The sequence below is a fragment of the Emys orbicularis genome, chromosome 1 (assembly GCF_028017835.1).
Source record: "Emys orbicularis isolate rEmyOrb1 chromosome 1, rEmyOrb1.hap1, whole genome shotgun sequence".
Taxonomy (NCBI): Eukaryota; Metazoa; Chordata; order Testudines; family Emydidae; genus Emys; species Emys orbicularis.
The window spans coordinates 202,723,713-202,795,801 of record NC_088683.1 but is presented as its reverse complement, the minus strand read 5'-3'; the positions used below and the strand labels follow the sequence as shown (position 1 = coordinate 202,795,801).

At 45.3% G+C, this 72,089-nt stretch overlaps 3 protein-coding genes across 5 annotated transcripts; 1 reads left to right on the top strand and 2 right to left on the bottom strand.

Annotated features, from left to right (window-relative positions):
* Positions 1–13,016: 13,016 nt before the first annotated feature.
* On the top strand, positions 13,017–13,778 carry C1H21orf140 (chromosome 1 C21orf140 homolog). The gene has a single exon (XM_065400338.1). The coding sequence runs from the start codon at positions 13,017–13,019 to the stop codon at positions 13,776–13,778; it is 762 nt and encodes a 253-aa protein (XP_065256410.1).
* A 9,588-nt stretch (positions 13,779–23,366) lies between these two features.
* SMIM11 (small integral membrane protein 11) lies at positions 23,367–40,311 on the bottom strand. 3 transcript variants are annotated; one of them, XM_065417479.1, is made up of 5 exons: positions 40,263–40,311; positions 39,100–39,162; positions 33,200–33,311; positions 29,855–30,059; positions 23,367–23,548 (listed from the first exon to the last, which is right to left on the bottom strand). In XM_065417479.1, the coding sequence occupies exons 3-4, from the start codon at positions 33,218–33,220 to the stop codon at positions 29,892–29,894; spliced, it is 189 nt and encodes a 62-aa protein (XP_065273551.1). In that variant the 5' UTR covers positions 33,221–33,311; positions 39,100–39,162; positions 40,263–40,311; the 3' UTR covers positions 23,367–23,548; positions 29,855–29,891. The 3 variants fall into 3 exon arrangements, with proteins under 3 accessions (XP_065273551.1, XP_065273550.1, XP_065273552.1); XM_065417478.1 differs by having other exon boundaries at positions 29,876–30,059; XM_065417480.1 differs by having other exon boundaries at positions 29,888–30,059.
* A 5,925-nt stretch (positions 40,312–46,236) lies between these two features.
* Positions 46,237–46,611, bottom strand: KCNE2 (potassium voltage-gated channel subfamily E regulatory subunit 2). The gene has a single exon (XM_065397550.1). The coding sequence runs from the start codon at positions 46,609–46,611 to the stop codon at positions 46,237–46,239; it is 375 nt and encodes a 124-aa protein (XP_065253622.1).
* Positions 46,612–72,089: the final 25,478 nt, after the last annotated feature.

Here is a 72,089-nt window from a genome sequence, read left to right as displayed (position 1 = left end):
TCCCTTTCCTGGGTAGCCTTGAGAGACCTTCACCAATTCCCTGGTGAATACAGATCCAAACTCCTTGGATCTTAAATAAGGAGAAATTGACCCTTCCCCCCTCCTTCCTTTCACCAACTCCTGGTGAATACAGATCCAAACCCCTTTTAGATCTTAAAACAAGGAGAAATTGACCCTTCCCCCCTCTTTCCTTTCACCAACTCCTGGTGAATACAGATCCAAACCCCCTTTGGATCTTAAAACAAGGAGAAATCAATCAGGTTCTTAAAAATCATCTCTGTAAAATCAGTATGGAAAATAACTTTACAGGGTAATCAAACTTAAAGAGCTCAGAGGACCCCCCTCTTCTGTCTTAGGTTCAAAGTACAGCAAACAAAAATAAACACTCTGGTAAAAAGTACATTTACAAGTTGAGAAAACAAAGTAAATCTAAGACGCCTTGCCTGGCTTTTACTTACAATTTTGAAATAAGAGAGACTTGTTTAGAAAGATGGGGAGAACCTGGATTGATGTCTGGTCCCTCTCAGTCCCAAGAGCGAACAACCCCTTTGTGACGTTATTGACATTAATTGGGACCATATAGATCATTGTTGCAACCAAGGTCCTGTAGTGGCACCCAACTCTTGTATAAAGGGGGTCAAATGGGGTGTCTTAGACAAGGTCAGGGTTTACTGGTTATGATTATGCTGTCTATATGTGTGTATCAGTTTTGTAGTTGAAGTTATGAATCTTGGCACTATACTGTCTGTATGGCAAACTTATGCTATGCTTCTGGGTGACATCCCAGACAAGCTGGGATTAGCTCTGCCTAGCCTCCTTGATGGCCCATTAAGGACCATCAGCTATACAATGGACCCATGGAGAGAAGGCAGATACGCCTTGTAACTCAGCAAAGTATGCAGGAACTGGCCCATATGACTCCAGACTCCATGTTGCTGTAATTTTCCACAGTAAGAACAAAGAGGTGTTCTTACACCTGGAAAAGACTATAAAAGGCTGATGCCTCATCTCCATTTTGTCTTCAATCCTGCTTCATACCTCTGGAGGAACTTTACTACAAGCTGAAGCTTTGAACAAAGGACTGAGGACCCATCCCAGTGGGGGTGTATTCCAGAGACTTGATTTGAACCTGCAGTTTATTCCATCGCTGCTGCAAGCCTGAACCAAGAACTTTGCCATTACTGTATGTAATTGATTCCATTTAACCAATTCTAGCTCTCATCTCTATCTTTTTCCCTTTTATGAATAAACCTTTAGATTTTAGATTCTAAAGGATTGGTAACAGCGTGATTTGTGGGAAAGATCTGATTTGTATATTGACCTGGATCTGGGGCTTGGTCCTTTGGGATCGAGAGAACCCTTTTTGTGTATATTGGGATATTGGTTTTCATAACCATTTATCCCCCATAACGAGCGGCACTGGTGGTGATACTGGGAAACTGGAGTGTCTAAGGAAATTGCTTGTGAGGTTGCGGTTAGCCAGTGGGGTGAGACCGAAGTCCTCTTAGTCTGGCTGGTTTGGTTGCCTTAGAGGTAGAGAAACCCCAGCCTTGGGCTGTAACTGCCCTGTTTTAGCAATTTGTCCTGGGTTGGCACTCTCAGTTGGGTCCCGCCAGAACCGCATTGTCACACCCTTAAACAAAGGACACACACAAAAGCCTTTCCCCCCCAAGATTTGAAAGTATCTTGTCCCCTTATTGGTCCTCTGGGTCAGGTGTCAGCCAGGTTACCCGAGCTTCTTAACCCTTTACAGGTAAAAGGATTTGGAGTCTCTGGCTAGGAGGGATTCCATAGCACTGTACACAGGAGAGCTGTCACCCTTCCCTTTATAGTTATGACACGCCCCCCAAATCACAGATAGTGTTGGACGTCTGGTTTCACACTGGCTGTGATTTCTTCCTGGAGCTCTAGGAGAAAACAGAGTTAATAAAACACATGTACCTTTAGACATACTACTGATTATATAAAAACTAACAATATGTTTTATTTGAAGAACAATTGTTAACCAGTTAACTCTGGGAAACTTTCCCGGGAGAGTGCATCAGCCACTTTGTTAGAAGCTTCCGAAATGTGTTGTATTTTAAAATGAAAATCTTGGAGAGCTAAACTTCACCGAAGAAGTTTTTTGTTATTTCCCTTGGCGGTATGAAGCCACTGTAGCGCAGCATGGTTTGTTTGTAGTTGGAACCGCCGTCCCCAAACGTATGGGCGTAGTTTTTTCAGCGCGTACACAATGGCGTAGCATTCCTTTTCGCTCCTCTCCAGCCACTACCCATAATTGAGGTCCCATTTCAGCGAGTAGCTGTCGATATTCTGGGTCCTTTCCCAAAGAAGACACCCAGAGGAAAGCAGTACGTACTGACTTTCATGGATTTTGCTACCCGATGGCCGGAAGCTGTACCCTTAGGCAACACCAAGGCTAAAAGTGTGTGCCAGGCATTAGCAGACATTTTTGCCAGGGTAGGTTGGCCCTCCGACATCCTTACAGATTCGGGAACTAATTTCCTGGCAGGGAACATGAAAAACCTGTGGGAAGCTCATGGGGTGAATCACTTGGTTGCCACCCCTCATCACCATCAAACCAATGGTCTGGTGGAGAGGTTTAATGGAACTTTGGGGGCCATGATACGTAAATTCGTAAATGAACACTCCAATGATTGGGACCTAGTGTTGCAGCAGTTGCTTTTTGCCTACAGGGCTGTACCACATCCCAGTTTAGGGTTTTCACCATTTGAACTTGTGTATGGCCGCGAGGTTAAGGGGCCATTACAGTTGGTGAAACAGCAATGGGAGGGGTTTACGCCTTCTCCAGGAACTAACATTCTAGACTTTGTAAGCAACCTACAAAACACCCTCCGACACTCTTTAGCCCTTGCTAAAGAAAACCTAAAGGATGCTCAGGAAGAGCAAAAGGCCTGGTATGATAAACATTCCAGAGAACGGTCCTTCAAAGTAGGAGACCAAGTCATGGTCTTAAAGGCGCTCCAGGCCCATAAAATGGAAGCGTCGTGGGAAGGACCATTCACGGTCCAGGAGCACCTAGGAGCTGTTAACTATCTCATAGCCTCCCCCACCTCCAACATAAAGCCTAAGGTATACCATGTTAATTCTCTTAAGCCCTTTTATTCTAGAGAATTAAACGTTTGCCAGTTTACAGCCCAGGAAACAGATGACGCGGAGTGGCCTGCAGGTGTCTACTATGAAGGAAAAAGGAATGGTGGCGTGGAAGAGGTGAACCTCTCCACGACCCTGGGACGTCTGCAGCGACAGCAGATCAAGGAGCTGTGCACAAGCTTTGCACCGATTTTCTCAGCCACTCCAGGACGGACCGAACGGGCATACCACTCCATTGACACAGGTAATGCTCACCCAATTAGAACCCCACCCTACCGGGAGTCACCTCATATCCTTAACTGCTATCATTTCCAAGGCTGGACTCTGTCTTAAAGAGATACCACACAAATCCAAAGAGTCTGAGGGTGAGAGTGTGCTTGCTCTCCCCTGCATCCTCAAGCATTCGGCCATAAGACTGTTCTGCTTTGAAACACCAATAACCAAATCTGTCCTCAGACCCTGAGGCACAGACTGCTCACTTAACGACTTAGCATGGAGACAGTCAAGAATAAAAGGGCTTAAGAGAATTAACATGGTATACCTTAGGCTTTATGTTGGAGGTGGGGGAGGCTATGAGATAGTTAACAGCTCCTAGGCGCTCCTGGACCGTGAATGGTCCTTCCCACGACGCTTCCATTTTATGGGCCTGGAGCGCCTTTAAGACCATGACTTGGTCTCCTACTTTGAAGGACCGTTCTCTGGAATGTTTATCATACCAGGCCTTTTGCTCTTCCTGAGCATCCTTTAGGTTTTCTTTAGCAAGGGCTAAAGAGTGTCGGAGGGTGTTTTGTAGGTTGCTTACAAAGTCTAGAATGTTAGTTTCTGGAGAAGGCGTAAACCCCTCCCATTGCTGCTTCACCAACTGTAATGGCCCCTTAACCTCGCGGCCATACACAAGTTCAAATGGTGAAAACCCTAAACTGGGATGTGGTACAGCCCTGTAGGCAAAAAGCAACTGCTGCAACACTAGGTCCCAATCATTGGAGTGTTCATTTACGAATTTACGTATCATGGCCCCCAAAGTTTCATTAAACCTCTCCACCAGACCATTGGTTTGATGGTGATGAGGGGTGGCAACCAAGTGATTCACCCCATGAGCTTCCCACAGGTTTTTCATGTTCCCTGCCAGGAAATTAGTTCCCGAATCTGTAAGGATGTCGGAGGGCCAACCTACCCTGGCAAAAATGTCTGCTAATGCCTGGCACACACTTTTAGCCTTGGTGTTGCTTAAGGGTACAGCTTCCGGCCATCGGGTAGCAAAATCCATGAAAGTCAGTACGTACTGCTTTCCTCTGGGTGTCTTCTTTGGGAAAGGACCCAGAATATCGACAGCTACTCGCTGAAATGGGACCTCAATTATGGGTAGTGGCTGGAGAGGGGCTTTAACCTGGTCTTGGGGCTTTCCCACTCGTTGGCACACCTCACAAGACCGGACATAATTAGCAACGTCCTTGCCCATTCCCTCCCAGTGGAAGGACTTCCCCAACCGGTCTTTGGTTCTGTTCACCCCAGAATGGCCACTGGGATGATCATGGGCTAAGCTCAAGAGTTTTACCCGATACTTAGTGGGAACTACCAGCTGTCTTTGAGAATGCCAGTCTTCCTGGTGCCCACCAGAAAGAGTCTCCTTGTATAAAAGTCCTTTTTCTACAACAAACCGGGATCGGTTAGAAGAGCTGAGAGGCGGTGGGGTGCTCCGTGCCGCCGCCCAAGCTTTTTGAAGGCTGTCATCTGCTTCCTGCTCAGCCTGGAACTGTTCCCTTGATGCTGGAGACATCAGTTCCTCCTTGGACTGTGGACTGGGGCTTGGTCCCTCTGGAAGCGATGCAGGTGCTGGGGCTTTTTCCATTGACTGTGAACCGCTGTCCGCTGGTGCACTATGTGGTATTTCAGGCTCTGGCTGAGCCTCTTGGGTAGGGTTATCTGCTGCTTCCGCCAGTTTAGGCTCGCTGGTGCCCTCTGGCATTGGAGTTGTAGACGGGGTTGCAAGCGCTGGACTCAGTGCTGGCAATGGTTCTGGTGCTGGTTGCATTGCCAGTTCCGGTTCTGGGACTGGCTTTGGCTGGGTCTCTGGGATTGGATCCACTACGGCTGTTGCAGTCATTGGCAGGGGATCCGGTTCCACCACCTGTGTTTGGGTCTCCGGTAACACAGACGGGGCCCTGGTGGACGGCTCAGGAACAGGGATGGGGGTGAAAGCTTGCTTAGCCTGGCTGCGGGTGACTATTCCCACCCTCTTGGCTAGCTTTACATGGTTGGCCAAGTCTTCCCCCAGCAGCATGGGAATGGGATAATTGTCATAGACTGCAAAAGTCCACATTCCTGACCAGCCCTTGTATTGGACATGCAACTTGGCTGTAGGCAAGGTTACAGACTGTGACACGAAGGGTTGAATTGTCACTGTAGCCTCCGGGTTGATGAGTTTGGGGTCCACTAGGGATTGGTGAATAGTTGACACTTGTGCCCCAGTGTCTCTCCAAGCGATAACCTTCTTTCCGCCCACTCTCAAGGTTTCCCTTCGCTCCGAGGGTATGAGAGAGGCATCTGGGTCTGGGGTTCCTTGGTGTGATTGGGGTGTAATGAACTGTAATCGGTTGGGGTTCTTGGGGCAGTGAGCCTTTATATGCCCCAGTTCATTACATTTAAAACATCACCCTGCTAAGGTATCACCGGGGCGATGTTGGTTGATGGAGACTGGTGTGGTGGGGTGAGAAGGCGTCTGGGGTTTCCCTTGGGATGTGGGTGGGGCCTTGGGTTGTCCCCGGTGATAAGGTTTTGTTTCGGCTTGCCCCTTCTGATATTCACTCCAACTGCTACTAGCTTTTTTCTTTTCTGTCACCTCCACCCATTTGGCTCCAATCTCCCCCGCCTCGGTTACAGTTTTGGGCTTCCCATCTAGGATGTACCTTTCTATTTCCTCAGGAACACCCTCTAAAAACTGCTCCATTTGCAATAGGAAAGGCAACTCTTCCGTAGATTTAACATTTGCTCCTGATATCCAGGCATCCCAATTTTTCCCAATGTGGTAGGCATGTCGGGTAAATGACACATCAGGTTTCCACCTTAGGGCTCTGAACCGCCGACGGGCATGCTCAGGTGTTAGCCCCATTCTGATTCTGGCCTTGTTTTTAAAAAGTTCATAACTGTTCATGTGTTCCTTAGGCATTTCAGCCGCCACCTCTGCTAAGGGTCCACTGAGCTGCGGCCTCAGCTCTACCATGTACTGGGTTGGAGGGATGTTGTATCCAAGGCAGGCCCTTTCAAAATTTTCTAAGAAGGCCTTAGTATCATCGCCTGCCTTGTAGGTGGGGAATTTCCTGGGATGGGAAGTGGTACCTGGAGAGGAGTTGTTAGGATGGTCTGATGCACCCTGCCTAGTCCTTGCTGCTTCCAGTTCCATCTCTTTTTCTTTCAGCTTCATCTCTCTTTCATGGGCCTCCTGTTTGGCTTTTTCTTCTCTTTCATGGGCCTCCTGTTTGGCTTTTTCTTCTCTGTCTCTTAGCTCCATCTCTCTCTTGTGGGCCCCCTCTTTGGCTTTCTCCAGCTCCATCTCTCTCTTGTGGGCCCCCTCTTTGGCTTTCTTTTCTCTGTCTCTCAGCTCTATCTCTTTTTCTTTTAGCTTCATAGCTCTCTTGTGGGCCTCCTCTTTAGCTTTTTCTTCTTTGGTAGTCATTTTCCTGGTTTTCTTGTGCTGGGTCTCACCCTCTGCAGTTGACTGAAACTGGGATGTATTTAGCTTAGGCTCCTGCTGAGTGCTGCTGAGTTAACAGAGACTTTCTAACTAGCTACTTCCGAGGATGTAAAAAGAAAAAAGAAAAAAACAGCTTGTAAATTACCTTTACCAGATCAAAGTTTGCTCACTTATTTGAACACTTCTCTTAACAAAGCCCCTTGTTAAAAAAACTTAACACCTCTGCCTTCAGGCAAGGAGAGATAAGATATGCATCTACCTTCAGCTCTGCTCTCCAAGCAGCTAGAAGGAAAAAAAAAAAAAATCTCTTACTGGCTTTTGGGTTTAAAACGATCCCACCGCTGTGCCACCATGTCAAGGCTGTATCCCTACTTTGAACTTTAGGGTACAAATGTAGGGGCCTGCATGAAGACTTCTAAGCTTAACTACCAGCTTAGTTCTGGTCCGCTGCCACCATCCCAAAGCTAATTCCCTTTCCTGGGTAGCCTTGAGAGACCTTCACCAATTCCCTGGTGAATACAGATCCAAACTCCTTGGATCTTAAATAAGGAGAAATTGACCCTTCCCCCCTCCTTCCTTTCACCAACTCCTGGTGAATACAGATCCAAACCCCTTTTAGATCTTAAAACAAGGAGAAATTGACCCTTCCCCCCTCTTTCCTTTCACCAACTCCTGGTGAATACAGATCCAAACCCCCTTTGGATCTTAAAACAAGGAGAAATCAATCAGGTTCTTAAAAAGAAGGCTTTTAATTAAAGAAAAAGGTAAAAATCATCTCTGTAAAATCAGTATGGAAAATAACTTTACAGGGTAATCAAACTTAAAGAGCTCAGAGGACCCCCCTCTTCTGTCTTAGGTTCAAAGTACAGCAAACAAAAATAAACACTCTGGTAAAAAGTACATTTACAAGTTGAGAAAACAAAGTAAATCTAAGACGCCTTGCCTGGCTTTTACTTACAATTTTGAAATAAGAGAGACTTGTTTAGAAAGATGGGGAGAACCTGGATTGATGTCTGGTCCCTCTCAGTCCCAAGAGCGAACAACCCCTTAAACAAAGGACACACACAAAAGCCTTTCCCCCCCAAGATTTGAAAGTATCTTGTCCCCTTATTGGTCCTCTGGGTCAGGTGTCAGCCAGGTTACCCGAGCTTCTTAACCCTTTACAGGTAAAAGGATTTGGAGTCTCTGGCTAGGAGGGATTCCATAGCACTGTACACAGGAGAGCTGTCACCCTTCCCTTTATAGTTATGACAGGAGGTAAGGCATGTGAGCCACCAGAGATTATACTGGGAGGGTTGGTAAGGACAGGGGCAGAGCCACCAGAGGTGGAGGTTAGAGGGGAGAGTATGGCATGGAGAAAGGAGGGCACTGCAACATTGTGGAAGGCGGCCCCCTACTTTACTTTTGTGCTTGGGGGCCTATCTGGACAATATTATTCCTCCTATGCCAAAATTCTCTATTGATGATTATTTACATTCAGAAGTAACTTAAAAGAAACAGTAACATAGATGAACCTGTGTGTGTAAACACAAGAATGTAAAGCAGCGGGATCTCCCTCCCCACCCCCCAAAAGATTTGGTAAGCCATGCCTGCAGGACTCTGCAAGGAAAGGCATATTCCTAGCGCTCTCCATATGGAAAATGTATTCAGAGGAAAAAGCAACGCAAGCTTTTGTAATGGAATTTCTGAGCTGTTAGCAATAATTTGAACACAGATCACTAAAGGACCATTGATCACATTAGATGTGTACAGAAATTAAAATATAAGGCCCAGATCCTGAAAGGTATTTAATCACCTAACTTCCATTGTAATCAATCTACAGACATTGAGGATATAGGCAAGATTCTCAAATTGGGAGCTCAGAGTTAGGTTCTTCAATCCAGATGGCTCCTAAATAAGTAAACTGCTTTTGAAAAATGCTGAGCATCCAGCAACTCCCACTGGCTTCAGTGGGACTACTCGTAGTGCATAGGGTTGTCAACTTTCTAATTTCAGAAAACCAAACACCCTTGTCCTGCCCACTGTCCTGCCCACTGCCCCACCCCTTCCCTGAGGCCCCACTGCCTCAGGGCCACTGCCCCTTCCCGAGGCCCTGCTCCCTGCTCATTCCATCCCCCCTCCCTCTGGCACTTGCTCTCCCCCACCCTCTCTCACATGCTCATTTTCACTGCACGGCCCAAACAGGCATATTTATTGTTTTGACAGATGTATTATGCTAAGTTCAGGTTTTATTTGTTACAGGATGCTACAGCTGGCAGCAACATAGTCAAAAAGGGTAATGTTTAAAAAAATGAAATTTCACAAAGGTTTTCATGATTCTTACCCTCCCCTCTTCCCATTTTTCGTAACCAGCTCCATGTTTTTTGTTCACTAAAGTTATTGTAATTTTATGTGTGGAATTAGGACTACACATTATCACAGCTGCAATGGGTCCATTAAAGGCCCACTCCTGAAGCCCAAATACATCCATAGAGCACAACCACAGAAATGCACACCTGTCCAGATACCTATAAAAATAAATCTGTAGAAACTGATTCCCACACTTACAGGCAGATACACGTGTCTTCATGTGTACACATCTAGCATGCACTAACACACATACTTCCACATTATTTAATATTACAATTGTTATTTAGTGCCTAGAGACCCAAAATAAGATCAGGGCTCCAGGATGGTAGGTGCTGGACATACTCATAAAAAGAGAGAGTCTGCAACAAAGAGTTAATAATGTAGCTAGACTGAGGGAGGGAGAAATGTCTGATCCATCGGCTCTTCTGCAATTACTAGTCAACAACATTCACTTTTTAAGAAATAACACGTTTCTTTTAGAGTTCCCGTCTCTTTTAAAAACTTGTTATGAAATGAATATACACATATTTTATTTCATCAATTTTTTTGTGCACAAGCCAGCAAAAGGAATGAACATCAAAGAGTTAGGCTGCAAATTTTATTCACACATGCAGCAATACACGCACCTCCCTACACAAAGACACACAGTTTCTTACACACAGACAATGCACGCATGCACACACTTTCCTACACAGAGACACTTTTTCATAAACTTTTCCAGGAGCTGCCTAAATCACCCAGCCAGGAAGGGAGGAGGGAGGGCTGGAGGGGAAAAGATGGGGGGTAGGGGTGGAGGAGAGAGGATCGGGAGGGAAAGAGGCCAAGGATGAGAGCAGGGTGTGGGTGAGAGGGGGCAGTGAAGGAGAGAGGAGGGAGTGTGGGTGGAATGTGGGGTGGATGGGGATGCAGGGGGAGGCAGAAGGCTACAGGTGCATGAGAATGTTGGGGGCACAGGGGTGCATAGGGACATAATGGGAGTGCAGCACTATATGGAGGTGAATGGGGGCTGTGGGAGGTGAGGGACATGGGGGTGGCGGCTCTGGGAGGTGGAGAGGATGGGTGGGAGAGAACTGTAAGGGGTACAGGGCTGGGATGGGTAGGTGTGGGGGGCAGGACTGGATGGGACAGGGAGGGATGCAGTGAGGGGGATGAGGGTACGGGGGGGTTGGGATGGGGAGGGATGCAGTGACAGGGGATGGGGGTGCAGCCCCATTCCCAGCACTCAGCGATGGGGATACATATACCTCGAACTCCTGGGTGCCGGCGATTGGGTGACAGACAGACCGTGGTTCGCCGCAGGGCAAGCACTGCAGCTTGAGCCCAGCCACACGAGGAGTGCGAGGAGAAGAGGGCCGGGCAGCAGCAGGAGAGGCATGCACCACGTGACCCCTCAACAGCCGCCTGTTGAGTGCTCGTGAGACGCGCTCGCGCTAGTTCCTTCCCTGCCCTGACCCAGCCAATGGGAGCTGCACCTGCAAGCGGGGGGCAGCATGTGAACCCCCCTGGCTGCCCCTAAGGCTAGGAGCCAAACATGCCGGCTGCTTCCTGACCCGGGAGCCACTTGGCTGGGAGGCTAGCAGGGAGTCTGCCAGCCCCACTGCGCGGCGCAATGGTGCTGCCAACTGGACAGTCAACGGCCCAGTCAGCAGTGCTGACCAGAGCCGCCAGGATCCCTTTATGTCCAGGTGTTCCGGTCCAAAACTGGACCCCTGGTCTACCCGTAGAGTTAACCCCATGTATGTCTATGTAGGATTGGGGCCTAACACTGAAAGCCTACACTCTGCTAATAAATATACATAGGCGTTGACTTGTGATCTATTCCCATATGATGGGTATGTATTGAAGGTTCATCTAACATTTTCCCATGTATGCATGATCTACATCTTCCATCACTTTTCAGCTGAGGGAGTTGCAGACAGGCTGCATCTCCAAATTGCTAGTCTTGCATTCTCTATTTAACAAGGCTACAGCGAATGGCAGGATCACTCATTATCCTTAGCAAGCAGAGCCAGCTTCAAAACCCGGGCAACGGGTCAGCTGCATTAGTCACTGGAGATGGCGTTCCTGCCCTCCCTTCACATGAATTTTGGACTCAGAATTCTCACCAGCTGGTTCAAAAAAAAAGGCAGTAAAAGTCCACTTGGGGAACGGAGGTGGCAAGGAGAGGAATGTTACGGAAGTGATCGTGTGGGTTGTAGGGTATGCTCTGTTCAGAGAGGGCAAGAACATGCATGCAATATTCAGAGACTGAAGAGTTTGCGCCAGAGAATTTAATTGTGTAATTCAGCCTAGAAAACTGATAATCTGCCAAAGTTTAGTGCCTGGCAAGTAGATACAGGTAAGAGTGAGCAATCTAGCAATCCTGAGGTTAGCACTTCCAGATTTTTACAGCAGAAGCAAACCTGTCTGTACCTCTAAAGGTAGGGGAAAAGTTGGTAAGAAATTAAGTCTTGAAATATACCTCACCCATTTTCAGACCCCCACGCAAAAACTTTCTTCATCCCGTTCCCCCAACCACAAACATGCTAGTCTTCAGGAGAGAGGGAGATGAAGGAGATCCACCAACATGCCATCCCCATATGGCCTCCATCCCCAAACTAGCTTTAATTGCTCCCTCCCATCATTCCCCACTTTGCCTTGTTTCCTTGGGTGAGAGCAAGGCTAGATTCACAAGGAGGACTTAGGTGCTGGCAGGAGGGATCCCTAGTTTGTGAATCCCTCTGGGGCTTAGGCATGAGTTAGCACCACACTGCTGGGCAGTGTCAGCACTTAGGCAGCTCCATGCCCAGCCACTGAAATTTAGACACTACAGGCACTTTAACAGTGGAAACTTAGGATACATCTTTGCAGCAAAAAGACCCAACCCTGCGACAGCGAGTCTCAGGGCCTGGGTCAGTTGACTCATGCTCACACTATGTGAGTAAAACTAGCTGTGTAGATGGTCAGGCTCGGGCTGAAGCCTTGTCTCTGAGACCTTCCCCCCTCGCCAGGTCTCAGAGCCCAAGCTCCAGCCCAAGCCAGGGCATCTACCAGGCTATTTTTAGCCCCATAGCAAGAGCCCAAGTCAATTGAGCTGGGCTCTAAGACTCGTGGCTGTGGGCGGCTTTTTCTGGTGTAGACAGAGCCTTAAGCGCTGACAGGGTTAGGTGGCAGCTGAGCAGGGAGATTGTGAAGGCCAGTGGCTTCTAAATATTGGACGTAGTCATCTAAGTGGCAGTTAGGCATCTAAATCCCCCTGGTGACTCCCACCCCTAGCAGCCTTCTACTTGCCCTGCCCTCCAACAGCATCGGGGGCAGGCCAGAGGACTCTTACTGCCACTTTGGCACGTGTGTTCTGCCAGTGGCTGTGATAACACCTCACTCCAAAACCTTCTCTTTTTCAAATTCAGCCATCACTGTCTTGTTGTAACAGCGCACCCCTGGTTGACCATTGACAGCGAAGATTAAACCTTGGACCTCTAGATCGTAATCCAGGCCTGCCTGCATGGCTTGAGCTAAAAGCCCTACCCTAGCCAAGGTTGTAACAGGCTCATCAACCTCTGTGTGGTCTAGTTACCACCACAGGGGGCAGATGCCACACTAAGCTGGGATAGGTTATGTTAATAAACACGGGGAGGTAGGCGGGGAGAGGAGGGCCTTTACAGCTTGCTGCACAACTGTAGTTTAATTAGCCCGACAGAGCTATTATTTCCTGAGATCTCTCTGAATTTTGATCAGCCGTCTGAAAATGCTAACACCATGCACTGTCTATTATGATGCTACTGAATAACACCAGTGTAATGAGAGCCATTATGAGATCATCACTTTTCTACTCTGTATCATCAGAACCTTCTGTGAACTTCAAAGTACTGGGGAAAGCAACATGTATAGCTTTGTAAATCCTCTTTTAAAGCACATCATCCACAGGAGTTCCTTTGACACTGCTGCGAGGAAGCAGTGCCTGAAGTATTTAAAAGCTCTGAGGACTCTGCAGTTTAATGGTCTCAACACCATCTTCTTAGGAGAAACTGATATTTCAGAATCTCTCATAACAGGGGAAAAGATATTGCAGGAAGACAGTCTGAATTGGCCAACATGGACACTCGTTCATGCTGCAAGCAGTCAAGGCTGGGTGCCTTGGAGATACAGAGTGTTGCTAAGAGATGAATTGCCCATGAAGCAGGATGAAGACATCTTTCAGGAATTCTGCAATTCTCTGAACAAGTTCTATGGGAAATGCATCATTGTAGTGAGAGAGAAAAGGCAGCCTAGTGTGCTGCAGACAAAAGAACCCACCGCTCAGGAGAAGATAACTCACCCGCAGGTCCCATCAGTCATTTACATGTCCAGCATTGAGTGCTGCCCTCAAATTGCTAAAGCCAATGGCCATGAGCTTCTCTCCGTGCCTTTGCCCTACAACTATCTCCACCCTATGGATGTTGCATGGTCTTCTTTGAAGTGGTTTATTATTAACAACAGGAAGGAGTTTTGTCTGAGGTCCATTGAGAGAACTTACTCCTACAGGTGTATACTTTTCAGTGACTTGGTTGAGAAAGGACTAGAGAAGATGACCCCAAGCAAATGGAAGATGGCGACTAACAAAGTGCGGAGATGGGAGAACTACTACCTTGATACATTTGCTTGAAGGTTTCCTCCTGCAAACATCAAATGCTCTTTGATTTAAAAATAAATAAACTAAATGATCTATTAGCCAGTGTACCAGCTCTGTTAAGCCACTTCCCTCCTTAGAGGCCACCCTAAAACAGGAACATCAACAATGATGTTAATAACAAACATCATGTTAATCTGAATTTTAATCTCTTTATGTGGTCCAGGACTAGGGTGGTAAATGGTGTATAAGTGCTGGGATGGTTAGACTTAATTCCCTTAATCACAGAGATGGGCCCAAACCAAAACCCAGAATCCAAACAGCTTGGTTTTTGGGACAAGTTCGGATGCTGATCTGGGTCTGAATGTTATGGCTTTCTTCTTTCCTTCACCAAATCAAACCCCAGAGTTTGAGTTGGGTCCTGATCTGTATCTGAATTTTGCAGCTCAGGCCCATCTCTGACCCACTTGGGAGATCTACTAATGAGTAAAGTACATCTGAGGTGGAAATGCCAATGACTTTTATGCTTAACAGGGAAAACAAGCCAGAGGAATTCAAGTTACAGTTGACTTTAACATAAAACATAGGTATTGGCATGCCAGTTCAGACTAGTATCTGATAGTGGTCAGCACCAGATGTTTCAGAGGAAGATACAAGAAACCCCATAGAGGTCAATTATGGAATAACCTGCCAAGAAGGAAAATTTGTTTCTTACCCCTGTCAGTTAGTGATTGGTTTATATCCCTTTGGATAAAATATTGCACTCAACCTAATGTAACAATATGCTTTTCTTATCCATTTAAACGATTAATCCTTTTTTGAATCCTACTAAGTTCTCAGACTCAATATCTTGTTGCATAGGTTGAGTCTGACTTGTTTAAAGGAGTATTTCTTCATATCAAAATTAACTGGTGTTGCCTTTTCCATTTCACTGAATGTTCCCTTGTTCTTGTAAATAAGTGTGCATGATTTGCCTTCTCTACACCATTCATTATTTTGTATACTTCTCCCATGTGCCTCTTACACAGAAAATGATAAAACTTCAACACTTAAAAGAAAACATTTGGATCACATGATGCTTGGCCATTTTTATTCTAATGGCTTGACTGATGCACTGAAAATCCAGGCAACTTTTTTCCATGTGTGGAAACCACATAATATATTATAGAAATTAGAGTTGGAAAAGTAAATTACTTAATTAGGAAATCTAGTCCATCCCCTGGGGGATGATGGTGGAATCAGAGCAGTATCATTTCCCTACAGTACATTTTCTAGTACCATGTGAATATATGCCTAAAAGTGTGTCTTTTCTTAGCTTTGTGTTCAGTCACTACAAACTGCTGCTCTTTTTGGGGGTGGGAGGGTGGAGGGGGAAGTGGCAGTGACAGACTAAATGCTGTAAATGGAAATGAGAGGAAAAGCTTTTATTGTTCAAATACCGTGGGCCTGATTCTGATTTTGCACTGGTGTGAATGAGAAGTAGCTCCTCTCAAGTCAATGGAGTTAAATTGGTGTGAAAACCAATCTGAGAAGAGAATCTGGCCCAGTGTGTCTTTTGAGTGATGAAGGACAATCATTGCATAGCCAGCACAGTATTAATTATTTCATTAACCAACTGGATGATATACAGCATGTTTTTGGAATGTCGTTCTTGACCTTTAAACAATAATACTACACTATACACACGAATGAAACTGTCTGATCTGGGTTAGACCAGGATAAATCCAAAATAAATCCATTGCATTACTCTGGATTTACTATGGCAGAAGTAAGATAAGAATCTGAACCAAACACTAGAACAGAACAAAGTGTTGGGCTGCTTCACCCATACAGCGCCTCCCTACTGAGCTCATGTGCCTCCCCTTTGCATAGTCGTGTTTTTCTTTAGGAACAGATTGAGACACCTTTTACTCACATTGAGCCGTCCCCCCTGAAGTCAATGGGACTATCTGCAGAGTTAGGCACTACTCAGTGTGAGTAAAGGCCCTTAGATAAGCAAGAGAGAATCTTCCCCTATCGCATGAGATTCTTCATTATTGTCATCCATCTCAGAAATAAGACCTTCCTCCAGAAGCAATTTGTGTTGTAGTAACACAGTAACTTTTAAAAGCTTAACACAGGCAGGAGCTTATCCACTGTGACATTGCACTCCATATGTTTTATGGAAATATGCTAATGAGTGTGAATATAATGTAACTGAATTATGCTTCATGCAAAAGGTCTCTTGTAAGGTATCACCACAAAGTTTATAATCTACTGAGTGTGGTCATCCTATTTGTATGAATGTATCATTCTTGTATCTGAAACTAGGAATATGAAATATAACTCTGGGGGCCTATTGTAATTATGCAAAGTGTGGGCCATTAATGGTGGTTTAGAATCTTGACAGCTCCCATTGACTAGGACAATTGGTTGTAGATGGTTTATTTACCTGCAAGCCTTCTTGTGGATGTGTGGGCCAGCCTGTGGGTAATGAAGAATAAGGTCTTACAGTGACATGTGATCATTTCACCTGAACTGGAATCCATCTTAAACCTGGTGCTTTTCCATTTAGAAGGAGGGGTGGGGATCCAGAGAGACAAAATATTTCCACCTTGTGCCAAAGCTATAAGAGGGGGTGCAACACAACAAAGGGGGCTGCAGTCATGAGAAAACCCTTAGTTACCAACTGAGCTGGAACTAGCAAGAACTGTACCAGGGGAAAGGATTGGGACCAGACTACGAAGGAGTCTAGGCTGTGAAAGAAGCTTATTGGAACATCTCTGAGGGTGAGATTTACCTGTGTTCAGTTTCTTAATGTATTAGGCTAAGACTTGTGTATTTTTGCTTTATTTTGCCTGGTGACTTACTTTTTTTCTGTCTGTTATTACTTGAAACCACTTAAATCCTACTTTTTATACTTAATACAATCACTTTTTTTAATTAATTAACCCAGAGTAAGTGATTAATACCAGGGGAGCAAACAGCTGTGCATCTCTCTCTATCAGTGCTATAGAGGGCAGATAATTTATGAGTTTACTCTGTCTAAGCTTTATACAGAGTAAAACAGATTTATTTGGGGTTTGGATCCCATTGGGAGCTGGGTGTCTGGGTGCTGGAGACAGGAGTACTTGCTGAGCTGTTTTCAATTAAGTCTGCAGCTTTGGGGGCATGGTTCAGACCTTGGGTCTGTGTTGCAGCAGGCTAGCGTGTCTGGCTCAACAAGGCAGGGTTCTGGAGTCCCAGGCCATCAGAGAAAATGGGCTCAGAGGTAGTTTCAGCACATCAGGTGACCGTCCCAAGGGGGGTTTCTGTGACTGAACCTGTCACATCCACCTTAAGTTCTTTTGCACAACTGAGGGAAATTGCAACCTATTCTCTACAGGATTTTGCAATCCTTTAAGATGATGAAAAACCACGTGGCCAATATAGCTCTTTGGGACAGCACCTCGCACAATGGGATCCTGGTCCATGACTAGGGCTCCCTAGGCAGTACAGTAATACAAATAATACATAATAATATAGTTCTGACTGGGCTGGTAATTTAGAATGACAAGCATTTTCTATGACTAACCATTTTTAATAATAGGATATTAACAAATAACATGCACCCAATTCCCAGCAGAGGGCATTTAAACTAGCATGGATGAGTGTAATAAATTCTTTATATGGTTTTAAGTTGCTGTGATTTCAGTATAGTCTCACTAGTACCAGCCCTTGTAGTACTGTATAGTCCAATACATTTGAACATTACCTATTATCAAAGCATATATCTTAATTCCTGTCCCCATCTCTCTTTGTGTGATTAAACTGCACAAGTAGGATAAAGTAATTCAAGTAACTTTGAATAAAGGTTAGAGGTCAGATGAGAGGCGGATGCAAATTCTAATACTGATGAAAGCGCCATAGCAGGTGCCCAAGGCAAGCAGGAATGCAAATAGCTTGAAATTACATGGACCCATGTATTAATTGAAAGAAACCCAAGGAACCCATTGAAATTACTATCTCACTGGCTAACTGGTTCTGAAGTGGAAACACTTTTTCAATGAGCAGCCTCTCAATGAAAACTTTATTTGCTCCAGTTCATGGATCAGGCATGCAATGACTAGATCAATTCCAAATTTCCTAGTTCTTTGTTTAACAATATGCCCAAGTACTTCATGCATGGAAGTTTAGTAGGTCATTAGGGCAGAATTGGGAGAAAGGGGAGTGGATCACATTTTTACCTCTTAATTTTAAGCCCAATTTATTTTTACACGCTTACTTTTGGGCATTAGAATCTAGCTCCTGGATAGTCTGCCTGGGTTTAATCTCTCTTATGTTAAAAACAAGTGAGAATGATGTAAACTACTCTATGACCCAAGTTCAAACATAAGAAATAGAAATACATTTCCAGTTTTCTCCAGCAACAGGACAGCACTAGATTTTTTGTAGGAGGTCCTCTGGAATTCATCATTTTCCTGTGCTCTACAATGGCTCAACATTATGACAGACCTTATTTTGTGGTGGTCTCTTGGAATCCATTAATGCCACACTCTATAAGTTGGCCATAGGTGGCTGCTTGAGCGTGTTGCAAGGTGCTGCTTCCCTAGCTGCTTCTGGAGCCCTTCCTGTCTGTGCTGGCCCTAGGATTACAGAGATGCTTAGCTAATCCTCAGTTTGAGACAGAAAATGGGCAATACAATTTTAAATAAGGATCAGCTTCAAAGTGAGTCAGGACATGCAGCTATCAGCACATTTTACTCCACCCTGCTTCACACGCAATGTGAAATGGGTAAGCACCCACCTCCAAAGCCCGAGCTGTACTTCTCAGTTCAGACTGGATCTTGACAATTGCATTTGATTGCTCAATACCACATGGAGCAAGTCCCGGGGTGGAGGGGATGGAATGGAGGGGGGTCACCAGGAATTAGGAAGAGAAAGCCATGAGAGATAGGAATGGAAAAGCAAGAGGGGAACAATTTATATATAAAGGAAGAGCATAGAGCAGAATACAAAAAGGGGTTTTAAAAGACAAACATGGTGAACTTAAAAAAAAAGGTGAAAAAAGGCATCATGAGTAGAAATAGGGTAACTAGATGTCCCAATTTTATAGGGACAGTACCGATTTTGGGGTCTTTTTCTTATATAGGCTCCTATTACCCCCCACCCCCTGTCCCGATTTTTCAGATTTGCTGTCTGGTCACCCTAAGTAGAAAAAGGGGAGGAGTATCAAACTTCAAGAAACAGCATTAAAAAACAAGAGACACAGATGTTAAAAAATGAAGCCCATGCTATCATTCTTATGATCAATGAAAAGTAACAATTATAAATAATTCGCAACTACTACAGTCCTATTTATCTGAGAATCTCCAAGCAGTTTATAGACTTGATTTTAGCCTCACGACAGGTATGACATACACCCTTTGATGTTGCTACTGGTTGGTTACAGAGATGTTTGCAGTGGATATTGTCTCAGATTCATACAGGAAAAGATCCATATGGCGGCAGAGACCAGAATATGCCTAATTATTTATATCCGCAACAAACAAACTTTTCATAAAATTCCCTATAAGGTTTCTAGCTTTATGGAGTATGAATACTCTGACAACTGCAGACTATTCATGTAAAAGAGTTAGATTTTGCTATTGGATATCTACCGTATATACTCGTTCATAAGCTGAATATTTTTGATAAAAAAGTGACGCATCAAAGAGCAGGGGTCAGCTTATAGACGGGTCTACACCAAAATTTGATGATTTTAAACTCTATGGAATCATTGAATTGAATATCTAATACATTGTCGTTTTGTTTACCTGGAGCGTCTGCAGTCATGGAGCCCCTCGGCTCCCTGTGGCCACAGTTTGGCACGCCACTTCCCGCAGCTCCCATTGGCTGGGAACGGTAAACCACGGACACTGGGAGCTGAGGGGCTCCATGCCTGTGAACGCTCCAGGTAAACAAAACGTCCAGGCCCGCTAGAGGCTTACCCTAACGGGCCAGCAGGGCCGGCTCCAAGTTTTTTGCCGCCCCAAGCAAAAAAATTTTCCTGCGCCCCCCCAACCCCGCCCCAACTCCGCCCCTTCCCCGCCCCATTCCAACCCCTTCCCCAAATCCCCGGCCCCGCCTCCTCCCCCGGGTGCCCTGCATTTTGGGAGGGGGGAGAAGCGGAGCGGTGGCGCTTGGGGTAGGAGGCGGAGGTGAGCTGGGGGAGGGCGGTTCCTCTGCCCCCCCCCCCCAGGGTTACTTCCTGCGGCCCTGCCCGCGCCTCCCACCGCTGCAGCTCACCTCCGGTCCGCCTGCTCCCCTGAGCGCGCTGCCGCCGCTCCGCTTCTCCCCCCTCCCTCCCAGGCTTGCCGCAAAACAGCTGATTTGCGCAGCAAGCCTGGGAGGGAGGGGGGAGAAGCGGAGCAGCGTGCTCAGGGGAGCAGGCGGAGCAGAGGTGAGCTGTGACGGTGCGGGGCGGTTCCTCTGCCCCCTCCCGGGTTACTTCCTGCGGCCCTCCCCGTGCCCCCCACCGCCGCAGCTCACCTCCGCTCAGGGCCGGCTCCCAGCTTTTTGCGCCCCACGCACATGCTTGGAGCGCTGGTGCCTAGAGCCGGCCCTGCGGGCCAGGAGTCAAAGTTTGCCAATCCCTGAAATATAGGGTCGGCTTATGAAAGGGTCATACAGTTTTTGCTATTTTTACCTAACTATCTTGGGGGGTCGGCTTATAAACGAACGGGCTAATGAACGAGTATATATGGTATATTGAGAAAAACATGGCCACATCCCTTGGGTTCTGCTCTCATAAACTAAGTAGGGCTGCTCAGTACTTGGACGGGGGAACCTATAAGAAATACTCACTTGTTGCTGGAAGTAATAATACCTAGATCTTGTATAGCACTTTTCATCAATAGATCTCAAAGTGATCAGTATCATTTATCCTTGTTTTACAGATGGGGAAACTGAGGCAAAGATCCTCAAAGATATTGAAGCACCTGAATGACTTCAGCAGGACTAGGAACAGCACCCAGGACTCCCAAATCCCAGTCTGGTGCGCTATATTAGCTGTATTATTGAACCAATCCCCTGGTAGACAAGAATCAGCCATGGAAGTGTGAGCCTGCGATTTTTCTGGCGATATGGCATTTTAGCTGCATATTCTCCTTCTAAATAAGTATAAACACCAGAAACCTCTTGGAAGTGCAATGTCCCATCCCTGAGTATCGTGGCCAGAGAAGATGTAACTTGCTACCATATTAAGGGACACTGCTTTTCAGAAGAAACCTAAAGCTGAGGCCCTAACCACTCGAGGTTTTAAAAAAAAATCAATGACACCAAAACCAGGCTGTTAACACCATTGTTCAGGCCAAATTCCAGAGTGGGTAATTACATTCTCTTTATTGAACATGTCTGATGCAGTTCCAGCTGGAATCCTTTTTCTTCACTTTCACTTTGCTTTTTTTTAATACAAAGTATTAAATAAAAAAAAAACAGTGTAGCATTGCTGGGTCAAGCCATACCTACTCTATTCAAGCAGTCCATAATGCACAATGTTGCTGATTTTTATCATTAGTCTCACAATACTTGGTGTTTTTCTTAAAGCCCCAGCTGCTGGAGTCCTGTGACTATATGAGACTCTCAGCTTTCTTGAAAAAGTAACTTTCTAGCCCTCATGGTTGTGGAGAAGCTCTTTAAAACCATGATCCATTAAGACTTGAAAACCAGTTTGTTTCTGTAGTGCAGACACCATCATGCTTCTGACATTTCTGGGAACACGAACACACACCCATGCCGTCCTTTTGCTAAGGTACTGCATGTTTGGTTATGGTTGGGTTGCTTAATTTCAGGGCAGAGCTAAAGCACAAGGAATGCAAGTGGTCAGCCTTTGAGTTACAGAGCACGCATGCAGGGACTCCTGCTCTGGCAGCAGAATCTGAGGTAGAGAGAGGGAAAAACCAACTCCGCCCTGGCTTCCTCACCCCCTCCAGCCACGGGACAGGATGAGGAGGTAGTGCTGCCTTTGTTTTATTGTCCTCCTTTCCCCATTGGCAGGTTGGGGCCCCACAAATTCTAACACCAGCCTCAGTTGCTTTGTGCACTAAGCAAGTTTCTTCCTTTTTATTTTTTTTTAAGTAGGCCCATGTTTTGCTGACTCTGCACTGGGGACAGCTGTTTTGAGGGAGGACGTGCCATTGTTATATAATCATGGTTCAGAGTAGAGACCCACACTCCAACACAGTCAAATGATTGCTATCCTAGCGGTGTTTAAAAATCTGCTCTTGGACTGTAACCATGTATGCCACTTCCTAGGATGGGGATCATTTTAGCTACAGGACTCTAAAAATCAGGAAAGATCATGGAGATATGGCCCAAATATGTTGGCATATCAGCTCTGATACATTCAGTCATTACCTGACAAAGCATGACATCTTTCACATGCTTTCTCTGAAGGGTTGGGCTTTACAGTTTGATTAAATATCTTTTATGTGTGCTTTTTCCCCAGACAGTGTAGCAGAATGGAACTGAATGCAGTGAAGTCATTAAAGGAGACTACACGCCATGTTCATACATGCACATGATCCAGAGGCAGATAAGGAAACTGTTGTAATTCACTATAGTTGCCACATGATGGCCCTAGGCAGTACATAAATATTCCACAGACAGGCTTGTCAGCTGGCAACTGTTGGAGACTCACAGTGCAAGACGCAGGAGTCCTGTACCACCACAGACACTTTCACCTTTCCACACCTTCTCAGTTTCTGTCCCTGGTAGATGTATAAGTTTTACAAAACGTGGATTGTCAGAGACTATCATGGAGATAGCTAGCTCGACTGCTAGGTTTTTATAAAAAGTCATCACCCTTACTAGTAGCCTATGTAATTCTGTGCTACTGAAACCCACCCCAGAGCTGCACCTCAGTTACATGAGCGGTAAACAAATCAATGCCCACAATATCTAGTCTCCAAGAGCTAGAATTGCTTGTTTGATTTCATCAGATACAACAATGGGCAGTCGCAGAAAGAGGGCAGCAGTGAGCCACTGTTCGTTCACCTCTTGCACCATACAGAGGCCCAAATTGTGACCTCAGAGCCACAGGCCTGATTTTTCCCTCAAATTTCAGACACAAGGGTGAAACTTTGAGAAGCTATAAGCCATTGACAAATGACCCTTTATAATGGAAATACCGAGGCAGCTGTAACTATTGGCATCTCTAAGTGTTCTCTGTGTAGCAAAATAATGCAAGCGAAACCTCCAGCTCCTCAAAAGGGCAGAAATTGCTGAGTTTTAAGAGTTATGGTTTGATTTGTGCTATTACTTTTACAGTACAGCACTGTGTGCACTAGGCGCTGCATGTAGGGTAGATCTAGGAAGACACATAGATGTTGTCCCTAATAGCTTACACCCTGGATTGGTTCTTCTGGGTCCAGGGGAGGGACCAGGCCTGCCCTATGCTCTCCTCTGCAGCTGGTGCTGGTTGCCTTGAGACAGGAGCAAGGAGAGTCTGGGGCTTTCTATTATCTGCCTCCTGCAAGCACCACCAGCTTGTAGCACCTGTGATGGATTTCCTCGTTAGAAGTGATTGTCTTTCTGCACTCCACAGCTGATTTTAAGAACAGCCTCTTTTATGGCACCTGCCTTAAGTGCAGCATTTCTGGTAAGCAGAGACCCAGGCCGCTCCTACTGAGGAACCTTTATTGAATAAAGAGAGGATGGATATTCTTATTACATGTTTAAAAAGTCAATATGCAGTTTAAGTGAATGCTGCTCGGGGATGGTTTATTTCTTTGACACATCGTTCAATCTAAGGGAAGTCTTCACCCTCCCGGGAAAGGTATCCACATGAGCAGGAAATGTCAGGAAATCTGCAGAGAAAAAACAATGATTAAATTAGTGAGAACAGAAAGCATGCTACGCTTACAACATATGGTCTAACTCAGGGTTTCTCAGCCCATGGGTTGGGCCCCCAAATTGGGTCGCCAGAATGTTTCGAAGGGGCACATGGCAGCTCCTGTGGCTCCTGTCCCACAGGGCTGGCTGGGCTCGCCTCCCTGCTTCAGGCACTGCAACCTCTGGGGTCCCAGCGCCACTCAGGTTTGGCCCAGCTGTCATGACTATGGGAGTCCGGGTAGGCCAAATTTGAGTGAGAGGTACTGCAACCCCATGAGCCAGCTCACAACTCCACTCACACAAAGTTGGTTCAGTCAGGGGGGGCAGGGCCAAACCTGAGTGGTGCTGCAATCCTGGAGTTTGCAATGCCCAGAGCCAAGCCCAGTCAGCCCCACGGCACAGGAGCTGCCACTGTGGGATGAGTGCTGGGCAGGATCCGCCTGAAACCACCTCAGGGCAGGATCATAACCAGGGCAGGGCGAGAGGGGCAGCTGCCCAGAGCGCAAAGCCTCAGGGGTGGCTCAGGCCAGTGATGCCAGGGAGGGCTTGATGGGGTCAATCCCATGCAGCGGGGCTCAGGGAGGGCACACCACTTCCACCCCCAATGAACCTCAATAGACCACCCAGGCTGTCTGGGTTGGGGAGGGGAGGTGCAACCAAAAAATCTGGGGAGGCACGTGACCGCCCCACACATCACCTCTGGTAGGGGGCGTAAATATGCTTGCTCGCCCTGGGCACTAAAATGCCTAGTTACAGCTCTGCCCCAGAACCTCCACCCTCAAATTATTTACTGGGTTGTGACAGGCCATAAACATTTACAAATGGGCACTGAGCCCAAAAAGATTGAGAACTACTGGTCTAAATCAGCCTTCCCATGTGGAAAGCCATGGCTGAACACAAAGCTCTGCAGCCTTAACACTATGTGGATTTCACAAAGCGGTGGGGAGAAAGTGAATAGGGAAGTGTTATTTACCCCTTCACATAACACAAGCACCAGGCGTCACCCAATGAAATTAATAGACAGCAAGTTTAAAACTAACATTTGGAAGAACCTCTTCACACAGCACATAGTCAACCTGTGGAACTCATTGCCAGGGGAGGTTGTGAAGGCTAAAAGGATAACTACGTTCAAAAAAAGAATTAAGTTCAGTTCATGGAGGATAGGTCCATCAATGGCCATTAGCCAAGATGGTCAGGGATGCAAGCCCATGCTCTGGGTGTCCCTAAGCCCCTGACTGCCAGAAGCTGGCACTAAAAAAACGGGGATGGATCACTCAGTAACTACCCTGATCTGTTCTCTGAAGCATCCGGCACCAGCCACTGTCAGATGACAGGATACTGGGCTAGACGGACCATTGGTCTGACCTAGTATGGCCATTCTTATGTTCCTGTGTTAGAACATACTTTGGGTTGGAGGATTCTTCCCACTGCCACCATTCCCCATGTAAACGAAGAAAAGATTGATCCTCCAATCCATGAGTGTCCCAATAGCTGTGAGGAGATCCTGAGGATTTGGGGACACCTTCGGATAGCCAAGGTGTTCTTGTGGAGGCCCATCTCCTCAGTACTCCCTGGGCCTCCCCATGCTTCATGGCAGCATGTCTCTCTCAGAGGATAACATCAGGGAAGGGCTCCATATGAAACCGGATGCCAGGCATGAGCAGGGATGCAACTACTTTGATTTAACCTCTCTCTCTCTCCAGCAGAATTTTTATTACTTGTTAAACACGCAAAACATTCTCATTGCTGTACAGTGCCAAGTGGAGGACCTGCTCCAATGTTCAGAGTCTAAGATGACAGGCAATATAATTCAGACCCAAAACGCGTCAGGACCAAATTATGCCTTTTGGGGGGGAAATCTCCAACACTGGCAGGTATAACCTTTGTGCCAAGAATGCTTCTGGCCCAAATTCATAGCGGACCAGTGACGGGACACAGGCAGGGTAGGTTTTGCTGATGTCATAAAAGTAGCGGAGTGCTACTGACCACAGTCTGAACACTAGCTAATGGAGGGTCAGGGTATAGCCCTTAGGCAGGAAACCATTTCCCCTTGCAAATACAGGGCACAGTGACAGCCAGACTTTCCCACACTTCCCTAGTGCTGTGTCCCAGTGGCTTGAATGGAGGGAGAGGGCTCCTTAACACTTCTTCTCCCACACATACACCAGCCCTGGATATTTATTTTTGAAATCTTATCCCGAGCCTAGTAGAATTTTAATAAAACAGTCACTGAGACATAATAAAGAAACAAAATAGTTCTTCCCTATCTTTCTAGTTCATAAATTAATCCTTCCCAGATGTCAAATCAAAGGACTATACATAGAAGAAATTCAAAACATTTTCCTCTGTATCTTCCTGTCTCAGCTAACAATGACCCTCCCTGTGGTGCATGGCGTGATGCTGCCATGCTGTGGACTGGATATTTGGATCACAGGGAGTCTCCCTGCCTGCTACAGTGACAGCTGCCATTTTAGTGTTTTGATTCACATGCAGAATCATACTGAATGAATGTGTCTCATGGAAACTTTTCTATCTGCCCTTTGCTGTTTTCCTTAGGCCTTGTCTACAGCTTGCACCAATTTAGTTGAACAGGTTTAGGGTTACCATATTCAAACATTTAAAAAAGAGGACACTCCACGGGGCCCCGGTCCCGCCCCCGGCCCTGTCCAACTCCGCCCCTTCCCCGCCCCAACCCCACCCCTTCTCCGCCCCCATTCCAACCCCTTCCCCAAAGTCCCTGCCCCAACTCTGCCCCCTCCTCTGAGCACTCCGCATTCCCCCTCCTCCCTCCCGCTCTGATCTTGGTTGGGGGTTGCTAAGTGCTTCCCTGCTCCCCACTCGCCCCGCAGCCCCTGCAGCCTCTATGCCCCTGCCTGCCCTGCTCCTCCTCACCCTGCAGCCTCTGCACCCCCCCGCCCCTGCAGCCTCTGTGCCCCCTGCTCCCCACTCGCCCTGCAGCCTCTGCGCCCCCTGCCTGCCCTGCCCCTGCAGCCTCTGTGCCCCCTGCTCCCCACTCGCCCTGCAGCCTCTGCGCCCCCTGCCTGCCCCGCTCCTGCAGCCTCTGTGCCCCCTGCCTAAGAACATAAGAACATAAGAAAGGCCGTACTGGGTCAGACCAAAGGTCCATCTAGCCCAGTATCTGTCTACCGACAGTGGCCAATGCCAGGTGCCCCAGAGGGAGTGAACCTAACAGGCAATGATCAAGTGATCTCTCTCCTGCCATCCATCTCCATCCTCTGACGAACAGAGGCTAGGGACACCATTCTTACCCATCCTGGCTAATAGCCATTTATGGACTTAGCCACCATGAATTTATCCAGTCCCCTTTTAAACATTGTTATAGTCCTAGCCTTCACAACCTCCTCAGGTAAGGAGTTCCACAAGTTGACTGTGCGCTGCGTGAAGAAGAACTTCCTTTTATTTGTTTTAAACCTGCTGCCTATTAATTTATTTTGGTGACCCCTAGTTCTTGTATTATGGGAATAAGTAAATAACTTTTCCTTATCCACTTTCTCAACATCACTCATGATTTTATATACCTCTATCATGTCCCCCCTTAGTCTTCTCTTTTCCAAACTGAAGAGTCCTAGCCTCTTTAATCTTTCCTCATATGGGACCCTCTCTAAACCCTTAATCATTTTAGTTGCTCTTTTCTGAACCTTTTCTAGTGCTAGAATATCTTTTTTGAGGTGAGGAGACCACATCTGTACACAGTATTCGAGATGTGGGCGAACCATGGATTTATATAAGGGCAATAATATATTCTCAGTCTTATTCTCTATCCCCTTTTTAATGATTCCTAACATCCTGTTTGCTTTTTTGACCGCCTCTGCACACTGCGTGGACATCTTTAGAGAACTATCCACGATGACGCCAAGATCTTTTTCCTGACTCGTTGTAGCTAAATTAGCCCCCATCATGTTGTATGTATAGTTGGGGTTATTTTTTCCAATGTGCATTACTTTACATTTATCCACATTAAATTTCATTTGCCATTTTGTTGCCCAATCACTTAGTTTTGTGAGATCTTTTTGAAGTTCTTCACAATCTGCTTTGGTCTTAACTATCTTGAGTAGTTTAGTATCATCTGCAAACTTTGCCACCTCACTGTTTACCCCTTTCTCCAGATCATTTATGAATAAATTGAATAGGATAGGTCCTAGGACTGACCCTTGGGGAACACCACTAGTTACCCCTCTCCATTCTGAGAATTTACCATTAATTCCTACCCTTTGTTCCCTGTCCTTTAACCAGTTCTCAATCCATGAAAGGACCTTCCCTTTTATCCCATGACAGCTTAATTTACGTAAGAGCTTTTGGTGAGGGACCTTGTCAAAGGCTTTCTGGAAATCTAAGTACACTATGTCCACCGGATCCCCCTTGTCCACATGTTTGTTGACCCCTTCAAAGAACTCTAATAGATTAGTAAGACACGATTTCCCTTTACAGAAACCATGCCTGCCCTGCCCCTGCAGCCTCTGTGCCCCCCCGCCCCTGCAGCCTCTGTGCCCCCTGCTCCCCACTCGCCCTGCAGCCTCTGCACCCCCCCGCCCCTGCAGCCTCTGTGCCCCCTGCTCCCCACACACACACACCCGCCGCCTGCCCTGCTCCCCCCGCTCACCCGGCAGAGGGAGAAATGCGGGCTCCACGTGGACTCAAACACTTCCGAGCTGCTCTGTGGGGGAGGAGGGAGCGGGGGAGGGGGAGGGACTCTGGCTGCTAGAGGCCCTAGTGGCTGCGAGCGGCTTTCAATCAGGCCAGGCGTCCAATCAGCCGCGCTGCACTCCGCAGGAGGGGAAATCCCAGACATTTCTACTTGATTAGAAATCCCCCCCGGACGGCCATTTAAGGCTGAAAAAGCCGGACATGTCCGGGGAAACCCGGATGGATGGTAACCCTAAACAGGTTTAGTTAAATCATTGCAAATCCCTGTAGGGAAACTCTTATTTCAGTTTAAGAGTCGTTTATTTCCATTTGCCTTAAACCTGTTCCTAATCAGCTTGGGTCAAACTGCAATAAGTCTGGTTTAAACTGAAATAGGAGTGTCTATGGAGCCTTGTGCACCAGTTAACTAAATCAGTTTAAAAGCACAGCTGAAGCTGCACCTAAAGTGGTGAAACAACTTGGCATATAGACACCCACTGCATTCTCACAACTTATTCTTAGGGCCATAGTCTGCCACCAGCTATTATGCATAACTCCCATTCACTCAAGAAGGAGTTCCGGAAGAAGAAGAATGGTGACAAGACTTGGGCCCAAATTGCTAACACTTTTAAAAATCGAAATTGATTTCTTACGTGGGGTGATGCTTAATTTAAAAATGCAACAGGAGTTCTGCTAATAACAACACTTTACATTTACAAAGAAGTAAAACACTATGGAAGTCGTATTAGCCCCATTTTACTGATACAGAAACTAAGGCACAGAGCAAGAAAGTGACTTGTCCAAAGTCACATAGCAAACAAGTGGCAGAGCAGAGAATAGCACCCCTGTCCCTTGATCCCCCCTGCAGTCTTATGCGCTAATCACTAGACAACACTCTTCTGGGTACCACATCCTAGATGGTGTACATTATACTGGCACGACTATAATTCTCCATGCTATGGGCTCAATCAGATGCTGAGTGTGCTCAGCTCTCTCTCAAGCCAGTCAGAGGCAAGGGTATGCAACACCTTTAAGCACCGAGCACTGCTCACAGCTCCCAAAATGGGGCCCATTTATACCAGTAAAGTGCATAGCTTATTGTGTAGTGATATATCCACCTTGCATGATATATCCACCTCAGAGAACTCCTTGCGATATGGTTTTGCTCTTCCAGCTAAAGTACTTTCGTCCTGTAACATACTTAAACTATGTGAGAGATTTGGGTTTTCTTTAAAGTCTTAGATTTTTTTAAAGGCCAGAAGGGACCATTAGATCATGTAGCCTGACCTCATGTATAACACAGACTGGAGAATTTTCACCCAGTTACCCCTGTGTTGAGCCCAATTTAAACTTGTCTTCTGCTGCTCAGATCCCATAGGCGCTGAGCATGGTATAAAAGCTTAGGTAGATACACAGCAGAAAGAGAATCTCTTAAAGGTCATGCACTGCAGTGTGACTTTTCTGGTGATCATTGTGTCAGTGCTAGAGGATTGAACCGCTTAGCGTACATGCATGTGCTGAAGTACCACAGGAAATATATTTGTTTGACTACAAGATAAGTGGTGATGAGTGAGATCACCCTTGAATCCAACTAGATCAGAACCAAAACATACTAATGAGCTATAACAGTATACTGCCCTCCTGCTGTTAGCACACACCGACTGAGCCACCTCTTCAGTCTTCCTTCTTCTCTGCTTCCTTTTTCAGCTTTGCCTCACGTTCTTTTCTCATTTTTTGTTCAATTTTTTTACTCTGGTATATTTTTACTCCAGCAAATGCCAAGCAAAGAATTAATGTTTTAGCTGCCAAAATGTACATCAGCAGTGGAAAATTCTCCAAAACCTGAAATATAAAACAATATAGTTCAACAGAGTTTCTACAACACTTGAGCAACTGGGACATTTAAAGCACATCTATGGCATACTATGCAACTTCCCTATGGAAGCTGCATGATTCAAGACTTTGTTCATGCTATGGCAATGCAGGGCATGCAGTCTTCCCATGGGAAATTTCAGGCCACGTGGATCAGAGTTCAGGTGCAGACTGCAAAATATTTCCCTTGATTCATCTCAATTTGCTTTGCCCGTATTCACACCTCCTTCTGTGTTTGCTCTTCCGTGAATTAGTTTACCAGCAAGATGGTTTGCTTGAAGGGCAAATTTTAAGTGAATGTTGCAAGAGATGTGCAGAAAGCAAACTTTGAGTGGTAATTGTGAGGCTTCACCTGATTCCTACACTTGTCTCAGACATTAGGCATGATCAAAGTTGCTTTCCTGGGCAGTGCTGAAGATTTTTGGCCTTCCTAGAAGTTTATGTACTCAGTTTTGCCATTGATTTCAATGGAGTCAGGATTTCACCCCAGGTTTCTGAAGAATCATCTACTGGAAAAGAGGGATTACGGTGGATGATAACTCTAGAACTATTAAATATCAAAACTCCTCCTGGCACCTTATTGCTTGAGTTACATAACAGCCCAAATGTGCTCCTCCTACATGGAGCCTGATAGCCATGCTGATGATCGTCTTACCTGGACTTGACATCAGGTAGCTACAGAATAATATCAAAGATGAGCAAATCAGGCAATGGTAATACTGGCTCCAGACCAAGATCTTTATGTACTGGTTTGTTGCAATTGCAGGATGGAAACAAAACAGGAATTGCACAAGGTATTCATGTACGAGACCAAAAGAGCCGGAGCTGAGCCAAGAATTGTAGCTGAGGAGCTGTAGGCCAATGTCTGACAAATCACAGACACCATCTTCCACTGAAATAAGGACACTGTCTTGGATGGTGACCAGACCCTACCAATACTGGGGGGTTGTGAGGGCTGTAATTGGCTCTTTTCCTTGTTCACTGACAGCCATATTCATGAAGGCATGTAGCAGTGGCTGCCAGGCTCTGTGTAACATTGATCTATAACGGTGATCTGTTGAGACAGTCATTCAGACATGGGGAGATGTGTATTCTTCTCTCAAGGGGGGGTGGGGGGAGAGGGAGGAATGACTATGGTTTCTGTGAATATCTGTGCAGACATCGAAGTCCAAAAAGGGAGTGCTGCGTATTGAAAAAAAGTATCTCATCCATTCAGGGCACAGAAATACACCATGCGACTGGGTGCAGAGATCAGATAACCCTGAGTTCATTCCATCTCTGGCCCACACAGAGCTCCAGGTAGGGGCCATAAAAGCAGCTGATCCAGAAACAGGAAGTTGTAGGTTCTCTGGGATGAGGCTGTTTTTGTTGCCCAGGGGTGGATAATAAATGCTGATCTGTGGAATCCCTGTGTTTCATACTGATTTTTTTTTGGTTAACTGCTTTTCTGTGAGTAAAATACAGAGTTCTGAATGAAAAAAAAAATCCAACTGGCTCATCCCCCATTTTTATGTTGAGTTGCTTCCCCAGGTAGCAGTGACATCTGTGTCTAGCCAAAAGAGCTCAGACATTTCATAATGAATATTTCACAATGTGCTGCTTGTGAATAAACTTCAGGCCACACATCAGTCACAAAAGCGATCTGGCCAATCATTCTGAGTAATGGCTGAATCTGAGAAAACAGATCTGTTTGCAGACAATTTGCACACAGAAAAACTTGCAGAATAAACTATGTTATTTATTCTTAACCAAGCTCTAGGCACCATCACAAGTCAATGAGGTGATAAATATCCATTACAGTGTGGTGTGGAGGGTTTGCTGGGGCCCTGCCTACTATTTTTGCGGATACAGACTAACACGGCTGCTACTCTGAAACTAGAATGGTTGTTAGCTATGGGTGCTGAACTTAATTGCAAGTGCAGACAAAAGGAAACTATGTTCCGCACCCTTTTAGTGAAACTACCCATGTTCTCAGGAAATGGATTGTTTTTCTGATGTAAGCAGGGCATAGGTGGGTGGGAGGATGTCTGCTCGATTCAGGATAGAAGATATTTGATAATGTCTCTGATATTGACCAATATTAAATTCTTCAGAGGAAACCAAACCAAGGCCAGGATCCTGCAAAGATTACACACAGGCTCAGCTTTAAGCACACACATAAATATGGGAGTATGGGGCAAGCAAACAGAATTGAGTAGAAAAATTTAAGTCCCAGCTGACCTATTGCCTAGCCAATGCTAATCAGGAGTGACTGGCAGGCATCAATGCAGGGGTAGGTTTTAAGGAGGGATTTAAAAGAGGATAAGTTACAGCTTTACAAATGTAGATGAGGAGTCTCCAAGCCAAATAAAACTATAAGATTTAGCTGCTTTCCTCCCCTCCCCCCATGTTACTCAAGCGAAGATAAGAATAGAGGCTAAATGACAACTCTCTGGCAGCTCATTGTTCCTGAAAAAACAGAGCACTGTACACCTGCTAAGGGGGGTTAGGGTGTCCTTATGCATATCTCTAGGTGTACTAGCAGAGCCAATATTCTCATATGCCCCAAATGCCAGTTGGCTATAACCTCAGGTGATTTCTTACCAATAAGCTGCTCGTGGCTTTAATTCAAACCTGCCACAACTCAAGAAAGTCACTGTGTCTGGTGTGCTGCTTGCTAAGTGGTATATCTATACCAGGGATACCGTGCAGCAACATGGGGATGAGTGGTATAGACAACACAGCAACTGCGCTACAGCACAGCCATGAAAGGGGCACTAGACAGAAAGTAAGATAAGCAGAGCCAAATGCCATGTGGAGTGTGTGTATGGAGAAGCAAGACAGAATCTGCCTATAGTACTCTGAGGCCCACACCAAAGTCCTTATTCATATGCACACAGCAAAGTCAACTTGCAAGGCACTGAATATATATATAGTAGGAAATATAATATTAAGTCTCCAGATTCCAGGGGGAGAGAGCTGTGGTTAAATCCCCTTAAACGTGAACATGGCGTTTATTCCAACCAAAGACACACACTCCGACACAACATTCCCAATTCTAGCTTAACACACTCCTCTTTAACACCACCACCCCCGTCCGCCCCAGGCTTTAACAACAAAAGTCTCCTCACCCTCCAATTAAATTCCACCATCTTGGATCTCTGATGATGTCACGGGTCACACCACAGTCTAAGCCCAGCAACGTTTATCAGATTTATAAGAAACTGGTGGAGGCGGATTCATCTGAGGAAATAAAAAGAAAGAAAGAAATGAGCCAATTTGTCTGCATTTGACATGTCCTAGCTGCGGGGCTCTGACAAGCACACCAAGCCTACTGCTATGATACTCTCGGAACATTCAGTAACCACCTCGCAGGGAGCGGATTATTTTGTAGCTGGTTGAGTGACAGGTACAATGGCCATTGGGAGCCTTACACAGAGCTGAAGGTTGACAGTCCTGGAACAGGTGTCATTTGTTTGTATGGAGGGGGCCCACCCCTTCCAGACGCAGCTGTTCAACTATAAATGCAACGCTGGCTGCTTTAATAAGTATGACATGTGTGCAAACGAAGTATCCCCATGAGATGTTTTAGGAAAACAAGCCCACCAAAACCAAGGCTGCAGTTTTAATCCCACCAGCCCTTGCTCAGAGCTTGAATCTCCACTGCTACGATTGCTCTTGTCTTTAGTATCATCTGGGGGAAGTGAAAATATGCTTCTGGATTTTGAAAAAAACACTATACGTAAGTCCTCCTCTGACAAACACAATAGAACAGCTGAAAGTGATCCCCTAGGGCGCTTGCTGTTGCTGCTGGCACTGAGATCTCCAGCTGAGGAATGCTTGAGGAACCTCAAGTGGCCATAAGGCAGCTGCACACAGATGAGATTCTGCATTTTGGTTTTCACCTCTGCTTATCCAGTGGTTTCAGAACATCAAACACATGGGTTCCACTTTAAATAGATTTCCCTGCACATGCTCTACCTGTCCATGAGCTGTTTCCCTATGTGTGCCCAATGTTTGTACAGACGCTCCCCGGGTTGCACAAACCCAACTTACGGAAATCCGGTTTTATGGAAAAAGTTCTGTACGCACCTTTTTTTTTTTTTTTTTTTTGCGTAATTGCACTGCTCTACAGCCAAAATGCTTCTGAAATAAATATAGTCAAACTTTACTATTCTGGGTCACTGAGAACGAAAATGATGCTTAAAATTGTTGATTGGCTCTAGTTTTCAAGATATGCTATTGGGTCAGTATATACGACCCTTGACTTGGGAATGGCGGAGGATAAGTGAGTTATAAAGGGAAGGGATCTCAATTTAAACCAGAAATGACTAAAATACATCTTTGACTGGAGCTATGAATAAATCTATGACTGGGTTTGGACAGTACTTGCTTTTTAGGCAAAACAATGAATGATGCAATCTGAAGCTGGTATTGCGTCATACATGATATGAATTGCATCATGTTATTCCTAGAAGTCATGGATGATGCAATCATAACGAAGCTTACATCACTCTGCTGAACAAATTGCCCTATATCAGCCCTAGAAATCATACAGTGTCATGCTCTCTTATTTGTCAGTGTTTGATTTTGCAAAGGGACACATTTCTGTTTAGCCAAAGTGAGCAGAGATGCCTCGTACTTGTGTGAACAGTGCAGATAACTTCTGCTATGTTTATGGTGAAGTGACTTTTGCCTCACAAAAGCGCAGTATAACCACTATGGTTAAGAAAGCCTATCACCTTTATTTTGGCTGCAAAATTGGAGATCAGGACAAGAGGTGGGCCCCACACATATGTTACAACACTTGTGCAACAAATCTTCGCCAGTGTTTGAACAGGAAAAGGAAATCTATGCCTTTTGCAGTGCCAATGATTTGGAGAGAGCCAACAGATCATACCAGCAATTGTTACTTCTGCATGGTGCCTCCAGTTGGGAAAGGTGTGTCAAAGAAGAAAAAGTGGACTGTGCATTATCCAAACATTCCATCAGCTATACGCCCAGTACCCCACGGAGAAGGACTGCCGGTTCCTGATGCACCAGAATCATTCTCACTTGAGTCAGACGAGGAAGAGGAAGAGGATGAAACTTCTGGTCCTGAACCATCAATGTCACAGGACCCACATTTTCTCCCATCCTCCTCCTCTGAACCACACCTCATAACACAAAGTGAACTGAATGACCTTGTCAGGGATTTGGAACTACCCAAGAGTAAGGCAGAGCTGTTGGGCTCCAGACTACAGCAGTGGAATCTCCTGGCAGGTGATGTTAGGGTTTCCATGTTCCGTGACCGTCAAAAGGATCTTGTCCCATTCTTCTTCATGGAAGGTGATCTTGTAGCCTGCAACAACATCGATGGTGTGATGGCAGCCCTCAACATCGTTCACGATCCAGATGAGTGGAGACTGTTCATTGATTCATCGAAGACGAGTCTTAAAGCTGTTTTACTGCATAATGGCAATGTTTTGCCATCAATTCCAGTTGGTCATGCAGTCCATATGAAGGAAACCTATGACAACATGAAACAACTTTTGAGGTGCATAAACTATGACCAACATCAGTGGCAGCTTTGTGGCGATTTGAAGGTTGTTGCTCTCTTGCTTGGTCTGCAGACTGGATACACAAAGTACTGCTGTTTTCTCTGCGAATGGGATAGTCGTGCAAGAGATTCCCACTACATCAAGAAAGATTGGCCACTCCGACAGTCATTGGAGCCTGGGAGGAAAAGTGTTCAGCATCCACCACTTGTTGAATCAAGGAAGATTTTGTTACCACCCTTACACATCAAGCTGGGTCTGATGAAGAACTTTGTCAAGGCCATTGACAAAACACAAGCAGCTTTCAAGTACCTCCATGGAAAATTTCCAAGGTTAAGTGAAGCTAAGATAAAGGAAGGTGTCTTTGTTGGTCCTCAGATTCGTGAACTTCTTCGAGGTGATGCATTTGACCATGCACTGCGTGGCAAGGAAAAGACGGAAAGAAAAGCCTTCCAGTTAGTGGCAATAAATTTTCTCGGAAACAACAAGGCAGACAACTACAGGTTGTTGGTGGAAAACCACCTTGAGGCATACAAAAGCCTTGGTTGCAACATGTCACTAAAGATACATTTTTTGCACTCTCATCTAGATTGTTTTCCACCGAACTGCGGAGCAGTGAGCGACGAGCACGGCGATCGATTTCACCAGGACATTGCAACAATGGAGAAACGCTATCAGGGCAAATGGAGCCCATCAATGCTTGCAGACTATTGCTGGACAGTGACAAGAGATGCTCCATTTAATGAATACAAGAGACACGCCAAGAAGCGCTGAGTAGACACTGAATAGGACTAAACTACGTACATAATAGTTTTTTGCCTTTTGTTTCATAATAAATTTTATTTATATAACCCTTTGGCTGATTTTTAAAGTGTTACATAAACAGGACAGGTGAAATATTATCATGTAAAGCAACCATAAACACATGAAAAGATCTAGGTTTACAATTTATGATTAAAACTCTACTATCTACACAATATACATAGACATAAAATGTAAAAACTTAAATATCTTAGAAACAGTAGCCAATCAGTTGTTTTAATTGTCATATTTGAATTCAGCACATCAAAATACATAATAAATAGCACATTTTATCTCTGAAGCAGACGACGTCTCAAAAATTGTAGACCAGTGTTGTCGGAGATACGTTACCAACTTACGCAAAACTCGACGTACACGAGGCGTTCCGGAACGGAACGCTTGCGTAAGTCAGGGAGCTTCTGTATAACAACAGAGTCACTGTGTGATCTGCAGAATGGGGACCACTTCTTAGCCACTTGCAGAGCTATACAAACAATAACAATCAGCCCACCATGGCTGCCTTTCTGATCCTCCTCTGACTAAGATAGAGGAGTCAAGTCTTAAGGCTCTTGCCGTGCTTAACTACCTCACCATGGGCAGGGAGCTGCGCGCCCATGAGACAGACTCCTACCTCCTGCCATCTCTCCTACGTACAGTATCAGCTTTAATCACTGTTGTGAACTGGTTTGAAGCCACCTTTATATATCAGTGATGCATACCCACTCTCTGATGTCCCCAACCTCCAGTGGCCCCACTTAATCCTGCTTCCCCATCTTGACCCAGGCCTGGTCAATCTTGGCAGAAGAAAGAAGCCTGGATGTGTATGTATGAAAGGCAGGACCGACTGCTTTATACTTTAAAAGAAACGTATTAGCATTGACATCACTGGTTTAAAAACAAAAAAGCTCACACATTGTACTCTCAAGGTTATGCTATCTTAAAGGGAGGCAGGCAAATAAACAATCGAAGTTTCATGTTTGCTTTTTCAAAGGCAGATAAGGCAAAGATAGGAGTTTAAAAACATCTACACTCAGCTGTTATTTGTTCCCCTGAAAATATAAATACAAGGGTCTTGGAAAGGGGACCCAGCTCAGTTTAAAGGAGGTCACCTTCACTCGCAGTCAGGACTTCCAAGGAGATCTTGTGGTTACGTCACATGAGCGCCTGAGCACCTGCTCTCTACTCGAGCATTGCCACAGACTTCCAGGGCTCAATTCACCACTGACTTGCACGTCGCATAGTCATTTACACCTGTGCAAATGCACGTAAAATGACCACCACCATAGTAGCACCTCACAATCTTTACCATGTTTATCCTCACAACACCTCTGTAAGGCAGAGCAGTGCCATTATCCCCATTTTATGGATGGGGAAACTGAGGCACAATGAATCAAAGTGGAGAGCAGGGAAGTGAACCCAGGGCTCTCAAGGCCTAGGCTGCTGTTTTAACCACTGGACCATCCTTCCTCTCTACCTCTCCTCCCAAACCATAATCCTCCACTCACTCAGTCTCGCATCAACTGTGCACAGCTCTAAATGACTAGATGAGGTGCAAGGTAGTGGGGAATGAGGCCTCCTTTGTGATGTTGGCTGGGAAACTCCCGTGGACTACTGATAGCTTTGTTTACTCAGCAGTGTAATGGGGCTCATAATACTGTTCTACCTGGCAAGGGTGTTGTGAGGCTTAATTAATGTGTATAAAGCGCTATGAGACGAAAGGCACCATACAAGGGCAAAATAGAATTTATTTGATTGCACCTACAGTAAGGTGATGGCAGACTATAACCTGTGCTAAAAGAATGTGTATCCTCCTTCCATTTGGACAGAAACCATGTTTCCTTCTTCAGACCATCTCTCCCCATCTTGCTGATCTCGCTAGCTTCTCCTCGTTCACATATTTAAAGAGACCATCGATACATTTTACAGCATGCTATTGGGCAGAGAAACAATCACAGGGCTTGACTTGTTGATGCTACACTGTGTGTCAGGCTGGGCTCTCTTAGAGTGGGACCAAGATACCCCAACATGGCTCTCCAAACCCAGACAAAAAGCCGGTGTGTGACACGGCGGGAGAGGAACTGAACCTGGACTGCCACTGCCACAATTCCTCAAAACCCCAACAGCGCATGTGATCATGGGCCCAGGTTTGTATAATTTGTGGTGGTGCCCAGAACGGGTCCAAGCAGAGCTGTCCCGTCCATAGGACGGACCGGGGCAACCAACCTGGGGACCGCGCTTTGGGGAGCCCCACATTTCAAGGGGACGCAGAGTCCAGGGAGACCTGGGGAGTTAGCAGGGGGCCTGGTGCCAGCAGCAGCGAGTGACCTGGCCCCAGCCCACCCCCTGGACCCCGCATCCCCCTGAAGCACGGGGCCCCCCAAAGCACGGGAAGCCCAAACATTGGTGGAGTTGTGCCCACGTTCCTAAATATTGGTGGAGCACGGGCACCACGGGGTCCATATAACTCGCTGCCTATGCATGTGATACAGGATGAAATCGTTCAGGGCCAGTCGGATCCAGATACTTTTATAGCTCAAACAGAACGGCCCAGATTCTACTCTAGGCTACGCTGGCATAAGTCAAAAGTTGCTCAGTTGAGGCCAGTGGAGTTACTCTGGGTTCAAACCAGTGTAGTTGAGAGCAGTCAGTTAAATGAATAACAGAAATAGACAGTACCGCTGAGATCTTCATACCTGGAGTTGTAGAGAGCAGATGTATTAACAGCCTCTCCGACAGAGCCTCACATACTCCATACTCTGGAAATTAAACATGGAGCAAAGGGAAATTTAAAGGGACAGATTTAAAATCATATTACAAATGCCTGCAGCATCTCAGATTGTTAACCCCGGGGTCCCAGCACACCATTTTAGTCACATGCCAGACTGCTTGTAGATCAGAGGGGTTTCTGCAATGCCGCCGCCACCGCTGCACTCACTACCAGCCCAACCACCATACTGCTGCGGCTACTTCCACCTGCGTGCCTCCCTCTTAACACCACCAACGTCCATTGCTTCCCACTTGCCTTGCACCCCTCAGCATCCTGCCTGGCTTTCCTGCTGCCAGTTACCAGCTTCCCACCACTCCCCAGTGCTTGTCCCCTACCCGTCCACTGCTTGATTGTGCTGCCTTCCCCTGCCATTGTTACTTGGGCCCTGCTACCTCTGCTCCCCCTCAACTCTTCACCCCCAAACAAGTCACTTCCCAATGGAAGTCCTCTCCCAGCTGTCACCGACACTGTACCTGAATTGCACACACAGCTCAGGAAACTGAAGTAATTTTTTCAACACAGTAATTTTCACTCTCTTTCTACTATTCATTTACTTCACTCAGCTGAGACAGAGAAACTAAACATAAGTGAAATTGACTAGCCCATAGCCAACTTCATTTTCAGGTTCTCATACCCAAGAACTCTGCGTCAGTGCTTGGGTTGCAATACTGCAGGGGATGGTCACATACAGTCAAATATGTTTTCACTGAATTTTAAAATCATATCAAACCATTTTAATGAGCTGGGGTGGGGTTCCTTACAAAATGTGGGTCTCAAAATGTCCAACAAGTGTCCAATAAAGTTGCTGAGATGGATTGGGGAAATGGACATATCCCAGAAAAAGATAGGGAGCCCAATTTTGAACTGCCTTGCACATGTGTGTAAGGTGTTTCAATTCTGATCTGACAGCAATGCCAACACAAGATGCAAACCAACAGGGAATCAGGCCCAGAAACGTAACTTTACCTGAAACTCACTTTGTTTAAGGTTTGCATTTTGTGCTGAAGGTCCAGCTCTTACAGAAACCCCTAGGTCACGGATTCATTTTAAAAATAAGACCTTCCCAAAGAAAACAGATTGATACAGTACCTTGCAGCAGGCAGCCATTACACACAGAGGGGAAGTGGAAACAAACTACAAATACCAGAAGCCTTACAGCTGGCAAACTACAGCTCCCAGCATGCCACAGCCATATCTGGCTGTTAACCCTTTTTTGCACTATACCTCCATAAAACAAACGTGCACAGTGCACATTCGGGCACATTTAACGCCATGTATATTATTAACAGTGATAATGTGGAATTTGTCCTTTTAGAATGACACCTGGTAGAACACGTGGAGAGCTTGTTCTACAGGTGTTGAAAAGAATAGAAATCCCGAGTTAAAGTACCCACAACATCCCACATTCATATGTGCCTATGCACCATGCTTTTGACATGAATCTGTGCTGGCTGACCTTTAAACCCTATACACTATGGCAGTTTGACCATTACCTGCAGACAATCTTAACTAAGATCTGCTTTGGAACTAGCCTGTACCTGGTAGTTCAGGTTGAAGTTCTACACCCATCTCATCACCTTATCTGTCCCTGAAAAACAAGACAAGGAATTGTCGCCCTCTCCTCGCCCAAAATATTTGATCTAGATTCTTCTATGGTCCCCATAACTTTTATGTCTGAGCACCTCTTATTCATTAATGGACATCATCCTTACAAACATCCCTCTGAGGTAGGGAAGTGCTATTCCCACTTTATACATGGGGAACTGAAGCATAGGACAGATTAATTTGCCCAAGTTCACGAAAGAAGACTGTGGGTGAGCCAGTGGTGGATTAATGATTTTGCCGCCCCTGGGCCCTGAAATAATTGCCACACCCTGCCCCATATGAACTTGTTTTAGTTTTTTTACCAATTCTCGCGAGTATGTTTACTAAATGGTGTCACGCCGTCATTGGTGGCAATCATAGGCTCTGCACCCACCAGCAGCTTCCTGCTCCCCCCCACCCCCCAGCTCACCTCCGCTCCGCCTCCTCCCCTGAGCGCGCTGCGTCCCCGTTTCTCCCCCTAGCTCCCAGCGCTTGGCTTCGCGAAACAGCTGTTTCGTGGCGGCAAGCGCTGGGAGGGAGGGGGGAGGAGGGGAAACGCGGCGCGCTCTGGGAAGAGGTGGGGCCGGGGCGGGGATTTGGAGAAGGAGTCCAATAGGGGCAGGGAGGGGGCGGAGTTGAGGTGGGGACTTTGGGGAAGGGGTTGGAATGGGGGCAGGGCAGGGGCAAGCACCCACCGGCGCCGGGAAAAGTTGGTGCCTATGTGTGGTAGAATCACTGATGCTGCGATTACAAAAATGCTGCTATTATAAATTTGCCGCCCCTGCAAATTTGCCACCCTAGGCCTAGGCCTTGTTAGCCTAGGCGATACTACGCCACTGGGGTGAGCAGGGAACAGAACCAAGTTGCCTGAATCCTAGTCTAGTGTACTAACTGCTAGCTCATCTCTCCTAGCCTTGGGCCAATGGGAACCAGAGAGAGCCACCCAATAATGCATTACCTGTTTTCTTTTCTAACAAGGTTCTAAGATACCATGACAAGGAACATAGGAAACCAGGAAATGTGGGCAGTTTGCTTCTTTTTAAAGAATGTTTTTAAAGAATTGCTCTGATACAATGTTATACATGTTATTGGTTTAGGTAGATGGGGGCCAGATGCTTAGCAAGTGTAAATGGGCACAACTCCATTGAAGTCAATACAGCTGAGAAGCAATAAAGCTGAAGTCACCTTACAGCAGCTGAGGATCTGACCTAGATAGTGTATTTGTCCCTCCACGTTTGAAGAGTTCATGCAACATCTGTGCAAGACAGATAATCTCCATAGTTTCAGTGGCCAACCTAAATGAGTTACACACAAAAAAACAGCAACACTCATTCGGTTTGAATAGCAAATGGTGTTGGTTTGCCATGTAGACCTACATGACATATTATGTCTTATTTATATTTATATATTATTATTTTCAAACCATGATTTTCAACCTGACAGCATTCCTTTAATAGCACAAGTATTGTCTTTCTAGTTCACCTCTGCTGGACGCCGATGTATTTTTGTTACTCCAAATACACACAGCTGCTCTCTGTAAAATAGCAGCTAAATGGAAACAGAAGGCCTTATGCAAAGTAACCTGGATAGCAATAGAACAGAACTTTCTAGTGATGGAAAAATTAATGCCTAAACTGTTAATTTCTCAGGAGATTTTCATGTCCTGTGGTTATCCTTTTCCATGTGTGTGCAATGAAGCCATGCTCAGCTCACAGACCAAAGCACTGGCAAAAGTTTAGGGACAAATTCTGCTCACAGTCTCACCTATGTATATCACTGAAGTACATGAAGCTACTGTGGCTTTACACTGGTGTGCCTGAGCAGAATTTGGTCCTAACTATTTTGCGTCTTAGTGTCACAGGCCATAGTAAGTGTCAGAGAGGTAGCCTTGTTAGTCTGGATCTGTAAAAAGCAACAGAGAGTCCTGTGGCACCTTTAAGACTAACAGATGTATTGGAGCATAAGCTTTCGTGGGTGAATGCCCACTTCATCAGACGCATGACAAAATGGGCATTCACCCACGAAAGCTTATGCTCCAATATGTCTGTTAGTCTATAAGATGCCACAGGACTCTCTGTTGCTTAGGCCATAGTAAGGGGAGCATGTTGCTGCACCACCCCAGGAGTAGTGCAGAGAATGAATTGTGGTGCCGGGTGCCTCAATCCCCTCCTTGCTCCAAAGGGTAGTCATTTGCTTCTAGCTTTTACCAGCAGTAAATTATTATCCCCAACCTGGTGCCTCAGCTCCTCTCACTTCCCACTGCCTACTTGGGGTGGGGAGAAAGAAACAGGCATGCAGTGCCCCATATCCCTGGTCACCCATACCCAATGACCACGTAGCCTATAGCCCAGGTAGTGAAGAGCGTTCTGACCCTCCTGCCCAGGTGTGTGGTCTGGGTCAGAGCCTAGCCCTTTAGAAATCACAGACTATTTTTTTACATATTACTAACATGATGGAATGTATTGATCCAGTGTTTGTTGCCAGGAAAATCCTGGTGAAGCTTCAGGCTGCATAATTTATTTAGAGGAGGGTGTGAAGGGAGCACTTTAAAGCCCAGATTCTCAAATGTATTTAGCTAAATGTCTTTGAGGATCTGAGTCTAAGTCCCTCACTATGACCATGTTATGTTCAGCACTGAAACCTTCTGTGAAATAAAGCTCTACCATCCAGTCCATTAAAAACCATGTTTCAGAGTGACTTTAAATGGAGTCTTGCCCATGCCCTGCACTTCCCTGAGGTATTACATCTTGGGATATATGTTATGATGGTGAATTTGGAACTGCTCTGTAGTAATTTATGAATACTGTATGCTGGCTTGGTTACTGATATGTTTACTATATGACTATCCTGGGTTAACAGGGCTGCCAGGAAAAACAAGCAGGCAGGGAAACAGTGGTCACCCCTGCCAGGTAAATGTTGTTAAGAGATAATGCCTAAACTATCAGCTGTGAAGGCTCGACCTCCTGGTTCCAACTTACAAAACTGGGCAGGGTTAAAGCCATGAAACACAGGATATAAAAAGGACCATAGACATTTTTAAAGGGTCAAGAGAGGGGGGGACCAGACAAAACTGCAGGCACCCACTGGGGTGTCCGAAGAAGTTAGGCCTGACTAGTTTACCATCAGGACAGTGTAAGATTTTAGGACGGACAGACATGCGTGAAAACTGTTGTTTTAAAATCCTTTTTTCTCTAAATGCATTGTTCCTACTAAATGCATTGTTGAGTACTTTTCAGAAGGCTGTTTTGTCACTGAATCCCCTGGGTAACAAACTCGCAAAGGGAAGACCTGTAGGTGCTGAAACTAATTAAGTATGGATGCCTAACTTGAGACACCTAGGGACTGAGTTTTCAAATTACTTAGCATTCTGTAGCACTTTATATGTTCAAAGCAGAGCTCCCCTTGACTTCAGGTGCAGCTGTGAGCATTCTGCACATCTGTCCTCAGGGTTTCAAGCCTGGCAGCCAAAAATGAGGAACACACATTTAATTCCCACTTGTGAAAAGTTTGGTTTAAGTAGCCCAGCATGAGGGACGGGCCCTGCTGCACATAACATCCCCATTCACTACACAACCCTAATTCATCCCAGAACAGGTCCAGCCAGTGCACTGAATGAAGCAGGGGTCATGTGTTAAAATAGTATGTGATCATGTAATTAAAGACGGTATCATAACACATACACACTTGGGGCTGAATAAATGTTGCTCAGGCAACCTGAATTCTGTTATTTCCTAACTTTTGGGTGTTTGACTTTGCAGCCTTCACATTCTTTTCATGTACTATTTTTAATGTGTTTTCCTATTTTTTGACAAAACAAATTGAGGAACCAGAAATCCCATCATGGTAGAACCATATTGACCCTCACATGGCTCATCAGCAGGGTTGGGACTTTTAAATCCACAGAACAGACCTCGACCACTTGAGCTAATGGAATAACTGGTAGCAGTAATAGGCTGTTATAGTCTGTGTGGTCCAGCCATTAGCGGGATAGCTATTTGCTGATGGAATAGAACCCAGGAGTCCAGAGTCTCTACATTTCTCTGCCAAGTTCTGGAGGGCAATGTGTTATAGTGATTACAGACCCAGATTTGTCCCTGTACCTTCAGCCTGTTTCTGTCCCTCTCCGCTCCTATCCATCCCAACACCACCCTATCTCCCTCTCTCATCCACACCCCCACCCCAGTTCCTGCCCTTCTCCTATCCACCCCTTGGCTCCTGGTCCCCATTCCAGCTCTTGCCTCCTCCCTGTCTGCTCCTATCCATCTGCACCCAGCTCCTATCCCCTTTCCCTATGTGCCTTAATGATAGGTGGTGCTACCAGCTCGGCCTATAGTTATTGTTTGAGCACCAGCCTGGTGGTGATTTACTAACATAGGAGAAGACGTAGTCTCTGCCTCCAGAAACCTGTTCCCATTGAGCAGAAACTCACCCACTCATCCCCTCCCATGCAGGAAGAAAACCTAAAAAGTGCACCTGGGTGGCTGGCAGGAGTAAGGTCCAATGCTTGGGATCCTTACACCACTCCATATGTGAACGCGCACGGACACACACACAGGACCTCGCTGGTTCTCAGGGTCCTGACTGCCACATACACCATTGAAAAGTGGGTATAACCCAGGTCTCCCAGCTCCCAGCCTTCTCCACTGGACAATAAAAGAGAGGAGGGATTAAGTAAGACAACTAACTAAGGAAGCATGTGTTATACATTTTAGAGAGCACCAGACTTTGTGAGAAAGATTTGGTTCTCCGAAGACTTCAGACACAAAGGTGGGTGGTGCCCAGTGCAGATAACCAGCAGGTGGTTAAAGGATGAGGTTAGAGTTCTGTAGCTTTAAAACTGGATTCTTTGAGGTATTGTATTTTAAATGTTTGTCTCAGATATGGAAAAATATCAAATTGATAATAGGAATTTGCATTGTAAAATCAGTGTTATTCATGTTGAATGGATGGAGGGATAAGATATCTCCTATGGCTAGCACCATAAAATATTGTTCAGACAGTTTACGTGTAGATTTATTTTACAAGATTTTATTATATTATAAGAGATGAGCTCCAGCTGTCCTGTTTGGATCATGATCCGGATTTTGAGCACCTTGAAGTTCACATGTCTTCAGATCTAGGGATTTGGTTTTGTCCGTTATTTCGATTTGGGATATTCAGAGTCAGATTCACATCCAGATTTTAAATCTGCCCATAGTTTGGGGGCAATTTTTGTTAGGTGTTTTCATGCCTCTCTAGTGTCAAGCAGAATAGAAAATCAAAATAAAGTATGAATACTTCTCTTTCTCGGATGGCCGACTAAGTAGCCTCACCCAAAAATCTCACAGTGAAGCAGTAGATTTAATTTCTCTGGAACGATCTATACCTAGACACCTCTGGCTATTTATCAGACAATGTGATGGCAATTCAGAATCCTAGTGAAAACATTACATTACATACATGGCTTTATGGTGTGTTCACTGGTGCTATCTCCAAGAAATCAAGGCGATCCAGGGGTTTTGTCCCTTGCACTGATGTTTTCATGGATCGTACACTTCAAGTCGTTTTGATTTAGAATCTGGCCCTTATATTTTTCACCCCAATCATCAACAATGTACTGGTGATATGGGTCATTAGAGTGCTCTTTCCTCTTTGATTTCACCGTGCTCACTAGGATAGCCACAATAATGAAGGAGAACATTCCAATCATTACAATGAGGTACAAGATAACGTAATCAAAGTTTTCCGCATCAACTGTTGCTTGCAGTGCATCTTGTTCCGCTGTCGTGTTCCGGCGCCAGTTATTCATGTAGTTAAGAAATGTGTTTTTGAAAACATCTTCCAATGTCTGGGTGAAGTTTTGTAAATCGACCATATTTCCAGTGCACTGCCATTGAAAACAAATATATAGATATTTTTAATTCTGTACTATAACAACTGCAGGGTCAATTCCCTCAGCTAGCGAAAAATTTAGTGCCAGTTTAGACCAGCTGAGGATCTGGTCCCAAGAGTCTGCATTTTACCATGTGTTTAGGGGATCAAGTGGGTCTTTACTTAGTTCTTAGTTCAGTTCTGTTTCAATCTATACTCAGGCCAAATGAAGAGTTTTGTCTAAGTTAGGACTCAGTAAAAGCTGAGTAAGACCCTTAGGATTTGGCTCAGTAGGAATGGTCAAATTCTGCATTGACTAGCAGCCAGGACAGTGCCATTCAAATCAATGGGGCTGCACAAGGTATATTGGCACAGAATTCAGCCATCCATTTCTTGTTTCATCTACAAAAATGAAATCTGGCATGCCCATACGCAACACACACAAATGCATTTGTAAGAGCATAATAGCCAAATATGCACCCCCCCACACCCTCCAAAGTGCTAGCCGAGTGCCAGGCAGAGTGAGGGACAGGAGGACGGAATCCTGCTCTTCAGGCAGGTGTTGTTGCAGAGCTATCACACAGAGACTACTGACGCACAGTGCCCGCAGTGCCCTCTGTGGCCTTTGCACCCCCAGGTGGGCTGTGGGGAGAATGGGAAGAGCGTGAAGTAGCAGATTCTCCGGTCCCAACCCAGAATATCTGCCCCCAGCTGTCCCATTCTTGCTCCTGGAACACCTCATTGGAAATACATCCTTCTACACAGCCCCCTCCAAATTTTGCCCTTGTTACATGCTGGAACCACACCAGTTCCACGGCCAGGGGTCCCCCTCTAGCCAGGGGTAGGATTTGCCCACAATTGTATATGTAATGTTTGGTGCTACTGCACAGTATGCCGTGTCTCTCTGCGCAGTGTGGTGTATCATGATTGCGGTGGGAACTGTAACTTTAGATTTTCTTTGTCTAAAAGCTCAAACAACGTTTATTTCCCAGGGTGGTTTTTTTTTTTTTTTTTTTGCTTGTTTAAAATAAAATAAAAAGCTGTGACTGGATCACAACTTCACCGATATTTAAGACACGAAGGGCCTAATAATGATCATCTAGTCTGACCTCCTGCATAGCACAGGCCTTTGCATTTCAACCAGTAATTCCTTCAGTGGATATAATTCTTTGCTACTGCATGCATAAAAACTAGCAAGCCCAATGAGTTGTGTTTGGAGCTAGAGGATCCAATCCAATCTCAATGTAAAGACTTAAAGTGATGCTGAATTTACCACGTCCCTAGGTAAGCTGCTGCAGTGAGGAATTATCCTCTCTGATCAGCATTTTCATTCTATTTCCAATTTGAATTCTTCTAACTTCATCGTCCAGTCACTGGATCTTGTTATGCCTTCATCTGCTCAATTAAATGGCCTCCTACTATCACATATCTTCTCCTTGAATGTGTGTGTGTGTGTATGTGTGTGTGTGTGTGTGTGTGTGTACACATATATTCACACAACTGTGTAAGATTAAGATGACCTAATAAATTTTCTGTGAAAATAAGTAAAATTAAAAATTGTCATGCACATTCCATTTTGTTCATTATTTATGCTTTTCTGTGGAAAAGATTAAAAAGAAAAGGTATTGTGCTTTTTCTATTGGAAATGAAGAATTATTAACAGAAACTTACCTCTTCTGTGTCTTCGTGTAATTAAATTCACAGCAACAATTGAGATTTTAAAATTTCACTTGCTAATGTTACAATAATCTTGAAGGGAAGAGAAGAATCTTAAGCTTCAAGAAACTGCCAGCTTAGACTAAGCTATATACTGGCCAGCGAAATAACTACATTGTACTCTAGGTTCTATGTTTATATTAAATGAAACGTTAAATCTAATCTTACTGGAAAGTTAAATATTGGCTGAAAACTAATGTAATCTTAGTGGCTAACAGTGTACCACACCCTTTGTGTTTGTAATTACTGTAATACCATAAAGTTTAAAAGAACACCATGAAGGTTTTTAAGATTATACATTGACATAACTTGTTCTGTATTGATTATTCCACATTATAGGCTAAGGGTCAAGATGTGCTTTTTAAAAAATGAAAAAAGACCTCTTGAATAACTTCAGTGTGATTTGCTGAATACTGCATAGACACAGTAAAAGAACTTTTCTGCACAGCTGGTGTATTGTCACCCAAAGAGTAGAATTTTCTATTTTCCTTCCTTCTCTCCTCAAGTCACAACCATGAGTACCTCCCCCCCTCCCCCCCCCCCCCCCCCCCACACACAATCCTTCCAGCTCTTACTCTTCTCAAACATCATTTTGGGATGTATTAGCAGGACTGTCATAAGCAAGACATGAGAAATAATTCTTCCACTCTACTCCATGCTGATAAGACCTCAACTGGAGTATTATGTCCAGTTCTGGGTGCCACATTTCAGGAAAGATGTGGACAAATTGGAGAAAGTCCAGAGAACAGCAACAAAAATGATTAAAGGTCTAGAAAACATGACCTATGGGGGAAGATTGAAAAAACTGGGTTTGTTTAGTCTGGAGAAGAGAAGACTGAGGAGGAACCTGATAACAGTTTTCAAGCACATAAAAGATTGTTACAAGGAGGAGGGAGAAAAATTGTTCTCATTAACCTTTGATAATAGGACAAGAAGCAATGGGCTTAAATTGCAGCAAGGGCGGTTTAGGTCGGACATTAGGAAAACTTCCTAACTGTCAGGGTAGTTAAGCACTGGAATAAATTGCCTAGGGAGGTTGTGGAATCTCCATCATCGAATATTTTTAAGAGCAGGTTAGACAAACACCTGTCAGGGATGGTTTAGATCAGGGGTAGGAAACCCTATGGCACGCGTGCCGAAGGCGGCACGCGAGCTGATTTTCAGTGGCACTCACACTGCCCGGGTCCTGGCCACCGGTCCAGGGGGCTCTGCATTTAATTTAATTTTAAATGAAGCTTCTTAAACATTTTTAAAACCTTATTTACTTTTCATACAACAATAGTTTAGTTATATATTATAGACTTAGAGAAAGAGACCTTCTAAAAACGCTAAAATGTATTACTGGCACGTGAAACCTTAAATTAAAGTGAATAAATGAAGACTCGGCACACTACTTCTGAAAGGTTGCTGATCCCTGGTTTAGATAATATTTCGTCCTACCTTGAATGCAGGGGACTGGACTAGAAGACCTCTCAAGATTCCTTCCAGTTCTACAATTCTGTGATTCCTTCCTTGGGTAGCTTCCCAGCTCCTCTGTCCCAACCTTGCCACTTCCTTTGCCTTTCCCCTAGATGCTTCAGATGGTTGACCTTCCCTTTATTGGCCATTCAGCCTCTTTTTGGAGCTCACGTTGCAGGAGATGGGCTCCTCAAGCATGAAGCTCTTCTGGCCAGATCCAGTCTTCTTGCAGTGGATCTCCTCCCAGAGCCACAGCACCCTTCTGGCATGCTGAGCCCACGGCAGCGCCTATCTGACCACGGCCTACAGCTACCCTCATTTTAACTTAATTTTGTATTTTTTCTGTTTTCAAGTGCAGACACCTTCACCTCTCATCAGCTTCCTACTCAGAGTGTCTACCAGATAGCTCCACCAGAAGTCCTCTACCCCTCCTTACACTTCCTCTTTGCAATGATCTATAGTCCAAAGGAAGGCTCATTAACAGCTTTATGACAGCGCTTAACGGCGAAGTCCTCATTTTTCACATGGAACAGGTACAGCACAGGCAGAAGCTGGGCAAGCCTCTCCATGCTGGTCTCTTTAACATGTCTCGACCCTGACCTGGCGGGAGACCATTGGTAGAGGCGAGAGGATGAAATACATTTTAAAAAAAGTGAATTACACATTAACTTTTCTTCTGTACAAGTACCATGCGGAAACCTAGAAAAGCACTTACGTCACACCTTAGACATAGCAGTGATTTACTCTAATGGGGCGGAGACCTCTTTGTTGTGAAGGTTTGTAATGGTCTTTGGCCAGGATGATGATGCATATATTGCAGAGTAGCACCCAGAGGCCCCAACTCAGAACATTGGACTAGGCGTTGTGCAAACACCTAGTAAAAGACAGTTCCTCCCCAAAAGAGCATTGCCATTTTACATGTAGTTTTGCCCCTAAGCGATTCCCAGAGAAAATAGGTTTTCCAACACATCAACCTGTGAGGAGCTAGACGAAAGCACAAGCAGTCTGGTACCATATGATCAGCCTGCTCAGAGCACGCAAATGAATGCTGTTGTATTAAAAAAATCATTTGCCTCGGCGAAGCTCCACTGAAGTTAGTGCCAGGCTGCCGACATTGGCATGGCTATTGCCATTGCTTCTGCTGGATGACTCTCCTTGCATGCTGTGACGATGCGGTTCTGGCGGAACCCAACTGAGAGTGCCAACTCAGGACAAATTGCTCAAATAGGGCAGTTACAGCCCAAGGCTGGGGGTTTTTCCACCTCTAAGGCAAACCAAACCAGCCAGACTAGGAGGACTTCGGTCTCACCCCATTGGCTAACCGCAAGTCTCACAAGCAATCTCCTTAGGCACTCCAGTTTCCCAGTATTACCACCAGTGCCACTCGTTATGGGGACAAATGGTTATGAAAACCAATACCCCAGTAAAAGAAAAAGGTTCTCCTGATCCCAAAGGACCAAGCCCCAGACCCAGGTCAATATACAAATCAGATCTTACCCACAAATCACGCTGTTGCCAATCCCTTAGAATCTAAAATCTAAAGGTTTATTCATAAAAGGAAAAAGATAGAGATGAGAGTTAAAATTGGTTAAATGGAATCAATTACATACAGTAATGGCAAAGTTTTTGGTTCAGGCTTGCAGCAGCGATGGAATAAACTGCAGGTTCAAATCAAGTCTCTGGAATACACCCCCACTGGGATGGGTCCTCAGTCCTTTGTTCAAAGCTTCAGCTTGTAGCAAAGTTCCTCCAGAGGTATGAAGCAGGATTGAAGACCAAATGGAGATGAGGCATCAGCCTTTTATAGTCTTTTCCAGGTGTAAGAACACCTCTTTGTTCTTACTGTGGAAAATTACAGCAACATGGAGTCTGGAGTCATATGGGCCAGTTCCTGCATACTTTGCTGAGTTACAAGGCGTATCTGCCTTCTCTCCATGGGTCCATTGTATAGCTGATGGTCCTTAATGGGCCATCAAGGAGGCTAGGCAGAGCTAATCCCAGCTTGTCTGGGATGTCACCCAGAAGCATAGCATAAGTTTGCCAGACAGACAGTATAGTGCCAAGATTCATAACTTCAACTACAAGACTGATACACACATATAGACAGCATAATCATAACCAGTAAACCCTGACCTTGTCTAAGACACCCCATTTGACCCCCTTTATACAAGATTTGGGTGCCACTACAGGACCTTGGTTGCAACAATGATCTATATGGTCCCAATTTATGTCAATAACGTCACACCCCCGACGCAAAATGGATGCAGGAAGGGATGACACAAACATCACTGACTGCATCCCAAGAGCTCCCCATCCTGGGTTCTGTCTCACTACAGCTAGTATTGGGATAGAAGCCGTACCAGTGTATAACAGAAATGGTTTATCAAAGTCATGTTCAACAACATGACTGAACCTCTTTACAAACTCAAGGTAAAACTTAGTTGGAACAATAGTGGATTGGATCTGCTCTTGCAGTATGGTTCCTGTATGTCTCATGCGATCTTGCCAAGAGCTAAAGAAAACAGCTACTTTATTCATACATGCTCGGGCAAATGTTTGGAACCCAATTAACATCAAATAAATGCAGATATTAATATTCTTCATAGTACAGGAATCTTGGCATTTATCCCTGAAAGCAATATGGTAGTGTGCCTCGGTTTCCCTTTTTATACAGCACATTAGGTCTGGAATGTTTTTTCCCCTGTGAAAAGTTCCAATATTGTTTACAGGCATTAACTGTGAAACATCAGCATAACAAGGCCTTTTAACATAAATTGTGTTCTCAGGTATTCCTTTTAACATGTCCAAGGGATTCTCCAAAAGATTATGCGCATTGTACACTTTTACAGTTTGTGGTAATAGCAACACATGTGTTACAAAAATTGCCATCAGCAATAACAACAAATTCATTGCGAATGTCCATTTACAATCATGTTTGTCATGCCCCATCTTTGGCTCAATACCACTGGAGTTTGGGCATTCTAGGGTTAGCCTGTGGCTTCCCTTTGCCAAATTCAGTTTTCTCTTTCCTCCTTGTCCTGCAGGATCAAACCCTGATTTCTCTTGCTTAACAGAATTCCCTGGCTGATGGGGTGGGCTCTCTGTGCTAACAGCTATTAGCAAGTCCTTCCTCTCCCAGCCAGGCAAGTAATTTGCATTACCACAGACAGGAGCCAGTCCACCAGTTTTCATATCCTTAACTGCTATCATTTCCAAGGCTGGACTCTGTCTTAAAGAGATACCACACAAACCCAAAGAGTCTGACGGGGAGAGTTTGCTTGCTCTCCCCTGCATCCTCAAGCCTTTAGCCATAAAACTGCTCTGCTCTGTCACATTAGTAACCAAATCTGTTCTCAGACCCTGAAGCACAAACTGCTTATTGAAAGAATCAGAATGGAGACATTCCTGTTCCAACACCATTGTCTTTCCAACAAGTTGGCCCCACACAGCCACTTGGTCATAGGGCTGCCTCAATTCCTTAACAACTTTTACTTCCTCTGAGACCTTCTCAAAGCTACCCACACTGGATCTTTCAAAAGGACAGTCAGTGGATCCATTCACAACAGACAACTTCCAGCTGCTAGGAACTGAAACTTCCTTGATTAAATCACTCTCACACCCTTCAGTTGCAGGGAACTGCTTGCACAGATTACCATGAGGATTCCTTTCCCCAGGAGCTTTTCTAAGCAGCAATTCACCCCTCACAGAAATTCTGCCCTTACCCTCTTCACCTAGGGCTTGCTCTAAAGGAACACTTCCCTGAGCAACAACAGACTCTGTCTGGGTCTTACTCACATCCAGGATCACCTTTGGCCCACCAGGCCAATTTCTACACAATCCCCTTTCAGGCAAACCCCTAGACTCACTAGATGAAAGGTCAGAAGCATCCTTCTTTCCTTTGCCACACGCAAGCGTAGGAATTTTGTCCTTTTTGCTACAAGTTGTTAAACTGTCCGTAGGTACCACAACCAAATTACCTTTCTGCTCTCCTTGTGCCCTGGCTAGGGTATCACCCTGATTAGACAGAGCTGTTACACCCTTCTCCAACCACACATGAGCAACAGGCAAAATACAAGCACCAGAATTGTCTGGTCTCTGGGATTTTGCTAAGACACTAACTGGATGCAACCTAGTTACAGTGCCATTCTCCCCAGCAGACACAGACTTAGGACCACTCCCTTCCTGGGCTTTAGTTGAATCCAGAACCATCTCTGAGACAACTGAATTACTCTCAACCATCACAGGCTGAAAGGCACCTTCTGTCTGCTCCACAGACAAAGAAGAGCTGGAGACACATTTTCCTTTACTAGATACACAGTTTGGGATTTCATTTTCCTCGTCCCAGCCCACAGGGCTGTTCCCAGACAACTGCTTGGAGACTGGGGTAGCTTCCTCCATAGGCAAGTCAATACCCCTGACAGACACAGGCACATTCCCTTCATTATCCCTATTCTTCACACAGGACACAGGTAAGGGATAGGGACACTTATCTTCCACTCTCCTTGCCTTCCCAAACTGCTGACTAGATAAAGCCATCAGCTCGCAAGACTGCCTAGGCTCCTCCAAAACCTCCTTGTTCTCCTCTCCCTTCGCTTGATCTAATTCCAGATTTACTTCTGAGATATTAGATAGACATTCAGAAACTTCATTCACAGCCAAACAGCTACTTCCCAAAGACCAACTTTTGGAGAAACCCTCTATAGACACAACCTTAGGATCAATCCTCTCCTGTGCCTGGTTTGCATTAACTTGACTGACCATAGCTTTAATATCATTTCCAATCATAATATCCTTAGGGATTGTGTCTTTTACTCCCACAACCATGGTGCCCTCAAATCCCTCCCATTTCAGGTGGATTTTAGCCAAAGGCACCCTGACAAAATACTCAGAAAAGGCTACAACAGTTACATCTTCACCTGGAAAATAATCTTCCTTCCTGACAAGACTTGCTTTAACCAGAGTAATATCTGCTGCGGTGTCCCTCCATGCCATACACCTTACTCCATTCACTTCTGCACTGCTAATAAACTCTGCATTATTTCCCCCATATTTAGCTTTAATGTGAGTTTTAAGGTCAAATTCTTCAGAGACTACAGAAACAGCATTTGCATACAGGGCAATAGAGCTGGGCTCTGTGTAGCTTGCCTGTGAGTCTACAACAACAGGGTTAGCATTTGCCGTGGCATTTGGGGTTGCTGGTTTTGGGCTGCCCTTCAGTGTTGGGCAGTCTGGTCTCATGTGGCCCAGCATACCACAGTGATAGCATGTAACCTGTTCCGTCCTGGGATGTGAGTTCCTACCCTCCGGGCCCCCTTGAACTCCTTTAGAAGAGTCAGGTTTGCTTTTAAATCCTTCCCTCCTTTTGAACTGGGGAGAATGGGGATTAGTTTTTCCCGGGGTTTTACACCCTTCCCGAGCCCTGTTTTGGGTGTGGGCATCTGCAATCTCTGCTGCCCGTAGGACCGACTCGGGGTCCCTATCACACACAGCTGCTCTCACATTGTCAGGCACAATGTCTAAGAACTGTTCCAAAGTTATTAAATCCAGCAGTTTTTCAAAATTCCCATGTGCCTTGGCTCCCATAACCCACTTTTTAACAAAACCCATTAGCTTATGAGCACATTCTACAAAAGTACAATCATTAGACATCTTAAACTTTCTAAACTTAACTCTGTAGGATTCAGGAGTAACCCTGAACCGCCTTAACACAGAATCCTTAAACCGCTCATAATCCAAGGCTTCTTCTTCCCCCAATTCATTAAATACCTCCCTGGCTTTTCCAGTCAGTCTGGTCAGCAGGATAGGCATTCGCTGACCCTCGGGGATCTGGTAGAGACTGCAGAGGCGTTCAAAGGTAGACAAAAACTCCTCTATATCCTCAGTATCATTGTAAATGGGACACATCCTTTCCCAGTTTTTCTCATGGCGGTGGGGAAGTGGAGTACCAGGTGGGGATGACTTTCTCCGCTCTTCCATTACTTGGAGCTGAAGTCTGGCCGTCTCCTGTTCAGCAGCGAGCAGCTCTAGACGCCCCTTACGAGCTCTCTCTTCTCTCTCAGCAGCCTCTTTCTCTCTCTCAGCAGCCTCTTTCTCTCTCTTTCTTTCTAATTCTGCTATTTTTTGCTTCTCCAGCAATCGAAGATCTGCTAGCTTCTGTTCATGCTCAAGTTGCAGTTTACTTGTTGCCTTTTGCACTCTAATTTTTTCTGCATCTTCTGTAGCCTCAGGTAAGGGCTGTGCTCTCGCCCCCTGATCACTGGCTATTAACAGATTTCTCAGTTCTTGATTTGAAGCTTTCTTTCTAAAGCTTATCCTCTTTTCTGAGCACAAATTTTCCAGGGCTTTTTTGCCAAGTCCCTCATATTCTCTTTGCTCAGCCATTGCAGCAGCTCTTTAACCCACAAAACTCTCAATCCCGAAATTCAAATTTGGATAGCGTGGGGTTCTGACCCAAAGCTTAATTGACCTGGTTCTGTGGATCCAAGCACGACTACGCCACTGTGACGATGCGGTTCTGGCGGAACCCAACTGAGAGTGCCAACTCAGGACAAATTGCTCAAATAGGGCAGTTACAGCCCAAGGCTGGGGGTTTTTCCACCTCTAAGGCAAACCAAACCAGCCAGACTAGGAGGACTTCGGTCTCACCCCATTGGCTAACCGCAAGTCTCACAAGCAATCTCCTTAGGCACTCCAGTTTCCCAGTATTACCACCAGTGCCACTCGTTATGGGGACAAATGGTTATGAAAACCAATACCCCAGTAAAAGAAAAAGGTTCTCCTGATCCCAAAGGACCAAGCCCCAGACCCAGGTCAATATACAAATCAGATCTTACCCACAAATCACGCTGTTGCCAATCCCTTAGAATCTAAAATCTAAAGGTTTATTCATAAAAGGAAAAAGATAGAGATGAGAGTTAAAATTGGTTAAATGGAATCAATTACATACAGTAATGGCAAAGTTTTTGGTTCAGGCTTGCAGCAGCGATGGAATAAACTGCAGGTTCAAATCAAGTCTCTGGAATACACCCCCACTGGGATGGGTCCTCAGTCCTTTGTTCAAAGCTTCAGCTTGTAGCAAAGTTCCTCCAGAGGTATGAAGCAGGATTGAAGACCAAATGGAGATGAGGCATCAGCCTTTTATAGTCTTTTCCAGGTGTAAGAACACCTCTTTGTTCTTACTGTGGAAAATTACAGCAACATGGAGTCTGGAGTCATATGGGCCAGTTCCTGCATACTTTGCTGAGTTACAAGGCGTATCTGCCTTCTCTCCATGGGTCCATTGTATAGCTGATGGTCCTTAATGGGCCATCAAGGAGGCTAGGCAGAGCTAATCCCAGCTTGTCTGGGATGTCACCCAGAAGCATAGCATAAGTTTGCCAGACAGACAGTATAGTGCCAAGATTCATAACTTCAACTACAAGACTGATACACACATATAGACAGCATAATCATAACCAGTAAACCCTGACCTTGTCTAAGACACCCCATTTGACCCCCTTTATACAAGATTTGGGTGCCACTACAGGACCTTGGTTGCAACAATGATCTATATGGTCCCAATTTATGTCAATAACGTCACACATGCACACATCCTAGTGCTGGTGGGCTCCTAGCAGCCTTTACTGCTACTGCTTCCATTTTCCTGCTTCCTGTGTGAATTGCCTTAGAGCTCACAAGTAGTAGGTAGATAGCAACAGGATTCTCTCTTCTGTGGGCCACAGGGACAACCATGGACATCTAATGAAGGGCTGTAGCCTTTCACCCTGGGACCAGGGCTGAATTAGGGCAATCCAGGGCCATAGGGACACCATGATAGAGGGGCCCCTGTGGCTCTACACCTGTTGCACAGGTACCCAACTGGAGTAGCAGTGGCAAGGGAACCCCCCCTTCTCCTTTTAAGAGAGGCAAGAACAGCAGCATGATCCCTCTTCTTCCACCCAAGGATGTCAGCAAGGGACTCTCCTTCCCTTGGGTGCAGCAGGGACAGAAATGGGGGTCCCTTCTCCCCAGTGGTTGGGCAGGGATGGCAGCAAGCGGGTCCCTCTATTTACCCTGCAGCCAAGGTGTATCTGCTGGGGCGGCTGTTGTGGAGCCATCCCAGCGTGCTGGGTCTTGGAGTTCCCACCCCAGTGAGAAACACGGAGAAGTTCGCCCATCTCAGAGCTATTGGTTCAGGCTGTTGGCAGACTCAGGCAGATGTCACTATATCAAGCAACAAAGAGTCCTGTGGCACCTTATAGACTAACAGACGTATTGGAGCATAAGCTTTCATGGGTGAATACCCACTTCGTCAGACGCAAGTGGGTATTCACCCACGAAAGCTTATGCTCCAATACGTCTGTTAGTCTATACGGTGCCACAGGACTCTTTGTCGCTTTTTACAGATCCAGACTAACATGGCTACCCCTCTGATACTTGTCACTATATCAGTTACACTTAGGTCACATTTTCAACATCTTCTTCACAACCATGAGAACAAGAAACCTACTAAAAAAAAAAATTCAAAGCTGAGATACAGATGAAATCACATGACTCCAAGTGGTGGGGGGCCTACAGAAGGACGTGTGGTGTCTCTGCCTCCATCCAGCCCTGCCCGCGATTCCTGCATCCAAGACCAACAACTTGTGGTTGAGAGGAAAGTCACTATGCAACATTGCCAAATCCTGAGCTAGCTGGTCACTCTTTCTTCTGTGATTAGATAGATAGATAACATGGAACTGAATAACAACATTATTAGAGATGGTCTGAGCCATACAATTTGGATCAGGCTTTCTAATACAGCCCACTTTAGAGAGAGGTCCTTTTGATCAAGGTTTGTGTCTGGGCTTTGAATGCCCCCAAAGGTCAGGAGTGTTTGGATTTGGAGTGCTGGGGGAGGCCTGTCTCTAAATATATTAATAGTTGTATGTATAAAGTGCCCCGCCCGTGAGGTGCTCAGGATTCTGTATAATATTTACTCCCTGTTCTAAAACAATAAAAGTTGCATAAACAAATGGAGGGAGGACTGCCAGGAAGAGAGGAAATGGGAAAGGTTCTACCTAGCAGGGCCATCAGTGATCATACTAAAACACCTGGGACACAGAGACAATTTCAGTGATTGCTTAGAAGTGTGGCGGGATGGACTGAGAGGGGCAGGTGAGTTCTACACATGCACATACACACACACTAGCAGCTCAATCATCTGCCAGCCTAAGCCATGGTGTGTGGAGAATCCCTAAATGTAGCTGGGGTGAGAGTGCAAATACCCATCAGAACCAGTCTGAAGGGGACGATCTAGAATATAAACAGATCCTACATCACTAAAGTGTTTAAAAACCAGCAGGGGCAACACTGAACTCAGTCTGTTGCAGCCGACGTAGAGAATGCAAGGTGGCTGGGATGCAATCATGCTCTGTCCAGTGAATGAATGTGCTGTTCTTTTCAACACATGCTGCACAGGATGGCACGGATGTAATTACAGTAACTGAGCACTGTTGCCATGGCGGTATGTTTTGTTGTTGTGCCAGCTATCTGGGATAAATAAGGGTGTAGCCTGCACAAAGTGTTCACATGAAAAAGCAAACACAACCCATTTTACTTGGTCCAGCACATGCCTTCAAGTAACCTCGAGAGACTGGAGTTAACCTCACTGACTACAACGCTTTGATGAGCAGGGACACAAAGACAAATAGAGTCACCTCTGTGATCCTACGAGACCCTCAATGCCCACTGGCAAAGGATTCATTGCCATGTAACAGCAACTCCCATCAGGCCTGACAAACTCACTACACCTAACACATTACTCTCATGATATTTATCTATAAAGAAGTCCCGTAAACTATCAAATGAAAACTTACGTCACGCAGGTCATCAGTGGCGTTGCATGATGTCTGTATGGCCGTTAATTAAAAAGTTGTATGTGTAGACTAAAAAAGTGTTTACAACCATGTAATCAAGCAGGGCGGATAAACAAGACTTCCCCAGACAAAGGAATGTTACCGGTCTGCCTTGGTGTCTGTTGTGAATCAAGTATTGTGTAACCAACACAAAGGACACTACCTTCCGTGACTTCCATGACCTCCGTGACATAAACGTAGCCTTATCCATCGCTGAGGGGACAAAGAGGTCAGCACTCTTTGCGTTCTGTGGTGGAGTGTGGATCCCCAGCCATGTTGGGTGAGTGACACTGAAAGGTTGCTTATCTTAGTCAAGGATTGTAGCCTGTAGAGCATAGTTTTAGTCACTAGGCAGCGTGATTATACTTTTGTTTTGTTTGTAACCATTTTCTGTTGCTATTATCTCTGCTTAGTGTCACTTCCATCTCTGTTCTTTAGTAATAAACTCATTTTTGTTTTTATGAGAAATTCATCACCGTGCTGTTATGTGAGAGGGAGGTGGGCATCCCCAGCTGAGCCAACAGGCTGGGATGTGTTCTGTCTCTTTGGAGACAGCAAACTTGGTAATTTCTGTGAGCGTCCCATGACAGGGGCTGGATGCTGCAGGGCGAGGCTTCTGGAGAGTTTGGGAACTGAAGTACACCAAGGGTTAACCAAGGCAAAGTTAGGACTGGTGGAGTTCTAAGGAGTTTGCTTGGCTGGCTAAGGGTGGCGGGTCACACAATTTAGCACCAACAAAGCCCTCTACTGCTAAGGCAGAAGGGTAGCAAGGTGACCTACAGTTCTGGATGCCCTGAGAATGTGTCACAGCCTCCTCTTGACCACCTGCAATTCTTCTGTCTCCTCAGGACTGAGACTGAGATACCCCTACTGGAAACATTGTCGAAACATTCTCCCTGGCACCCGCTGAGGTTGCTGAGTTCACAGATCAAAACACACCTAGAGATGCATCCTCAGCACAATGATAACCCACCCTGTGGTTCAAAATGATCTTGCCGAGTTGAACAACAGGGGAGATAGAACAGATCCTTCTAGGCACACCATATGTCACATGCCTCGCTGGCGATGTAGAAACCCCGACTAGCTTCTATCTTCCAGGAGCGATTGGAATCACTGAAGGGCAGTCCCAGACGCAACAACAACAGCTGTGTCAGAGCAACAACACACAACCATTCCTAGCAAAAGCTGCTGAGAACAGTGGTTTTCATGTATACAGAGCACAACATCTTTCTCTCCATGGGTCTTGCTCTTTTTTTTAACTTTTAGCAGAAGAGTAGCTCTGACTTCTGAGCTTTACCCTAAACTATGCTTCGAAATTAAAAAAAAAAAATCTTTAAATCATTTGGGGGTTTTGCATTAGTAGCTTTTGTCAAAGCGCATTCATTTAATGAAAGGCTTTATAGGTTTAATCACCATGCTGGGAAATGTTCAGTCCCGGGGGGGCCCTTGCACAAATGTTAAACTTTTCTGTACATTCTTTTTTAAAATCAAATGACCTTGGTGTTCCAAGCTCTCCCTCGACTGTGTGTTTAAACACGCAGACAAAGAGGCAAATAATTTGCCTTGTCAGCATCTAGGACTCTATCCTGCAAGGTGCTGAACGACTCCAATCCACACTAAAGCCAGCTGGGGCTAAGGCTGACAAGAAACCACACAAGAATTGCAGAGCTTGTAGGAGCAGGCCCCTGCTGTCTCACAAGTCAGACATCACAACACGCGTGAGGTTGAGGGCCCAGAGCCTCCAAGACATTTAGGCACCTCACTTCCACTGAAAACAACGCTAGGCACCTAAATACCTTGGAGGATTTGGATCTAAATGAATATGTCTATGAAGGCCCCAATCCCACAGCTATATCCACACAGGTAAGCCCCTGCCCCCTGGGGAACTCTAATGCCTTCAATGGTATGGCAAGTGGTCTCACGGGTCCTGCAGTGGAGAGCCGATTGCTTGATTAGGGCCTGATTTATTCACAGCATCATGACTGTAGAGAAAGCTCTCTCAGCAGAAAACAGGGACACGGAAGAGAACGTAGATACATTCCCCACCGACAAACGTTCTCAGATCAACTTCAAATGCATTTTCACCTGGGTTTCAAAGGTCATTAAAGTGTGTCTCTGCTGTATTCGCTGTGGCCTGAAGCCAGTGCCTTGTTTAAGTATGTTGGAATGAAATTAAAAGATGTTTGTAAATAATGGAAGCAGGCACTTTACTTGTGATGGTTTAGGATGAACCTGCTTTTTTCATTGGAAGCTACACTTCAGTTATCTCTAGGGGTGCAGTGAGCAGTTGGAAATGTGCATACACATGCTTGTGCACACTCTACCAGTTTGAATTTGGCCCTGCCCACAGTATAACCATGATTTCCCACAGTCAACATGCCATTACTGAGTAACAGGCTCAGTAATGCAGCTGGGGCAGTGAAACAGATAGATTCAGTAGCGAAGATTCATTAGGGTCCGATGAAGAACAAAACTGTTGCCCCAGTTAGTACACGCTGTACACACGGTGTGCTTGTTTTCCCAGTGCCTTCATGGAGTGGTGTTGGAAAACACAGGCCTTTCCACAGAACCAATGACTTTTACCTTCCAGTATGAACGAAACTAATCCAATTTCTTCTAATGAAAAAACAAACCAAGATTATTGGGGGTGGAGGGGGAATGACTGTCTTGGAAGTAAAGATAACAGGAGTACTTGTGGCACCTTAGAGACTAACAAATTTGGAAGTAAAGTTGTGCCTTCTTCCATCCAGCCCCATACGCCTGGACTGTGCCCACAACTTGTTCAGGTCATTCCTAAAAATGTACCACTCTAGCTTCCCCTACTCAAAAATGAGTTTACACTTGAATTTAAAAAATGAACTCGGAAACACTTTGACATGCCAGGCAATGCTCAGCCTGTGCAAAGGGCTAACTCAGCATGAGGTCTGGGCACCGCTTGAGCCCTATTTTGAGAACTAAATTGGCTTTAAGTGGTTCTCAGGCTTGCAGAGAGGGGTGGACTTCACTTCCCAAAGTACAGGGATAGCAATTCTCCCTGGCCCATTTGTGATCTGTGCTGGGGACGTCACAAGGCTCCTTACAACACTCCCTCCTCATCTCACCGTGCATCCACACAAGGGCCCGGCAGAATATGGCCTCTAGCTGCTAAGAACCGAGCTGACCCTTTGCCCCCAAATCAGAAAGAGCCAGAAGCCAGGTTCTGTTTTGTGTTGGCGGGGTAACTCTCACAATGTTTCAGCCCAGGCTAGCTGGATGCACAATATGTGTAACAGTGATCACAACTTGCTTCCTGCCTACCCATCATCAGACAGGGTACTCTGGTGGCACTTCCAACCTCATTTGAACCTGGTAATTTCATGCAAGAGCCTGGCTGGGTGAGATTTCCAGAGCAAAAAGCTTTGCATACTGGTCAGAGCTTTGAGATAGTTATCCAAGCTGAACCTAATGAGCTTCACCCATGAATAGTTGCACTACGTGTCAAAGTTTTAGTGCAAAATCCCGTCCTCCCCTGATGTAGCCATACAGAGGGGAGGGAGAGTGGCAGAGCAGGCTATGTGTCTGGCCCAAGAATGGCTTATTAACATAGCTGAGGGCAGGCCACTACCTGCTATACCCTGCTGAGTGCTTTCGTAGCTCCTCTGAGCAGGAGCAGTTTGCCTGCCTCTGTTGTGCCAGCTAGCACAATCTGCTCACAGCACTAGCTGGCTGCGGGCCTAGATATTGTCCCTAACCTTCAAACTACATCCCAAAGGACATGGTACATGGACTAGCCTGTACACCAAACCCAAATCCTAGCTCTCCTGTAAACTTGGTCCAGAGGAAGGAGGCAATCTTCTCACTCTCGTCCCCCTCCCACTTGTGCTACGAACACCATGGCAAAGTCCATCTTCTTGTTCCATCAAAATCCTGAGCCTGGAGGTGCTTTTTTTAGTTTTGGCCTTATACAATAACTCAAGGTGCTTTCTTGAAAAAGATGAAGATTAGTTTTTCCACTTCTGAGGCTGGATCAGCAATTTCTGCAATGGCGTGGGAGGGGAAACCATCCTTTAAAATATAAAGTTCCGTCAGTTTTAAAATCAAAGCAAATGGATTTTTTCCGTATCAACCAACAAGGGGACTGAAAAGCTGTGCAGTTAACATGCTTACATGATGTGCACAGCTGGTCTAGGTGGGAATATGTTCAGAATTAGCGCTGCACAGGAATTTTTCAACAAAACGATTTTTTTCCAGAAAATGCAATTTGTGTCCCACACACATTAGAAAGGTTAGGGTGGAATCTGTCTATTCTGTCTCTTTTCCTCCTCCTCTTCTTCCGTAGATGCCTTGAGAACAAAATAATTTAGCTTGGCTTCACCTGGGGTTCTTTACAGTGGGTGCAATATAAGAATGATAATTTTTTTCTTAAAAAATTAAATGTTTCTCTTGAAATGAGACTGAAAAACATTCCAAATAAAACACTTCAATGGGCTTTGCTTTTCATGCTATTTAAGTTCTGCAGCCCATCAGATTTACTCCACAAAATGTCCCTATTTAGTATGTTTTTAAAGTGCCTTTCTGTAAGTGGGCTCATAAACCCACTTAAATAAGCCTGTTAGATGTTGGGGTTTTGTTTTTGGGGTGGGGAGAGAGGCAAGCCTTTAAATCAACTTAAATACAGCTTGACCAAGATAAACTAAACCTAATGCAATTGGTGAATGTTTGCGACCACTCCCCAAGCTACTGTAAAATGTCATTTCCAGGAGTGACCAGTCGCTGCATCTCCAAACTCTGGTCAGAACAACTTCCCAAGTGGATGCGCCACCTGCTGGAGAACCTTTATCCATCGGCTTTTAGATGTTATCCTTTCATGCTAAGCACATAGGCAGTGAAACTTGTCTTAAGCAACCACCAAAAGCATCAGCAAACTGGTGTTTGAAAGGCAATTTTGAGAGCTAACTCCAAATTCTGAATTTGATACTCACCCACTTGTTCTATCAATTCCCTTATTTATGGCATATTTTTATACTATCCCCTGCCTGAGAAGCTCTCCCAGTAGATGTTTGCTTTCATTAAAAAGTTAAAGGTTTCTTATATTTTGAAAAGGACCAGGACTCAAACCTGTTCTCTCCAAGCTCTCACTGACTCCTCAGTACCAAGTCTGTTTCCTCAATGGGAGATGGAATTGCTTTTTAAAACTAGTTCACAAAGACTTTGTATGTTTCCTTTATCTGTCCAGGTCTCTGTTTACTCTAAGTGACATTCACCCCTGTGCACAGCTGCCGTATCAGGCTAATGCACTACTTAAGCCCTCAAAATAGGGTTTCAGTGGGACCGAATGGTGCATACACTATGAGCTGCCCCGGCACACAAGGCTGAATTTAATCCATTGTAAATGTTGAACAACCAGATATTTCCATGTATTTGAATCTGAAGAAAGTTTTAAAATACTAGATCATACCTTGGACGTCCTGGAAAGGATTAATCAGCCCTCAGCAGTTGCTATGGTGGATAAGTCCTCAGCCCTACAGGGCAATGACCCATCATTAAGAGTTTGTTCTAATGATGTAATTTAATATCCTTGCTAGTCATGAGCCTGCTCTAAGCCTCTGAGCCAAACTCCCCTGAACTCAGGTAATGGTTGGAATCCGAATCCAGATCTGGGCCCAAATTTTATAGGGGTTTGTATAATTGCAATCCAGATTTAATGATTGCAGCTTGAATCCATCTCTGATCCTTGCAAGGAATTAGAATGGGTAGTGTTTCCATGCAGCTTACTACTGGTGGTCCAAAAACCCAAACTGCTAAATCCAAATCTGAAAACATTTGCAGCTTGAATTTTAAAAAGGCTTGGATTGGAAGCAGCCCTAGCTTTGGTTTTGGATTTGCAAAACCAAAACTTGAATGAGAAGCCTTTGCAAAACCAAATTGAAAACATGGTCTCCTTAGCCCATCTCTAGCCTGCAGGGGTCTCATCTCCAGTGCAGAAAAGTTTCCATCTTGGTCAAGCACAGAGGAAAAACAGGTCATGTTGTACTCTTCTGAGCAGCCGGGCCAAAGCTGCAGAGATGCCGAGTACTCACACTTCCCATTTATGTCAATGGAAAGTTCATGTGATTGATATCATCTGCGTTTGGCATAGGTGAATGTAGGAGAATTTGGCTATGCAAATGGGCACACGTGTCACAAAGCAGACTACTTTCCTAGGGACGCTTGCTAAACATAATGATAAATGATGAAGACTCTTAAGACCCTGATGAGATATAAAAATCACTAGGTCCTTGGAGTGCTGCCAATGAAGAGGAAACTGATTTAATCTCTTTTAGAGAAACATTTGTTCCTCACAGCCTGAAAACTGATGTCTGGAAGGACTTTATACGAATGTTTTGAACACCATCGATGATGCAGGGCCCACAAAACCCAGCTGGCAACACTATTCTAATTACCATTTCATACTTGAAGGATCGGACGTCAGGAGAATAGGTTTTATTGAAAGCAGTGAATTTTCTTCCCCCCTCTCACCCCCAGACATCAGTCCAGCAGCCCAAGGCAGGCTTAGAGAGCTTTGTGGTGTCCCCAAATGGCTGTTTGAAAGAGGGAAAAGAGTCATCCATTTTGTTCCCAGTTAAAATGCTGATCACTTTTGTGACCCAAGGAGGAAAGAGCTGAAAAAAAGGCTATGGAGAAAGAAGCAACGGGTTGACTTTTTATGGCGTAGTTCGTTTTCCTTATTCTTGCTGCAATGACAGATTTATGGCTGGGGTTTCAAGGGAGTTTAAGGGAGTTTGGTGCTTTAATCACCTGACCATTCTTGTTTTACACTCTTTTTACTGAACCATTTGGCAAACGTAATGGATGTTAAAAGCTCTATTTTTAAGTACTGTAGATGTTTGCTGAAAGTAAATAAAGATACAGTTTTGTTCATATACCCCTAAAGAAGCTGGAGCCTTCCACACACATTTCATTTGGTGTGAGGTTTTTGAGTAACTTGGAACTTTGTAAGGAATTTTATCTAGCAACGTTAGAACAACATGCCCTGTACTGTGCAGCATCCCAGAGATGATACCACTCATGGGAAGGGTAATCACATTGTTTCTGAAGGACACTGACGCATTCCTTCATAGTGATAGAGAACCTGCCCTGATTAAGGGAGCAGGGCTGGCTCTAGTCATGTGATCACAGCAGGCCCCATACATTTTGGGGTTGTGCTCTGTCTACACTGTCTCCTGCAATCTGTGGTACTTATATGGCCCCTATTGACATATCTCCAATGTATTCATCCCCACACCACCCCTGTGAGGTAGGAAAGTGCTGTAATACCCATTTGATAGATGGGGAACTGAGGCAAAAAGAGATTAAAGCCTTATCTATGTGTGAAAGTTAATCTGGAATAAGGTAGAGTGTGAAGTTAAAGCTGATTAACTATTCCTGATTAACTCTATGTATGGATGCTTTTATTCTGAATTAACTTCCAAAGTGGATTAAGAGCATCCACACAATGCATTAATCGGGAATAGCTACCCCAGAATAACTTGCCCTGTAAAGCAGCCCTACCTGACTTGGCCCAAAGGGAGTCTATGAAGCAGGGCATTGAACCTGGGTATCCCAAGCCCCAGACTAGTGCTTATACCTCCTCTGCTGGCCCGACATACCCTCTCACTGACACCTTGAAATACTGATTTGGAACCTCACCCTTCCATGTGAAGACCCATATAAGTCCCTCACTCTTGAGCTGACAAACCCTCCTCTCCCTAATGTGCTATGTGGGTTAAGAAAGTTTTCCTGAGATTCCCCACCTGACTTTGCAGGGGGCTTCATAAACCTAGGCCTTGCCCTGTAAAAGGACAGTTACCTGCTGAGGGTTTTTTAATTGATCATTAATATCACATAATATGTAGCTGAACCGCAAACAAAGTGCTGGGCCAGAACAGAAGCCCCACACCTGGACACCCCTGAACTTTGTGGAAGTGAAGATCTGACCATAAACCAAATTTGTGGCTGGAACTATCCTATAGTAGGCTGAACTAAATGTCCCATTAACCTGAGGAAACTTTCAACCAACACAAAACTTTGCAGCTCACTTCCATCTCCACTGTACAGTTTTGACTGGTGCCCATCAGTGCAGCATCTGAGCTCCTTCCACGTTAATTAGATTGCCAGAGCCAAGGCCCTAGTGGATTTCAAGGAGTCTTCAGCTCTACTCAAGTGACTGTAAGACCAAAATGTGGTCTTAAATAACCATGCACAATTGTTCCTGAAGATTAGCATCATGTTCAGGGTCATGATGAATTAAGTCCAGATTTAGGATGTCAAGGAAATATAAAATATACTGCTTGTACTCCTGCTCTAGAGAGCAGGGCATTTTCAAACATGTACCACTAAACGCCACCAAAGGCTGATGGAGAACTCTCACCTGCTTTCCTAGTTTATACATAGAAAATCGTAGAACAGTGGACACAAAGGGCCAAGTTTAAATAATTCAAAGACCTTGTACACACTCCAGAATAGCCTTGACTCAGCAATCAGTGTAGTTGCACCAGTGCTGACTTCAACAGCAGACAAAGGCAAGCCAGGGTTTACACTGACTGAGTTAATCAAGATGCAGTGCAGTGGTGAGTCTGGCCCTATGTGTCTAAGTGAGACCTGTTTAGTAGACTCGGTGTTCCAAATTGAGAAGTGATGTGTAAATTACATATTGGGAAGTGGGAGAGAGTCCAGGAGATCCTAGAGAAAGTCAAAGAGTATCTGCCTGACTCTAAGTTGGCGTAATTTACATGATCAGGGAGCCAGAAGAAGTTAAAAATTACATTAGCTTAGATTCACCTCTGAATTTGGCCCAGAGTATCTAGCTCATATTTATCAGGAATCAAAGTGCAGAGAAATAGGTAAATATTTTTCTTCTCTGTGAGCTGGTCTGTATCAAAAATGTGACTGACCGTAATGCTTTAGAAAGTGGATTGAATAGATAACTAGGCTGCCCCTCATGTTGGCACATCATTTTATCAGGTCATTGCTACATAAACATGATTCACCTGCAGTGTTTACCCTGAATCTATATATAGCAAACGAGGGATAAAACGGGCAAAGGTAATATATGTCAGTTGTCATTTTCAGAATGACCACATGGTGTCCCCACAGTGCTGTACTGCATTACTTAAATCTACCAATGACAATGATTCTCACTTTTAACACATCTCAATACACATACATATAAACCTTTGCACAGCATTGATCTGACCTGCAGTTATCTTTAGAGCTACCAGGAAAATAGTTATGACCTGAGTCTGCAACCAAACCAAACAAAGGGTCAGGCACTATAATGAGAATACCGATGGTGAGAGTCGGAGCACTTGCACTTAGGGTAAAACCAAGCACAGGTGAAAATTTGGGCCTGGGGGTTGAAATGATGGTATATATCACTATGAAATAAGACTGCTTTTCATGCATAGCTCTCAAAGCACTTCACAAGGAAGGTATGTATCATTTTTATCCCCATTTTACAAATGGGAAAACTGAAGCACAGAGCAATTTGCCAAAGGTTGCCCAACAGGCCAGCAGCAGAGCTCAGACTAGAGTACTAGTCCAAGTCTTTAGCATCAGTCCAGTGTTCTATCCACTGGCCCAAACTACCCGTTTCAAAGTAAGGTGATGTTATGATTGTGTTTGCTGTGTCCTTGCACCTTTAAATGTAAACTCTACCTGCCGGGGACAGTGGTGTGAATTATTCAATCGCTCTGTGCCCCACACTCTTATTTGTTCTTCCTTTCTTTGTGCCATTTTCTTAATCTCAGATGCCATCCAGACTGGGTCAAATGCCCTGGTTCCAGGGGGTCCCTTTGGCCCCTTTCCGGGTTTCTCTGAGTGCATCTCTACAGGTATCAGACCTGGTGCTCTGACCTTTCCTAGGGTGGAATCCCACAATTCGCTCACTCTTAGACCAGGCCCTGGCCTACAGCCCCCTGTGCACCAACCATGATTACTCAGCAGGCCTGACAGGGTTTGGCATCTGCACATCTTGGGAGTCGGAGACCAAAGCACTGTCTGATCTTAACAGCAGGGACAAAGCAAAACATAAGAGAAAACGGATTTTAAAGCCATAAAAGAGCTACATGCATGTCTGTCTCACCACAGCTTACCGTCCCTCTGGAAACTTAGGGAGACTTGACTGCCTCAAACCCTCTACCGGGTGTCTGTGTCAGTCTGTTGCCTCTGAAAGGGTGGAGGGATAGCTCAGTGGTTTAAGCAGTGGCCTGTTAAACCCAGGGTTGAGAGTTCAATCCTTGAGAGGCCCATTTAGAGATCTGGGGCAAAATCAGTACTTGGTCCTGCTAGTGAAGGCACAGGGCTGGACTCAATGACTTTTCACGGTCCCTTCCAGTTCTAGGAGATAGGATATCTCCATTTATTTAATTTAACAGTGCCCTGACGTCTATGAGACTCCGGGACAGAGCGTGCATTTTTAACCATAAAATGGCCATTGGATCTGTTGGCTCCATGCACTGGCATAACAACTCTTGTAACTTGGCTGGAGCTTGGAGGTAGCATCTTCCCAGCTAACAGCTCTGGCACTGTCCCTTAATGATCCCCCCGACACACACACACACACACACAAACGAACGGAAAGGTTGCTAACCTGGAGCCATTGTGCTGCCTTTCTGCTATTTTTCTAGAAGCCCTGCCATTAAACTAAACCAACATCTACATACAGTAAACATTCCAGTAACCCAGTATACAGTGACTATCTCAGTAACCGGTTCACATGCACTAGCTGTAAATTATTACAGATCAGCTCCCTGTCCTTCACCATGTGGAATGAAGCTTAGATCAGCAAGCACATTTTTCACATCCTGTCCTGTAAGCCACAGCAAAGCCATCAGATGGTAATTGCTTTGGGTTATATGTAACTGGGGGCTAGTTTTGACCAGGTGAAATAGAGATAAAAGGTGTGTGCTCGCTCTCATGATCAGCCCCATGAGCAATCCAGTTTGCTGATGAAGGGTAATAACCTGCACCAGCCTTCATTAGCAAGGCTTGAAGCCAACATCATAGAGCAGAACTCTATCACTAAACTGAGGAAGTAACACCATTTGCTGGTAGCAGTAGTAGACTCTTATCTTCTATGGCAGGGATCAGCAACCTTTGGCACATGGCCCGCCAGGGTAAGCCCCCTGGCGGGCCGAGCTGGTTTGCTTACCTGCCGCATCCGCAGGTTTGGCCGATTGCAGCTCCCACTGGCCGCAGTTTGCCGCTCCAGACCAATGGGGGTGGCGGAAACCGGCAGCCAGCACATCCCTCAGCCCGTGCTGCTTCCCGCCGCCCACATTGGCCTGGAGTGCTGAACTATGGCCAGTGGGAGCCGCGATCGACCGAACCTGCGGACACGGCAGGTAAACAAACTGGCCCGGCCCACCAGGCCCAGGGGGCTTACCCTGGCGGGCCACGTGCCAAAGGTTGCCGATCCCTGCTCTCTGGAGACCAGCTACTAGAAGGGAATGCAACACATTTTTAAAGCATGCTGTACTACGATTCGCCCATATAAGCTGTTTATATCTGACTGTTGTTACTCAATTGCTGCCCCCCTGCTTCTTGATAATGTCCTTACAAAATGCACCATTTCCCACCAAACCCCTTACAGCTTGCAGGTAGGAAGGGATTCCCCATCTAAGTTACCAAGAGATGGCATTCAGCATCTTAACCTGTAACCAGCGAGGGTCCCAAACTACACCATTCAGATCTGTTTCCAAATGTCAGATACTTCCCAGTGGGGAAATGCTCACATCTGGGGTGTCAATTTCTCCATTATACTGATAGTAGCCAGCTGCAAAATTTGAATCTGGATTCTGATTCCTCATTTGGCGGTGTCTGGATCCAGGGTTTTGATGAAGTACAGTACTAAATAAATAAAGTAAAAGCTATAAAGTCATTGGTTTAATATGGATTACAAATTTCTGTACAACTCCACAGGGTGCTGCCCGTCTGCCATGTAGCTGGGTGAGAATTGTTGTGTATCACTCTTCTTGAAGGCTCATAAATGCTGGAAACTTTGGAGAAGTCTCACTGCAGTAAAGCAGTGAGTGGATGTAAAGGCGTAGAGAGGAGGAGCCACGGACACTTCTTATTTTGGAGTTTTTCAGGATTAGATGATGAGTAGAATTCTTACCTGGCGCTCAAAGGCTGATCCTCTAACCTGTGTTCATCCTGTTAGTGCCGCTTTCCATTGCCTCCTTTGGAAAGTAGGAAGAGCTCAGACATGGGAATCAATCAGGAGGGCCCACCTTGTGACATTTTCCTATAGGGGTTCGGCATCAGTTATAATGACAAGTTCAAGGCAATATCCTGGCCCTTGCTAGGTCCGCTTTATGCTACTTCAGCAGTAAAAGGGACTTAAAGTTGCCCTAACCAGGCTATGAGGATTTCTCTGGTGTGGGAGAACCTTTAGCTGGCAGAGAGCTCTATT

Coding starts and splice junctions, on each gene's coding strand:
- C1H21orf140 (XM_065400338.1), top strand. CDS start 13,017: ATGTATAGCTTTGTAAATCCTCTTTTAAAGCACATCATCCACAGGAGT.
- SMIM11 (XM_065417479.1), bottom strand. CDS start 33,220: ATGGTGGAATTTAATTGGAGG. Junction 30,060..33,199: donor TGGTGGAATTTAATTGGAGG/GTGAGGAGACTT, acceptor TTTATATTTCAG/GTTTTGGAGAATTTTCCACT.
- KCNE2 (XM_065397550.1), bottom strand. CDS start 46,611: ATGGTCGATTTACAAAACTTCACCCAGACATTGGAAGATGTTTTCAAA.